The following is a 61937-nucleotide window of genomic DNA, read 5'->3' on the forward strand; positions in this document are numbered from 1 at the left end:
GTGTTCCAGTTGCACGTTGTGTTAGCTAATCCAAGTTGATCATTTAAAAAGGCTAATTGATCATTAGAAAACCCTTTTGCAATTATGTTAGTACAGCTGAAAACTGTTGTCCTGATTAAAGAAGCAATAAAACTGGCCTTCTTTAGACTTGTTGAGTATCTGGAGCTTCAGCATTTGTGGGTTCGATTACAGGCTCAAAATGGCTAGAAACAAAACCTTTCTTCTGAAACACATCAGTCTATTCATGTTCTGGGAAATGAAGGCAGTATATATATACACAGTTGAAGTCAGAAGTTTACATACACTGTTGCCAAATACATTTAAACTCAGTTTTTCATAATTCCTGGCATTTAATTCTAGTAAAAATTCCCTGTTTTAGGTCAGTTAGATTCACCACTTTATTTTAAGATTGTGAAATGTCAGAATAATAGTAGAGAATTTATTTTAAAAGCAGATTTATTTCAGCTTTTATTTCTTTCATCACATTCCCAGTGGGTCAGAAGTTTACATACACTCAATTAGTATTTGGAAGCATTGCCTTTAAATTGTTTAACTTGGGTCAAACATTTCGGGTAGCCTTCCACAAGCTTCCCACAATAAGTTGGGTGAATTTTGTTCCATTCCTCCTGACAGAGCTGGTGTAACTGAGTCAGGTTTGTAGGCCTCCTTGCTCGCACACACTTTTTCAGTTCTGCCCACAAATCTTCTATGGGATTGAGGTCAGGGATTTGTGATGGCCACTCTAATACCTTTACTTTGTTGTCCTTCAGCCATTTTGCCACAACTTTGGAAGTAAGCTTGGGGTCATTGTCCATTTGGAAGACCCATTTGCGACCAAGCTATAACTTCCTGACTGATGTCTTGATGTTGCTTCAATATATACACATACTTCCCCCCCCTCATGATGCCATCTATTTTGTGAAGTGCACTAGTCCCTCCTGCAGCAAAGCACCCCCACAACTGCTACAAGACCATGGTGCTTGCCTACGGAGCTGTGAGGGGAACGGCACCTCCGTACCTTCAGGCTCTGATCAGTCCCTACACCCAAAGAAGGGCACTGCGTTCATCCACCTCTGGCCTGCTCGCCTCCCTACCTCTGCGGAAGCACAGTTCCCGCTCAGCCCAGTCAAAACTGTTCGCTGCTCTGGCACCCCAATGGTGGAACAAGCTCCCTCACAACGCCAGGACAGCGGAGTCAATCACCACCTTCCAGAGACACCTGAAACCCCACCTCTTTAAGGAATACCTGGGATAGGATAAAGTAATCCTTCTAACCCCCCCCCCCCCCAAAAAAAAGATATAGATGTACTATTGTAAAGTGGTTGTTCCACTGGACATCTTAAGGTGAATTCACCAATTTGTAAGTCTCTCTGGATAAGAGCGTCTGCTAAATGACGTAAATGTAAATGTAAACATGAAGCTGCCACCCCCGTGCTTCATGGTTGGGAAGGTGTTCTTCAGCTTGCAAACCCCCCCATTTTCCATCCAAACATAATGATGGTCATTATGGCCGAACAGTTATATTTTTGTTGTATCAGACCAGAGGACGTTTCTCCAAAAAGTACAATCTTTGTCCCCATGTGCAGTTGCAAACCGTAGTCTGGCTTTTTTATGGCGATTTTGGAGCAGTGGCTTCTTCCTTGCGGAGCAGCCTTTCAGGTTATGTCGATATAGGACACGTTTTACTGTGGATATTGTCGGAAGGTGGGTGTAGCTGTTGCATGAAGTCAGGCGCAGGAGAGCAGAATGAGTGAGTTACGTACTTTACTCAAAATAAAGGCACAAGGTAACAATACACTTGACCAACAATAAACTGTAATCGATTACACACGGGTGAAAGCAGCACCCGTCGAAAACCAGCCATAACGTACCGAATGAACATAGAAACAATCACGCACGATAACATGGGGGAAACAGAGGGTTAAATACATGAACATGTAATTGGGGAATGAAACCAGGTGTGTAGAAAACAAATGGAAAATGAAAGGTGGATCAGCGATGGCTAGAAGACCGGTGACATCGACCGCCGAATGCCGCCCGAACAAGGAGTGGGACCGACTTCGGCGGAAGTCATGACAGATATAGATACTTTTGTACCTGTTTCTACCAGCATCTTCACAAGGTCCTTTGCTGTTGTTCTGGGATTGATTTGCACTTTTCACACCAAAGTACGTTCATCTCTAGGAGACAGAACATGTCTCCTTCCTGAGCGGTATGACGGCTGCGTGGTCCCATGGTGTTTATACTTGCGTACTATTGTTTGTACAGATGAACGTGGTACCTTCAGGCGTTTTAGAAATTGCTCCCAAGGAGAACCAGACTTGTGGAGGTCTACAATATTCTTTTCTGAGGTCTTTGCTGATTTATTTGTATTTTCCCATGATGTCAAGCAAAGAGGCACTGAGTTTGAAGGTAGGCCTTGAAATGCATTCACAGATACACTTCCAATTGACTCAAATCATGTCAATTAGCCTATTAGAAGCTTCAATCCATGACATATTTTTCGGGAATTTTCCAAGCTGTTTAAAGGCACAGTCAACTTAGTGTATGTAAACTTCTGACCCACTGGAATTGTGATACAGCTAATTTTAAGTGCTACAATCTGTCTGTAAACAATTGTTGGAAAGATTTCTTGTCATGCACAGAGTAGATGTCCTAACCGACTTGCCAAAACTATAGTTTTTAACAAGAAATTTGTGGAGTGGTTGAAAAACAAGTTTGAATTACTCCAACCTAAGTGTGTGTAAACTTCCGACTTCAACTATACGTACTACTGGTGTCCCCCCCATCGGGTTCGTGCCGTGGGGGAGATCTTCATGGGCTATACTCGGCCTTGTCTCAGGGTAGTAGGTTGGTGGTTGAAGATATCCCTCTAGTGTTGTGGTGCTTTGGCAAAGTTGGTAGGGTTATATCCTGCCTGTCTGGCCCTGTCCGGGGGTATTGTCGGACAGGGCCACAGTGTCTCCCCAACCCTCATGTCTCAGCCTCCAGTATTTATGCTGCAATAGTTTGTGTCTGGGGGCTTGGGTCAGTTTGTTATATCTGGAGTATTTCTCCTGTCTTATCCGGTGTCCTGTGTGAAGTATACTCCCACTAATTCTCTCTTTGTCTTTCTCCTTCTCTCTTGGAGGACCTGAGACCTAGGACCATGCCTCAGGACAACCTGGCCTGATGAGTCCTTGCTGTCCTCAGTCCACCTGGTCATGCTGCTGCTCCAGTTTCAACTGTTCTGCCTGTGGCTATGGAACCCTGACCTGTTCACTGGACATGCTACGTTGTCCCGGACCTGCGCACCTGCTGTCTCTAACTCTGTATGATCTGCTATGAAAAGCCAACTGCCATTTATTCCTGAGGTGCTGACCTGTTGCACCCTCTATAACCACTATGATTACTTTTATCTGACCCTGCTGGTCATCTATGAATGTTTGAACATCTTGGCCATGTTCTGTTATAATCTCCAACCGCCACAGACAGACAAGGTCTGGCCACCCCTCAGAGCCTGGTTCCTTTCTAGGTTTCTTCCTAGGTTCCGACCTTTCTGGGAAGTTTTTCTAGCCACCGTGCTTCTACATCTGCATTGCTTGCTGTTTGAGGTTTTAGGCTGGGTTTCTGTACAGCACTTTGTGACATCGACTGATGTAAGAAGGGCTTTATAAATACGATTGATTGATATTGTATATATATTTTACGGACACAATGTATTTTACAATAGTTTTTTTAATACATTTTTTATCCCATCCTTCAGCTACCCTCAACCCCTCCCTGTAGCGGGGTGCGTAATTGGCGGCAGAGAAGTCAGGAGCAGGAGAGCAGATCTGGGTAATAACTGGAGATTTATTAAGCAAAACCAACGGCATCCAGAACAACAAAAATAAATGGCCACAAAAATAACCCGTTGTGCGCTCACGGGGAATGTGCACAAGCACTACAATAAGCAATCCCACACAAAGACATGGAGGGAACAGAGGGTTAAATACACAACAAGTAATTGAGGGAATTGAAACCAGATGTGAGATAAAACAAGACAAAACACATGGAAAATGAAAAGTGGATCGATGATGGCTAGAAGACCGGCAACGCCGACCGCTGAGCGCCGCCTGAACAAGGGGAGGACCCGACTTCAGCGGAAGTCGTGACACTCCCATCTTCCTCTGAAGACCATCCAGTTTTGATTTCTATTTGCCATATATTTTTAACTGTGCTTTTTCAATATTTCAATATTTTATCTTGATACGTTGGTAAATACATGTTGTGTTAATTTTGGCATGTTTATGTATCGTAGATCGCAAAACCCATTACAAGTCAATAGGGATGACTGGCTAGTACTAGCCACAAAGAATTGTTAGCTAGCTACCCATGAAGAATTGACATGATCTTGCATAATATTCGTTTTAGGTCATTTTTGCCTGTTTAACTAGATGGGTATCTAGATTATAACGATTCAGATATCGAGCTGATAATTATGAAGTCAAACTTTTGCTTTGTGTATATCTTGGAAGAAGGTTCAGTGAAATGGGAGATGCAACATGAGGTAATACAGCAGGGGGAGTGCGAGTGCTTCTCAAATGTATTATTTTATACATTCTCCACCCTCTTGTCCTCCTAAGAACGTACTCAAGAGAACGTGGTCGGAGAACACACTCGGATCATGAGAGTGTGGAGCACGGGAGTACTCATATTGAGAAACCCCCCTGTGTGTTTGTATGCGTGCTTCTGCATCCTGTGTGTATATGAGCTGTGTATATGACCTGTGTATATGAGCTGTGCCTGTATTTGTGTGATTTGTCATCCTCTTTCTTAATTGAAATTTTAACTGAAATCCCTCCCTCCCCCCAGGGTTGTAGAGATTGAGACGTTCTGGCTGAACAGGAAGAGGGATAAGGATGGGGGTGCCCAGGCTGCCTGTCCCCAGTTTGAGACCCATACCACCAGCAAGGCAATCAGTAAATCACCAGCAAGCCAATCAGTAAAGAACATTAACCGTGCTCTAAGGAAAGAGTTGCCGCCAGCACATCTGATTGGCTGGCTTGAGGGCAGATATGGTTTAATTTGGTTGAAAAAAGGAACAGTTATGTTGTGAACAATTCAAATGAAACATGGTATCCTTCACCACCAGAAGTTACCATACCCGGTCTGCTAGGTGGTTGCTACTTACATTTACATTACATTTAAGTAATTTAGCAGACGCTCTTATCCAGAGCGACTTACAAATTGGTGGATTCACCTTATGATATCCAGTGGAACAACCACTTTACAATAGTGCATCTAAATCTTTTAAGGGGGGGGTTAGAAGGATTACTTTATCCTATCCTAGGTATTCCTTAAAGAGGTGGGGTTTCAGGTGTCTCCGGAAGGTGGTGATTGACTCCGCTGTCCTGGCGTCGTGAGGGAGCTTGTTCCACCATTGGGGTGCCAGAGCAGCGAACAGTTTTGACTGGGCTGAGCGGGAACTGTGCTTCCTCAGAGGTAGGGAGGCGAGCAGGCCAGAGGTGGATGAACGCAGTGCCCTTGTTTGGGTGTAGGGCCTGATCAGAGCCTGAAGGTACGGAGGTGCCGTTCCCCTCACAGCTCCGTAGGCAAGCACCATGGTCTTGTAGCGGATGCGAGCTTCAACAGGAAGCCAGTGGAGAGAGCGGAGGAGCGGGGTGACGTGAGAGAACTTGGGAAGGTTGAACACCAGATGGGCTGCGGCGTTCTGGATGAGTTGTAGGGGTTTAATGGCACAGGCAGGGAGCCCAGCCAACAGCGAGTTGCAGTAATCCAGACGGGAGATGACAAGTGCCTGGATTAGGACCTGCGCCGCTTCCTGTGTGAGGCAGGGTCGTACTCTGCGAATGTTGTAGAGCATGAACCTACAGAATCGGGTCACCTCCTTGATGTTAGTAGAGAACGACAGGGTGTTGTCCAGGGTCACGCCAAGGTTCTTAGCACTCTGGGAGGAGGACACAATGGAGTTGTCAACCGTGATGGCGAGATCATGGAACGGGTAGTCCTTCCCCGGGAGGAAGAGCAGCTCCGTCTTGCCGAGGTTCAGCTTGAGGTGGTGATCCGTCATCCACACTGATATGTCTGCCAGACATGCAGAGATGCGATTCGCCACCTGGTTATCAGAAGGGGGAAAGGAGAAGATTAATTGTGTGTCGTCTGCATAGCAATGATAGGAGAGACCATGTGAGGATATGACAGAGCCAAGTGACTTGGTGTATAGCGAGAATAGGAGAGGGCCTAGAACAGAGCCCTGGGGGACACCAGTGGTGAGAGCACGTGGTGCGGAGACAGATTCTCGCCACGCCACCTGGTAGGAGCGACCTGTCAGGTAGGACGCAATCCAAGCGTGGGCCGCGCCGGAGATGCCCAACTCGGAGAGGGTGGAGAGGAGGATCTGATGTCCCCAGGACATTCACAGTATTAGACAAGACTGCTGTAAGGGGTGCGTACTGGCGGCAGATAAGTCAGACGCAGGAGAGCAAAACTGTGTTTCCAAACGGCGCAGTTTAATAATAAAAAACACCGGAAAACAGAACAAGCAATAAATGGGTACAAAACCCTACGCACACCAGACATAACGTGCACAAACACTTACAACAAACAATACCGGACAAGGACATGGGGGGAACAGAGGGTTAAATACACAACATGTAATTGATGGAATTGGAACCAGGTGTGTGGGAAGACAAGACAAAACAAATGGAAAATGAAAGGTGGATCGGCGATGGCTAGAAGACCGGTGACGTCAACCGCCGAACTTCGCCTGAACAAGGAGAGGGACCGACTTCGGAGGAAGTCGTGACAACTGCCTTCTCTTCTTGTACACCAGACGCATGGAATAATCTACAATCCATGCTTCATCTAGATATGTTAGTGCCACTGAATGAATTTAAAATATTGATGGGAGACTGTTACAGAGGAGTGTAAATTATTTTTTTAGGCTGGATCATGTTGTTGTATTGTTGTATGTTTTAATTCTGTAATGTATTGATTGTTGCTGCCTTCTTGGACAGGTCTCCCTTGAAAAAGAGACTCTGGGTCTCAATGGGCTTTTTCTGGTTAAATAAAGGTAAAATAAATGGACAACCGCTCATTACAGATAGTCAATATAATAGTATTTCCACTCTCAGCCTATATAAAAAATCTTATGGAATGAGCTTTGTGCCTTGACTGCTCATAGCTTAGCTTAACTGTTACCTCAATGTCTTGCTAAACCTTGAGGATCTTTCTTTTCATATGATCAATCTATCCCTCTCTCCTTGCTCCAGGTATCACCGTCAGTGGCAAGGGAAGATGAGGATGATGTGAAGTCCTTCCGTTCCCACCGTATCAAGATGGAGATCTGGAGGAATGTTGTGCTGAGGAGATGTCTGTGAGCAAGGTGAGAAGGAGGAGGTCACTACTGCATTATTACCTACAGAGTTCACTTGTACTTAAGGATAGAGTTCAGGTTTTACTCTGACACATTTCATCTCCATGTTTTGTTATTTTCTTCTCTTTCTCCCCTATATCCTCTCACACCCCTCTTGCCTTCTGTCCTCCTTCCTCTTGCCCTTTCTTTCTCTCCCCCTCTCTTTTCTCCCTTTCTCCCAGTCTCACGATCAGGCTCCTCTCCACCGGTCTACAGGTCTACAGGTCTACAGGACAGTCACATTGAGCAGTCACATTGAGCTGGACTCTTCAGAGTTTGACTCCATCATGGCATCTCCAGACGGCTCCGTTCCTACTGCTCAGAGAAGAGCGCCATGTGCTCCATGTCCTGAACCCTTGGTCACCATGGCAATATAGGCCTAATGATAGCCTCTAGCCACTTAGGGCGAAGGCTGAAGCTGTGGCTGATAATGATGATAGTTAAACTGTAATAACTTTAAAAAAATGCTTGTATATATTTGTTTCAAAATTATGAAGGCTTTGACATTGTTTTATTGCAGAGCGATTTTGTGCCTTATTTGTCCAATGTGTCCATGTCATGGTAATCTATGTATGATTAAAGTAGTCCAGGCCAGTGGCGACCCGTCATTCAAGATAGGTGGGGGCAGGTTTTTGTTGTTGCCTGTTTTTTTTGGCATTCATACGTGTCACATATCAGTTTTCAAACAATGTCAAAACAAATAAATAATTGCGTTAATAAAGCCACATATAAACATGGTCTATTTTTTGTTTTCTTGAGTAAGGCAGCTCCGAAATGCAGGTGTTTCAGCCAAGCTCAGTGCTTTCTGTGGTGGAGGGGCAGCCAGCGAAAAATACGGAGCATAGGGGTTGGTAATGTTCTCTAGTTGCACCGTGATTGGCTCAGCATTCTGTCACTCATGGGGACACTACGTCACTGCAGAATCTACAGGGAGAGCTTGAAAATTCAAGCCCCTTGGGTGCTGCCATAGAGTTGCATTAGAAGTGCCCGTCCAAGAATGCTCAAGGTCATTGGCCACAGATAAAATTACGTCAAATCACGTTATATCTACTGTAGCTTTGATTGGACTGTGTCACGTCCTGACCAGCAGAGGGAGGTATTGTATCAGTTTTGGTCAGGATGTGGCAGGTTTTTTGTATGTTAAGGGTTTGTGTTGGGGATTGGACTCCCAATTGAAGGCAGGTGTGTTGAGTTGCCTTTGATTGGGAGTCCTATATAGAAGGGTGTGTTTTTCTTTGGGATTGTGGGTAGTTGTCCTTGCACTGTGTTGTATGTGCCTGCAAGACTGTTGCTGTCGTCTTTATTGTTTTGTCCAGTGGATACTTTACTCCTTTTTTTAATTAAAAACAAGAGCATCCACATACCTGCTGCTCCTTGGTCCATTCATGACGACAAATGTGACAGACTGACCATGTCAATATCATACTTTCAAAATCTTAGCTAGCAAGCTAGCAGTCATCATCATGAATCAAGTCAACAATGTACTGGCAAATCCTTTTCATTCCTTGTCCTATGAAGAGAAATTATGAAGAAAAATTATAGATAAAATGTATTGGTGTTCATCGGCCATTGGACAAAACATTACACAACAAGTTGGAAATCGCAAATTCAACAATGAGTTGTTTGGAAGGAATCAGTGGCTGACTGCAGTGGTGTAAAATACTTAAATAAAAATACTTTAAAGCACTACTTAAGTAGTTTTTTGGGTATCTGTACTTTATTTTACTATTTATATTTTTTGACTACTTTAAATTTTACTTCACTACATTCCTTAAGAAAATATTATACTTTTTACGTCATACATTTTCCTTGACACCCAAAAGTACTCGTTACATTTTGAATGCTTTGCAGGACAGGAAAATAGTCCAATTCACGCACTTATCAACCGAACATCCCTGGTCATCCCTACTGCCTCTGATCTGGTGGACTCACTAAACACACATGCTTCATTTGTAAATTATGTCTGAATGTTGGAGTGTGCCCCTGGCTATCTGTAAATTTAAAAAAAACAAGAACATGGTGCCATCTGGTTTGTTTAATATAAGGAATTTGAAATTATTTATACTTTTACTTTTGATACTTGTCTGGCTTTTATATAGCGGTTTGGCTATAATTATATAGAATATAGAATATAGAATTTCACCTCTAGCGGCACAATACGAATGCCCTCGGCCGTCCCTCTTAATCATGATTGAGGAAGAACATTTAATTTGAGGAAAGAATTTGAGGAAGAACATTTAATTTAATCCGTTTAAGAATAAGGCTGTTACGTAACAAAATGTGGAAAAAGTAAAGGGGTCTGAATACTTTCCGAATGCACAGTAGCTAGTTCATTTGGAACTCTAACCGTATTCTGCCTTTCAATGTTAGCTCCTGCTACGTGACTGAAACTACTTTCTCACGCATAGCCTACTGCACTAACTGAACAGAAAACTATAAAACAACATAGCCTACTGCACTAACTGAACAGAAAAAACATAAAACAACTGTAACGGCTGTCATTAGAATGAGACCAAAGCGCAGCGTGGAAAATGTTCATGATGTTTGTTTTCACCAAAAAACACTAAAACAAAACTACCAAAAATTAAACGAAAGCGCACAGTTCAGTTCTATCAGGTACAAAATACAAAACAGAAAACAACTAACCACAAAACACAGGTGGAAAAAGGCTGCCTAAGTATGATTCCCAATCAGAGACATTGATAGTCAGCTGCCTCTGATTAGGAACCATACTCGGCCAAAAACAAAGAAATAGACAACATAGAATGCCCACCCCACATCACAGCCTGACCTAACCAAATAGAGAAATAAAACGTCTCTCTAAGGTCAGGGCGTGACGACAGCATAGTCTACTGCACTAACTGAACAGAAAACTGTAAAACAACAAGTCTACTGCACTAACTGTACAGAAAAACATAAAACAACAAGTCTACTGCACTAACCGAACAGAAAAAAACAAAACAACAAGTCTACTGCACTAACCGAACAGAAAAACATAAAACAACAAGTCTACTGCACTAACCGAACAGAAAAACATAAAACAACAAGTCTACTGCACTAACTGTACAGAAAAACACAAAACAACAAGTCTACTGCACTAACTGTACAGAAAAACATAAAACAACAAGTCTACTGCACTAACCGAACAGAAAAACATAAAACAACAAGTCTACTGCACTAACTGTACAGAAAAACACAAAACAACAAGTCTACTGCACTAACCGAACAGAAAAACATAAAACAACAAGTCTACTGCACTAACTGTACAGAAAAACACAAAACAACAAGTCTACTGCACTAACTGTACAGAAAAACACAAAACAACAAGTCTACTGCACTAACCGAACAGAAAAACATAAAACAACAAGTCTACTGCACTAACTGTACAGAAAAACACAAAACAACAAGTCTACTGCACTAACTGTACAGAAAAACACAAAACAACAAGTCTACTGCACTAACCGAACAGAAAAACATAAAACAACAAGTCTACTGCACTAACTGTACAGAAAAACACAAAACAACAAGTCTATTGCACTAACCGAACAGAAAAACACAAAACAACAAGTCTACTGCACTAACCGAACAGAAAAACATAAAACAACAAGTCTACTGCACTAACTGTACAGAAAAACACAAAACAACAAGTCTACTGCACTAACCGAACAGAAAAACATAAAACAACAAGTCTACTGCACTAACTGTACAGAAAAACATAAAACAACAAGTCTACTGCACTAACTGTACAGAAAAACATAAAACAACAAGTCTACTGCACTAACTGTACAGAAAAACACAAAACAACAAGTCTACTGCACTAACCGAACAGAAAAACATAAAACAACAAGTCTACTGCACTAACCGAACAGAAAAACATAAAACAACAAGTCTACTGCACTAATCACCTAATCATCCTTAGCTTACAATTGGCTCATTTATCCCCCCTCCTCTCCCCTGTAACTATTCCACAGGTCGTTGCTGTAAATGAGAATGTGTTCTCAGTCAACTTACCTGGTGAAATGAGGGTTAAGAAAACACAAATAAAAAATAAGAAAACTGAACAGAACAACATAGCCTACTGCACTAACTGAACAGCACAACACTGACAGACAACATAGAACAACATCGCCTACAGAACAGAACGACATCGCCTACTGCACTTACTGATCAGAACAACATGTCAACACTGTGTGGAAATAAAACAAGGTGACGGCATAGCTGGAGAGAGTCTAATGGAGCTTGTTTTCATTGACATACACATACTGAAATGGGTTAAAATACAGTCACACACAAGAAGAGACTGCATACAGGCAAGTCAATAAGGTCGAGCATACAGAACACTGAGTGTGTGTTTGTGTATTTGTGTGTGTATCTGTGTGCGTGTTTATGTATCTGTGTTTGTGTATCTGTGTGTTTGTATTAGTATCTGTGTGTGTGTGTGTATGTGTGACTGTGTGTGTGTGTGTGTGTGTGTGTGTGTGTGTGTGTGTGTGTGTGTGTGTGTGTGTGTGTGTGTGTGTGTGTGTGTGTGTGTGTGTGTGTGTGTGTGTGTGTGTATCTGTCTATGTGCATCTCTGTGTCTGTCTCTGTGTGTGTTTGTGTGTGTGTGCGTTAGTGGACAAAGTGTCTAATGCATGGAATGGGAACGCACATAACACACAGCAGTGTGAAAAACAGACGAGTCAATAAACAGGAACAGTATATTATTCATGAAACAGTGACATATATAAGACAGAACACATCACAGACAGATTCACAGAAAAGGGCAATAAAAGTTGTATGGTATATCCATTCATTTATTTATGTCAGGGAGTCCTGTTATGCACAGTAGTGTAACATTCTACTGCTCCTCCATGACACACCCCAACAGATCATTCCTACTTCCTGAACACTGTTGCACGGTGGGCCGCATAATCTCAGAAATGTATTAATATAGAAGCTATCAAACCTCTCTCAGCCTTCCTCTCCTCTCTAAGACTTCTTCTCATCTCAGCCTTCCTCTCTTCTCAGCCTTCCTCTCTTCTCAGCCTTCATCTCCTCTCAGCCTTCCTCTCTTCTCAGCCTTCCTCTCCTATCAGCCTTCCTCTCTTCTCAGACTTCCTCTCCTCTCAGCCTTCCTCTCTTCTCAGACTTCCTCTCCTCTCAGCCTTCCTCTCTTCTCAGCCTTCCTCTCCTATCAGCCTTCCTCTCCTCTCAGTCTTCCTCTCTTCTCAGACTTCCTCTCCTCTCAGACTTCCTCTCCTCTCAGTCTTCCTCTCTTCTCAGACTTCCTCTCCTCTCAGACTTCCTCTCCTCTCAGCCTTCCTCTCCTCTCAGACTTCCTCTCCTATCAGCCTTCCTCTCTAGATCTCTCATGTACTCTTCTCCATTCAGACCACGTTCCCAACCGACTGGCAGTCAGAGGAGCTGCGGCAGAAGGTGGCATCCTCACGCTCCAGACTACAGCTGTGGGCAGGCCGGGAGTCTTTGGGGGACAGCTTCAGTGTGCAGCGGATGCAGAAAGCGTAGAAGAAGGCCACCAGGAGCAGGAAGCAGACCACGCAGAAGATGATGACAATCAGGATGGTGTGTACCTGGATGTGCTCCTCCTCCATCCAGGGGTAAGGGGTCGGGGTCACGGGCATGACCAGGGTCAAGACGCGATTAGAAGTCATGGCAGCTGACAGAGGGTCGCTGGAGGTAAGGTATGGGGCCGCTGTCATGGCTGACGGGTTGGTTTGCTGTCTTGGCTGTCAGAGTTGCAGTGTCAATGATAATGCAGCCACTGTCCCTGAAGGAGAGAGTGTTTGTAATTCTACATGCATTCGTGGCTTCACACATCTCAACAGTTAGACAGTCTGCACTTCAGATGAACCACACTCTTCCCGACTACCTCTTTATTGGTTTACAACAGACAACGACAATGAGCAAATATCAATGCCATCCATTTTAGGAAGAGCTCTAACACAATTCACAATCAGCAACAGGAACACTGGAAAATAATGCTACTGTACTGCTCACTTAATGTAGACTAGGGGCTCTATTCAATCTGTTTCGCGGAAATTCAGCTTTACAGCATGATGGAAATTGTAAGGCAATGTTCCCGCTTTAGCAGAGACCGCATTCAAGGTAAACACTGCATATGAAATTACCTTTACATTTCAATGCGGATTCTGTTTTACAGTGAGAAGAGCCCTAAGTCTAGAAGCAGATACGAATCTCTGCAGTAGGTGAAGCACCCTGCCATCCCTCTCCTCTAGCAGGGGGTTCACTTTTCTCGGTGGACAGAGTAAAAGCACAAACACCCTCAATTTCACTATCATCCTCTGTCTCTGTTCTTACCAGCAATGTCCACTTCACTTCAATGTTCATCTGCAGAGGTGTCCAGCCTCTTTGTGTGGGAGGCTAATACGGTTTTGTTTTCCTGTGTGGAGCGAAAGAGAAATAGAAGATGTGGGGAGGTGGGGATGGTGGGATAAAAAGAAGGAGGCGGAAGAAGTGAAGGGGCCAATGAGGAAGGTTACCATGACAACCCTTCCTCTCTCCAAGTATGGGTAGCTGCAGCCCAATATGGTGACCGGAGTATGGGCGAGTGGTTGTATCAAAAGGAGTGGCTGTATGGAAGTGAATCAACTAATTGGGCAGATTTGTTGCCCTCAAGGCTGATTGGGCTGTGCTACAGTGCCTTTCGCTCCTGCTTGCCAAGCACTACTACATAATAGTCAAAATAAGGGTGACAGTAAACACACGCATACAACGCATGAAGCAACAGTACACCCCTTCATCAGTACTGTAATAAAAAATAAACAATCGTCAGTTTTATAACTGAAAATGTATAATTATTTGTGTAAAACTAACAATGAAGTATGACTGACTTATCCTGTCGCTTTAAAACAGAAGTCCAAACTCGCGGTACGGAACGGAAGAAAACACACAGTTCAATCAAAACCGTCCAACCTGTAGTTGAGCGATCTCCTTTCCTTTAGACACACCCACTCGCCAATACTCCGCTTGCCATATTGGGATGCAGCTACCCCCTTCTCGATGAGAGGCGTGACATCACAACTTATTCGCATGTTGTGGAAAATGATCATGCCAAGAGACAGCAACATTATGCTGAAGCTTTCAAATCAAAACCTACAGGTAGCAGTCTCTCTTCTGCACACAACAAAATCACCTTAATTCGCAGAAGACAGATTGTAAATAAAGTTCAATCCATTTCCCTTCCAATTTGATCAAACCTACGTTCATGTAGATTGGACTGTTCAATCAAATCAACTCAAATGTTTTTGTCACATGTGCCGAATACAACAGGTGTATTCGGCACAGACCTTACAGTGAAATGCAAATAGTCCAGGTAGCCATTTGATTAGCTGTTTGATTAGCTGTGCTACCTGTCCCAGACTGCTGTCCCAGACCTGCTGGAACCCTGACCTATTCACCGGATGTGCTACCTGTCCCAGACCTGCTGTTTTCAACTCTCTAGAGACAGCAGGAGCAGTAGAGATACTCTCAAAGATCGGCTATGAAAAAGCCAACTGACACTTACTCTTGTGTTACTGACTCGTTGCACCCTCGACAACTACTATGATTATTATTATTTGACCATGCTGGTCATTTATGAACATTTGAACATCTAGGCCATGTGCTGTTATAATCTCCACCCGGCACAGCCAGAAGAAGACTGGCCACCCCTCATAGCCTGGTTCCTCTCTAGGTTTCTTCCTAGGTTTTGGCCTTTCTAGGGAGTTTTTCCTAGCCACCGTGCTTCTACACCTGCATTGCTTGCTGTTTGGGGTTTTAGGCTGGGTTTCTGTAAAGCACTTTGAGATATCAGCTGATGTAAGAAGGGCTATATAAATAAATTTGATTTGATTTGATTTGATTCAGGAGTCTAATGGCTTGGGGGTAGAAGCTGTTAAGAAGCCTTTTGGATCTAGACTTGGCGCTCCTGACTGCTTGCCGTGTGGTAGCAGAGAGAACAGTCTATAACTAGAGTGGTGTCACGACTTCCGCCGAAGTCGGTCCCTCTCCTTGTTCAGGCGGTGTTCGGCGGTCGACGTCACCGGTCTTCTAGCCATCGCTGCTCCACCTTTAATTTTCCATTTGTTATGTCTTGTTTTCCTGCACACCTGGTTTACATCTCCTCTTAATTACTATGTGTATTTAGCCCTCTGTTCCCTCCATGTCTGTGTGGGGTATTGTTTATTGTCAAGGTTGGCACGTTTCCGGCTGGTTTGCGCCGGGTTTTGTTTTGTACCCGTGCTTTGTGGCAGCCGGTACTTTGTACTTGGTTGTTGTACTTTGTGCTGCCTCAGTTGTTCTTTGGGCATTTGTTTTTGTGACGCGGTTGCGTTCTGTTCTAAATATTGCCTCAGTAAAGTGCTTTGTCCACTCATCTCTGCTCTCTTGCGCCTGACTTCCATGCACCAGTTACACCCACCGTTTGACAGGTGGTTGGAGTCTTAGGCAATTTTTAGGGCCTTCCTCTGACACCGCCTGGTATAGAAGTCCTTGATGGCAGGAAGCTTGGCCTCAGTGATGAACTGGGCCGTACGCACCACCCACCCTCTGTAATGCCTTGCAGTCGGAGGCCGAGCATTTGCCATACCAGGCAGTGATGCAACCAGTCAGGATGCTCTTGATGGTGCAGCTGTAGAACTTTTTGAGGATCTGACGACCCATACCAAATCCTTTCAATCTACATAGGGGGAATAGGCGTTGTCGTGCCCTCTTCACAACTGTCTTGGTGTGTTTGGGCCATGATAGTTTGTAGGTTATGTGGACACCAAGGAACTTGAAGCTCTCAACCTGCTCCACTACAGCCCGTCGATTAAAATGTCGTGTGCTCGGCCCTCCTTTTCCTGTAGTCAACAATCATCTCCTTTGTCTTGATCACATTGAGGGAGAGGTTGTTATCCTGGCACCACACTGCCAGGTCTCTGACCTCCTCCCTATAGGCTGTCTGATTGTTGTCAGTCATCAGGCCTACCACTGTTGTGTCATTGGCAAACTTAATGATGGTGTTGGAGTCGTGCTTGGCCATGCAGTCATGAGTGAACAGGGAGTAAAGAAGAGGACCGAACATGCACCACCTGTGGGGCGGCCCATCAGGAAGTCCAGGATCCAGTTGCAGAGGGAAGTGTTTAGTCCCAGGGTCCTTAGTTTAGTGATGAGCTTTGAGGGCGTTATGGTGTTGAACACTGAGCTGTAGTCAATAAATAGCATTCTCACATAGGTGTTCCTTTTGTCCAGGTGGGAAAGGGCAATGTGGAGTGCAATAGAGATTGCGTCATCTGTGGATATAATGCGGCGGTATGCAAATTGGAGTGGGTCTAGTGTTTCTGGGATAATGGTGTTGATGTGAGCCATGACCAGCCTTTCAAAGCACTTCATGGCTACAGACGTGAGTGTTATGGGTTGGTAGTCATTTAGGCAAGTTACTTTGGAGTTCATGGGCACAGGGCCTATGGTGGTTTGGTTGACTCGGTCAGGGACAGGTTGAAAATGTCAGTGAAGACACTTTCCAGTTGGTCAGTGCATGCTCGGAGTAGACATCTTGTTAATCCTTCTGGCCCTGCGGCCTTGTGAAGATTGACCTGTTTAAAGGTCTTACTCACATTGGCTATGGAGAGCGTGATCACACAGTCATCTAGAACAGCTGGTGCTCTCATGCATGCTTCAGTGTTGCTAGCGTCGATGCGCGCATAGAAGTAATTTAGCTCATCTGGTAGGCTTGTGTCACTGGGCAGCTCACGACTATGCTTCCCTTTGTAGTCCATAATAGTTTGCAAGCCCTGCCACAGCCGACGAACTTCGGAGCCGGTGAGGTAGGATTAAATCTTGGTCGTGTATTGACGATTTGCCTGTTTGATGGTACGTCTGAGGCCAGCATAGCGGGATTTCTTATGAGCGTCCAGGTTAGAGTCCCGCTCCTTGAAAGCGGCAGCTCTACCCTTTAGCTCAGTGCAAATGTTGTCTGTAATCCATGGCTTCTGGTTTGGGTATGTTCGTATGGTCACGATACGTACTGTTTTGTATGCTTTCTGTGAATGACTTAGTTTAGTAAATAAATTATTTTAAGACAATTGATGTATGGATGACTTAGTGAAGACTGGGTTCATGCAGATAACCAACAATTTACGACGTTTGGAATGAGACTGACGAGCAAAATTATTAGTCATTAAATCAGAAGACTCATAGATCAGATATTATGATATCTGGAAAGTTATATTAGGAAAATTATAACTTTGTAATCTGAATATTTTCCTTGGTGGCCCGACCTTCTAGTTAATAACAGTTACATGATTAATCAGTTTAATCGCGTAATAATAATTACAGAGTTATTTGATAAATATGTCTTCAGTTTAATGATGCCAAAGACACGACAGTGCTTTAGTGGACAAAGTGTCATAATGCATGGAATGGGAATGCACATAACACACAGCAGTGTGAAAAACAGACGAGTCAATAAACAGGAACAGTATATTATTCATGAAACAGTGACATATAGAAGACAGAACACATCACAGACAGATTCACAGAAAATGGCAATAAAAGTTGTATGGTATATCCATTCATTTATTTATGTCAGGGAGTCCTGTTATGCACAGTAGAGTAACATTCTACTGCTCCTATTTGACACACCCCAACAGATCATTCCTACTTCCTGAACACTGTTGCACGGTGGGTCGCATAATCTCAGAAATGTATTAATATAGAAGCTATCAAACTCCTCTCAGCCTTCCTCTCCTCTCTCAGACTTCCTCTCTTCTCAGACTTCCTCTCCTCTCAGCCTTCCTCTCTTCTCAGCCTTCCTCTCCTCTCAGAATTCCTCTCTTCTCAGCCTTCCTCTCCTCTCAGCCTTCCTCTCCTCTCAGTCCTCCTCTCTTCTCAGACTTCCTCTCCTCTTTGACTTCCTCTCCTCTCAGCCTTCCTCTCTAGTTCTCTCATGTACTCTTCTCCATTCAGACCACGTTCCCAACCGACTGGCAATCGGAGGAGCTGCGGCAGAAGCTGGCATCCTCACGCTCCAGACTACAGCTGTGGGCAGGCCGGGAGTCTTTGGGGGACGGCTTCAGTGTGCAGCGGATGCAGAAAGCGTAGAAGAAGGCCACCAGGAGCAGGAAGCAGACCACGCAGAAGATGATGACAATCAGGATGGTGTGTACCTGGATGTGCTCCTCCTCCATCCAGGGGTAAGGGGTCGGGATCACGGGCATGACCAGGGTCAAGACGCGATTAGAAGTCATGGCAGCTGACAGAGGGTCGCTGGAGGTAAGGTATGGGGCCGCTGTCATGGCTGACGGGTTGGTTTGCTGTCTTGGCTGTCAGAGTTGCAGTGTCAATGATAATGCAGCCACTGTCCCTGAAGGAGAGAGTGTTTGTAATTCTACATGCATTCGTGGCTTCACACATCTCAACAGTTAGACAGTCTGCACTTCAGATGAACCACACTCTTCCCGACTACCTCTTTATTGGTTTACAACAGACAACGACAATGAGCAAATATCAATGCCATCCATTTTAGGAAGAGCTCTAACACAATTCACAATCAGCAACAGGAACACTCTGGAAAATAATGCTACTGTACTGCTCACTTAATGTAGACTAGGGGCTCTATTCAATCTGTTTCGCGGAAATTCAGCTTTACAGCATGATGGAAATTGTAAGGCAATGTTCCAGCTTTAGCAGAGACCGCATTCAAGGTAAACACTGCATATGAAATTACCTTTACATTTCAATGCGGATTCTGTTTTACAGTGAGAAGAGCCCTAAGTCTAGAAGCAGATACGAATCTCTGCAGTAGGTGAAGCACCCTGCCATCCCTCTCCTCTAGCAGGGGGTTCACTTTTCTCGGTGGACAGAGTAAAAGCACAAACACCCTCAATTTCACTATCATCCTCTGTCTCTGTTCTTACCAGCAATGTCCACTTCACTTCAATGTTCATCTGCAGAGGTGTCCAGCCTCTTTGTGTGGGAGGCTAATACGGTTTTGTTTTCCTGTGTGGAGCGAAAGAGAAATAGAAGATGTGGGGAGGTGGGGATGGTGGGATAAAAAGAAGGAGGCGGAAGAAGTGAAGGGGCCAATGAGGAAGGTTACCATGACAACCCTTCCTCTCTCCAAGTATGGGTAGCTGCAGCCCAATATGGTGACCGGAGTATGGGCGAGTGGTTGTATCAAAAGGAGTGGCTGTATGGAAGTGAATCAACTAATTGGGCAGATTTGTTGCCCTCAAGGCTGATTGGGCTGTGCTACAGTGCCTTTCGCTCCTGCTTGCCAAGCACTACTACATAATAGTCAAAATAAGGGTGACAGTAAACACACGCATACAACGCATGAAGCAACAGTACACCCCTTCATCAGTACTGTAATAAAAAATAAACAATCGTCAGTTTTATAACTGAAAATGTATAATTATTTGTGTAAAACTAACAATGAAGTATGACTGACTTATCCTGTCGCTTTAAAACAGAAGTCCAAACTCGCGGTACGGAACGGAAGAAAACACACAGTTCAATCAAAACCGTCTAACCTGTAGTTGAGCGATCTCCTTTCCTTTAGACACACCCACTCGCCAATACTCCGCTTGCCATATTGGGATGCAGCTACCCCCTTCTCGATGAGAGGCGTGACATCACAACTTATTCGCATGTTGTGGAAAATGATCATGCCAAGAGACAGCAACATTATGCTGAAGCTTTCAAATCAAAACCTACAGGTAGCAGTCTCTCTTCTGCACACAACAAAATCACCTTAATTCGCAGAAGACAGATTGTAAATAAAGTTCAATCCATTTCCCTTCCAATTTGATCAAACCTACGTTCATGTAGATTGGACTGTTTAATCAAATCAAATCAAATGTATTTGTCACATGTGCCGAATACAACAGGTGTAGACCTCACAGTGAAATGCAAATAGTCCAGGTAGCCATTTGATTAGCTGTTCAGTAGTCTAATGGCTTGGGGGTAGAAGCTGTTAAGAAGCCGTTTGGATCTAGACTTGGCGCTCCTGACTGCTTGCCGTGTGTTAGCAGAGAGAACAGTCTATAACTAGGGTGGTGTCACGACTTCCGCCGAAGTCGGTCCCTCTCCTTGTTCAGGCGGCGTTCGGCGGTCGACGTCACCGGTCTTCTAGCCATCGCTGCTCCACCTTTAATTTTCCATTTGTTATGTCTTGTTTTCCTAAACACCTGGTTTACATCTCCTCTTAATTACTATGTGTATTTAGCCCTCTGTTCCCTCCATGCCTGTGTGGGGTATTGTTTATTGTCACGGTTGGCACGCTTCCGGCTGGTTTGCGCCGGGTTTTGTTTTGTACCCGTGCTTTGTGGCAGCCGGTACTTTGTACTTGGTTGTTGTACTTTGTGCTGCCTCACTTGTTCTTTGGGCATTTGTTTTTGTGATGCGGTTGCATTCTGTACTAAATATTGCCTCAGTAAAGTGCTTTGTCCACTCATCTCTGCTCTCTTGCGCCTGACTTCCATGCACCAGCTACACCCACCGTTTGACAGGTGGTTGGAGTCTTAGGCAATTTTTAGGGCCTTCCTCTGACACTGCCTGGTATAGAAGTCCTTGATGGCAGGAAGCTTGGCCTCAGTGATGAACTGGGCCGTACGCACCACCCACCCTCTGCAGTGCCTTGCAGTCGGAGGCCGAGCAGTTGCATACCAGGCAGTGATGCAACCAGTCAGGATGCTCTTGATGGTGCAGCTGTAGAACTTTTTGAGTATCTGAGGACCCATGCCAAATCTTTTCAATCTACATAGGGGAAATAGGCGTTGTCGTGCCCTCTTCACAACTGTCTTGGTGTGTTTGGGCCATGATAGTTTGTCGGTGATGTGGACACCAAGGAACTTGAAGCTCTCAACCTGCTCCACTACAGCCCGTCGATTAAAATGTGGTGTGCTCGGCCCTTCCTTTCCTGGAGTCAACAATCATCTCCTTTGTCTTGATCACATTGAGGGAGAGGTTGTTATCCTGGCATCACACTGCCAGGTCTCTGACCTCCTCCCTATAGGCTGTCTGATTGTTGTCAGTCATCAGGCCTACCACTGTTGTGTTATTGGCAAACTTAATGATGGTGTTGGAGTCGTGCTTGGCCATGCAGTCATGAGTGAACAGGGAGTAAAGAAGAGGACCGAACATGCACCACCTGTGGGGCGGCCCATCAGGAAGTCCAGGATCCAGTTGCAGAGGGAAGTGTTTAGTCCCAGGGTCCTTAGTTTAGTGATGAGCTTTGAGGGCGTTATGGTGTTGAACACTGAGCTGTAGTCAATAAATAGCATTCTCACATAGGTGCTCCTTTTGTCCAGGTGGGAAAGGGCAGTGTGGAGTGCAATTGAGATTGCGTCATCTGTGGATATAATGGGGCAGTATGCAAATTGGAATGGGTCTACGGTTTCTGGGATAATGGTGTTGATGTGAGCCATGACCAGCCTTTCAAAGCACTTCATGGCTACAGATGTGAGTGTTATGGGTTGGTAGTCATTTAGGCAAGTTACTTTGGTGTTCATGGGCACAGGGCCTATGGTGGTTTGGTTGACTCGGTCAGGGACAGGTTGAAAATGTCAGTGAAGACACTTTCCAGTTGGTCAGTGCATGCTCGGAGTAGACATCTTGTTAATCCGTCTGGCCCTGCGGCCTTGTGAAGATTGACCTGTTCAAAGGTCTTACTCACATTGGCTATGGAGAGCGTGATCACACAGTCATCTAGAACAGCTGGTGCTCTCATGCATGCTTCAGTGTTGCTTGCGTCAATGCGCACATAGAAGTAATTTAGCTAATCTGGTAGGCTTGTGTCATTGGGCAGCTCACGGCTATGCTTCCCTTTGTAGTCCATAATAGTTTGCAAGCCCTGCCACAGCCGACGAACTTCGGAGCCGGTGAGGTAGGATTAAATCTTGGTCGTGTATTGACGATTTGCCTGTTTGATGGTTTGTCTGAGGCCAGCATAGCGGGATTTCTTATGAGCGTCCAGGTTAGAGTCCCGCTCCTTGAAAGCGGCAGCTCTACCCTTTAGCTCAGTGCAAATGTTGTCTGTAATCCATGGCTTCTGGTTTGGTATGTTCGTATGGTCACTGTGGGGATGACGTCCTCGATGCACTTATTGATGAAGCCAGTGATTGATGTGGTGTACTCCTCAATGTCATGGGAAGAATCCTGGAACATATTCTAGTCTGTGCTAGCAAAACAGTCCTGTAGCTTAGCATCTGCGTCATCTGACCACTTCCCTATTGAGCAAGTCACTGGTACTTCCTGCTTTAGTTTTTGCTTCCAAGCTGGAATCAGGAGGATTGAGTTATGGTCAGATTTGCCAAATGGAGGACGAGGGAGAGCTTTTGTACGCATGGCCTAACGGTGGTCTATAGTTTTTTTCCCCCTCTGGTTGCACATGTAACATGCTGGTAGAAATGAGGTAAAACTCATTTAAGTTTCCTTGCATTAAAGCCGCCTCTGGATGAGCATTTTCTTGTTTGCTTATGGCCTTATTCAGCTTAGTGCCAGCATCAGTTTGTGGTGGTAAATAGACAGCTGTGAAAAATATAGATAAAAACTTCGGTGTGGTCTACAGCTTATCATGAGATTCTCTACCACTTGCTTATTATTCGATTTTGTGCACCAGCTGTTATTGACAAATAGACACAGACCGCCACCTCTTGTCTTACCAGAGGCAGCTGTTCTATCTTGCCGATGCATGGAAAACCCAATGGTAGACTGATGGTAGAGGCGGATTACCCACCCCGGCCTACGTCCCTGATATCTCTGTCTCTTCTTCATGCGAATGACAGGGATTTTGTCCTTGCCCATTGTCTGAAGTACATCCTTGCGTCTGACTCGTTAAAGAAAATATCTTCGTCCAGTGCGAGTTGAGTAATCTCATATCGGTCATAAGAGATGGTGGCAGAAATACTATGTACAAAATAAGTTACAAAGAATGCACAAAAACACACACAATAGCACAATTGGTTAGGAGCCTGTAAAACGGCAGCCATCTCCTCCGGGGCCATTATATGTGAGATATGGGATTAGGTTTAACTTCACTAGGGTAGGGGGCAGCATTCGGAATTCTGGATGAAAAGCGTGCCCAAATTAAACTGCATGGTACTCGGGCCCAGAAGGTAGGATATGCATATAATTGGTAGTATTGGATAGAAAACACTCGAAAATTTCCAAAACTGTTAACCTGTTAGGGCTAGGGGGCAGCATTTGCACGTCTGGATAAAAAAAATGTACCCAATTTAATCTGGTTACTAATCCTACCCAGTAACTAGAATATGCATATACTTATTATATATGGATAGAAAACACTCTAAAGTTTCTAAAACTGTTTGAATGGTGTCTGTGAGTATAACAGAACTCATTTGGCAGGCAAAACCCTGAGACATTTTCTGACAGGAAGTGGATACCTGATGTGTTGTATTGACTTTAAACCTATCCCATTGAAAAACACAGGGGCTGAGGAATATTTTGGCACTTCCTATTGCTTCCACTAGATGCCACCAGCCTTTACAAAGTGTTTTGAGTCTTCTGGAGGGAGATCTGACCGAACAAGAGCCATGGAACGATGATGTCCCATTAGACACCTGGCGCGCGAGTTCATGTTGGGTACCCTCGTTCCAATACGTTATAAAAGAGTATGCATTCGTCCACCTTGAATATTATTCATGTTCTGGTTAAAAAGGCCCTAATGATTTATGCTATACAACGTTTGACATGTTTGAACGAACGTAAATATATTTTTTCCCCTCGTTCATGACGAGAAGTCCGGCTGGCTTAGATCATGTGCTAACAAGACAGAGATTTTTGGACATAAATGATGAGCTTTTTTGAACAAAACTACATTCGTTATGGACCTGTGATACCTGGAAGTGACATCTGATGAAGAGAATCAAAGGTAATGGATTATTTACATAGTATTTTCGATTTTAGATCTCCCCAACATGACGTCTAGTCTGTATCGCAACACGTATTTTTCTGGGCGCAGTGCTCAGATTATTGCAAAGTGTGATTTCCCAGTAAGGTTATTTTTAAATCTGGCAAGTTGATTGCGTTCAAGAGATGTAAATCTATAATTCTTTAAATGACAATATAATATTTTACCAATGTTTTCTAATTTTAATTATTTAATTTGTGACGCTGACTTGACTGCCGGTTATTGGAGGGAAACGATTTCCTCAACATCAATGCCATAGTAAAACGCTGTTTTTGGATATAAATATGAACTTGATAGAACTAAAAATGCATGCATTGTCTAACATAATGTCCTAGGAGTGTCATCTGATGGAGATTGTAAAAGGTTAGTGCATCATTTTAGCTGGTTTTATGGTTTTGGTGACCCTGTCTTTGACTTGACAAAACATTACACACAACTCTTGTAAATGTACTGTCCTAACATACTCTAAATGTATGCTTTCGCCGTAAAACCTTTTTGAAATCGTAAAACGTGGTTAGATTAAGGAGATGTTTATCTTTCAAATGGTGTAAAATAGTTGTATTTTTAAAAAATTTGAATTTTGACATTTATTTGGATTCAAATTTGCCGCTCTTGAAATGCACCTGCTGTTGATGGAGTGCACCACGTGTGGCACGCTAGCGTCCCACCTAGCCCATAGAGGTTAACATAATTCCTGTGAGTATAACAAAACTGATATTATTAGTAGATTTGGATAGAGAACACTCTGAAGTTTCTAAAACTGTTTGAATTATGTCTGTGAGTATAACAGAACTCATATGGCAGGCAAAAACCTGAGAAAAATCCAACCAGGAAGTGGGAAATCTGAGGCTTGTAGTTTTTTCAAGGGATTGCCTTTACAGTATACAGTGACTTAGGGTTCAGGGCTCTGTTCTAGGCCCTCTCCTATTCTCGCTATACACCAAGTCACTTGGCTCTGTCATATCCTCACATGGTCTCTCCTATCATTGCTATGCAGACGACACACAATTAATCTTCTCCTTTCCCCCTTCTGATAACCAGGTGGCGAATCGCATCTCTGCATGTCTGGCAGACATATCAGTGTGGATGACGGATCACCACCTCAAGCTGAACCTCGGCAAGACGGAGCTGCTCTTCCTCCCGGGGAAGGACTGCCCGTTCCATGATCTCGCCATCACGGTTGACAACTCCATTGTGTCCTCCTCCCAGAGTGCTAAGAACCTTGGCGTGATCCTGGACAACACCCTGTCATTCTCCACTAACATCAAGGCGGTGACCCGATCCTGTAGGTTCATGCTCTACAACATTCGCAGAGTACGACCCTGCCTCACACAGGAAGCGACGCAGGTCCTAATCCAGGCACTTGTCATCTCCCGTCTGGATTACTGCAACTTGCTGTTGCCTGGGCTCCCTGCCTGTGCCATTAAACCCCTACAACTCATCCAGAACGCCGCAGCCCGTCTGGTGTTCAACCTTCCCAAGTTCTCTCACGTCACCCCGCTCCTCCGCTCTCTCCACTGGCTTCCAGTTGAAGCTCGCATCCGCTACAAGACCATGGTGATTGCCTACGGAGCTGTGAGGGGAACGGCACCGCCATACCTTCAGGCTCTGATCAGGCCCTACACCCAAACAAGGGCACTGCGTTCATCCACCTCTGGCCTGCTGGCCCCCCTACCTCTGAGGAAGCACAGTTCCCGCTCAGCCCAGTCAAAACTGTTCGCTGCTCTGGCACCCCAATGGTGGAACAAGCTCCCTCACGACGCCAGGACAGCGGAGTCAATCACCACCTTCCGGAGACACCTGAAACCCCACCTCTTTAAGGAATACCTAGGATAGGATAAAGTAATCCTTCTAACCCCCCCCCTTAAAAGATTTAGATGCACTATTGTAAAGTGGTTGTTCCACTGGATATCATAAGGTGAATGCACCAATTTGTAAGTCGCTCTGGATAAGAGCGTCTGCTAAATGACTTAAATGTAATGTAATGTAATGTAATGTAAATGTAATGTAAATGGTTCATTTTGCTCTTCCTAAGGCTTCCACTAGATGTCAACAGTCCTTAGAACGTTGTTTCAGGCTTCTACAGTTAACAGAGAGCGAATGAGAAGGCCGGGAAGTTGGTGACTCAGAAAATAATATGACTTCAGTGGCGCGCATTCACGTGAGAGGTAGCTGTGTTCCATTACATTTTTTTAAGACATTGGAATCGTCCGGTTGGAATATTATTGAATATTTATGTTAAAAAGGCCCTAAAGTAAATAAAACCTTTTTTGGCTTTTCGTCATGAAATTTTCGGTGTGCTTCCTACATTTGGAGTAGCTTACTGAACGCGCTAACAAAAAGGAGGTATTTGGACATAAATGATGGAATTTATCGAACAAAACAACATTTATTGTGGACCTGGGTTTCCTGGGAGTGCATTCTGATGAAGATCATCAAAGGTAAGTGAATATTTATAATGCTATTTATGATTGTAGATGACTCCAAAATGGTGGGTATCTGTATTACCTGATGTTGTTTTCTGTGCACCGTACTCAGATTATTGCAAAGTGTGCTTTCCCCGTGAAGCTTTTTTGAAATCTGTCACAGCGGTTGCATTAAGGAGATGTTTATCTATAATTCTTTGAATAACAGTTTACTATTTTATCAACGTTTATGGTGAGTATTTCTATAAATTGATGTGCTCATTCACCGGAAGTTTTTGAAGGAAAAACATTTCTAAACATTACGGGCCAATGTAAAATGGGGTGTTTGCATATAAATATTAACTTTATCGAGCAAAACATACATGTATTGTGTAACATGAAGTCCTATGAGTGCCATCTGATGAAGATCATCAAAGGTTAGTGCTTAATTGTAGCTGGATTTCTGTTTTTTGTGACGCCTCTCCTTGCTTGGAAAATGGCTGTGTGGTTTTTCTTGTCAAGGTGATGTGCTAACATAATCTAATGCTATGCTTTCTCCGTAAAGCCTTTTTGAAATCAGACAATGTGGTTGGATTAACGAGAATCTTATCTTTAAAATGGGATATAATAGTTCTATGTTTGACAAATCTGAATTATGAGATTTTTGTCGTTTTGAATTTGGCGCCCTGCTATTTCACTGGCTGTTGAATAGTGTGTCCCACAGGTGGGACGGTCACATCCCACATACCCAAGAGAGGTAAGAAGACTGTGTAGGAAGTGAAAAGTAGCTTTTCTATGTATCATCACCATGAAGGCTTGCCAAGATTCATGTGTGATTCAACAGGCTAATCTTGTGATGTTTCAGTTTGTGATGTGTCACAATCACATTCTCCCTGCATTTCAATTGGTCACATCACAGGTTGTGATAGCGTGACTTTATTTTCAGCCACTACAATACTGCCATCTGTAGGTAACACAGGTTCGCTTCAATATCATGTGATCAAGCAGGAAGTTGCAAGAATAGATATTATTGGTCAGACACAGAAGGGTATCTTTCATAAGCTGTAGGCTTATCAAATCTGCATACAGGTTGCTATGGAAATTCCTTGATCAAAATATTATATTGCTATGGTAACACATAATTTGCCATTTTGCTAGCAATCAACACAGCCACATACAGCTGAACTGTCAAAACAACCATCAACAAACAATCCATCAAGAGAGTGAATGGAGTGGTGGGTCTAGTTTGTGCAGGACATAGCCATCATGGACCTGTATGACAGCAAGGCCTTTTGGGTCTCCAAGCCTGGGGGCATCCTGGCAGCCATCTGTCCATAGGAAGTGAGGCTGTGGTGGGTAAAGACAGAGGAAGTCTCCTGCAGGAGACGGTCACCGTTGGAGGCCGGAAGGTGGCAATGGTACGGGACCATATGACGCACTGAGAAAGAGATCCTATTCGTTGACCTCAGGACCAAAGGTAGCGAGAGTTTATCTCTCATGGTTGCCCTGGCGACCAAGGCTCTGGTATCTGTGATGGGCAAACGAGGGGTGCGTGGCGTATAGTCAACAAGAAGGTGTGTGACATAGCCAAGTTCCTCCGTGAGAGTGGGGTGTGAAGACCTCCGTCCACGATATTGTGGACCAGTATATCTGAGAGATGGGCTATTCTTCATTAAAAACTCTGAGGTGTTCCATGAGCAGGAGTGAAAAAGATTGACACTTTTACCACTTGACAGAGGATTTAAAACCAAACAGACTGAGAAGAAAATATAACTAGCGCTTTAAATGTAAAAAAATCTCTTTATACATATACACTACTCTGGTGTTTACCGAACTGACTGACTGACTCAAATAATATGCCTTTATGTCAGTTCTCTCCTTGTGTTACATTACAAATAAGACAACACAGAGACACCCCATTGGAAGCTTCCAGACATGGGGTAAAACAGAAATGATATGCACATAAAATGGAGAACAAAGCCAATTTAAGGCAAGTAGATCATTTCATTACACTATATTGAAATATAGGGCCTATTTGTATATATAAAAACAAACCATTCATTCAAATTTTAAGGCCAAAATTCTTATTTCATTGGAGCACTGTTTAAAATAAGGTATCTCACACACACTGCAGTAATAAAACAACCAGTGTAAAAATAAAAGAGGTGGGTGTGTTTCTTTCTGGTGAAAAAGAGGATTGGTACAGTAGGGCTGGTTGTTTATTTCTTCTTATTTACAATGTTATTGCAAATCCAGTTCATGACCTGCTATTGTGATGGACAGGGAGAGGAGGAGAGAGAGAGAGAGAGAGAGAGAGAGAGAGAGAGAGAGAGAGAGAGAGAGAGAGAGAGAGAGAGAGAGAGAGAGAGAGAGAGAGAGAGAGAGAGAGAGAGAGAGAGAGAGAGAGAGAGAAAAAGTTCAAATTCAAATATTATCAACCAGGAAGTTTTTGTTCACGATGATATTGTATTTTAGGTGTTCTACCTTACATATGTATCCTCATCCTAATGTAAAACTCATTTGTGTTACACAATCCTTCCTGAAGAATGCATTGATTTCCTGATTCTGGCTTAAGTGCACCTTAATACAATGTAATCAACCCATCAATAAGTCGGTCTAATTCCGTTTGTACTGTGTGATTAACACTGGCCTGTACTCCTTCCCCGGACACTGCTGAGCAAGCCTGGATCTGCCACGATACGTGTGCAGGTTGAGTCCTTCAGCGGGCGAAGCCGTGCCCAGCAGCTCTATTTCCTTTTCTAACAGCCAGATCAATTGCCTTCAACTTGAAAGCTGCATCATATGCATTTCTCTGTGTCTTTGCCATGATGAGGGTGACAAAATGACTACCGTAATCAGAATGATGGGAAGTTTGAGCGCGCTCGATTTAATCTAAACAGTAAACAAAAAAAGTTGTTTGACCTTAACCCGTTCGGCAATTTCATTGGTCTAATGAAAGTTTCATGCCGCCAAAAAACTGAGAATGTGTTATTTTTTTTATTTTTTATTTTGAAAGTGGGAAAAATCCATATATTAGCCGCGTCATTGTTTAAGCCGCGAGGTTCAAAGCGTGGGAAAAAAGTAGCGGCTTATAGTCCGGAAATTACGGTAATGATAGCAGTTAGACATAATAAGACAATGAATTTCATCAAATCTGCTAGACAGCTATTACAGATGGCTATTATAGACAGCTATTATTGATAGCTATTACAGACTGCTATTATAGACAGCTATTATAGATCTGAGGTGTGCCATCCTTACCAGTCCCATCTCCTCAAATGGCTGTTTGTCTGTGCTGTCTATGACATAGATCTGGAAGATGAAAATAATGAACCAGAAACATCCACATAGTTATCAAAAAGTATAATTTCACCATAGCCATTACATATTTACTACATGCAATAATCATTCTCTAGGCCCACAAATTATATCATGGGATTGTTGGGAATGGCTGTTCTCCTTACAGTAATGAGCTACCATGTCACAGGCGTCGAAATGAGTAGACCAAGGTGCAGCGTGGAATATGTTCATCTTGTAGTTTAATGAAAGAATGAACACTTTACAAATTAAACAAAAAATGACAGCAAACAGTTCCGTCAGGTACTTACAACTAAATGAAAAACAACTACCCACAAAAAACAAACGAAAAACAGGCTGCCTAAGTATGGCTTCCAATCAGAGACAACGATAGACACCTGCCTCTGATTGGAAACCATACCCGGCCAAAACATAGAATGCCCACCCACCTATCACACCCTGGCCTAGCTAAACAGAGAAAACACAGCTCTCCTAGGTCAGAGCGTGACATACCATCTCAGTAATACAGTAATGAGCTACAATCTCAGTAATACAGTCATGAGTTACCATCTCAGCAATACAGTAATGAGCTACAGTCTCAGTAATACAGTAATGAGCTACCATCTCAGTAATAAGCTACCATCTCAGTAATACAGTAATGAGCTACCATCTCAGTAATACAGTAATGAGCTACTATCTCAGTAATACAGTAATAGTAATACAGTAATGAGTTACCATCTCAAACACACACATTACTGGCAATCATTACGTCATCAGTGTGCAACATATGTTTCTTGTTGTTGAATGCTGTCGAACGCCGAAACCTGAACTAAAGACCTTGGTTTAAAAGCTGGCAGTGTTTTATATACATTTATTTTATTTTGAAACCTGGGGCTCTGATGGGCTAAATTGCTGTGAGCGCTGCTATCTGTCCCGGGATCCTGCCAGATTCTGTATGGGGGAGAGACGCGAAAGCCCAGCTAGCCTAGCTAGCTCGGTGGGCTCAAATGGAGGCCGCTATTGAACGTTTCCAGCGTTACAGGAGCTGTATTTACTTTGCTTTGTTCCGGGACAATGTGGACCGCACTGACTTTCAATGTAGCAACTGCTTGTTTGCGGATGACTACAGGAGTGAAGTAGCTACTCTTAGTAAGCAAGTAGCAAACCTACATAAGCTACTGGGGAACCCACTCACACCTACTTTTTATTTTTCTTCCACCTCAGCAGCCAGACACTGCTCTGGTCTGGTGGAAGTTTCGCCGCAGTGTCGGCTCTCCACAGCCGACTGGCCGGTGCAAGGCAGGGTTTCATCCCCGAAGGGGTCTCCCCCTTCCCTGGAGAATGGAGCTGTTCTTGACCCAACCAACCAGCCATGGAGGTACATCACTCGCCGTGGAAGTTGAAGAAGGCGTCCTCTGGAAACGGGGGTCTCCATGGAGATGTTGAGCCTGGAACTGACACAGACCAGAAACAGTTTTGCCGCCATGTATCCAGAGGTTCCGGCGACTTCGTCCTTGGTGGCTTCCCAATCAAGATCGGATCCGGATCGTCCTTGGTTCTGTCTCCCTCTCCGGTGGCTTCTACCTCAGGTTCAGATCCTCGGAGCTCCCAGCCTCACCAGACCGTGAGGCTGCCTGAGAGACCAGCCCATTCAACATCACCAGCTGTCATCATAGGCAGCTCTATGGTGAGAAACATCTCGGTCCCCAAGGCAAAAACCCTGTGCTACCCAGGAGCAAGAGTACAGGACATAACAAGGCTCCTTCCGACTGTTCTACCATAGATGCCGGGAGCTGACACTGTCATAGTCCATGTGGGGTCAAACGACATCAGGAGGGCTAGCTAGGAACATTTTAAACTGTATTTTAAAGAATTGATTTTAGCATTCAAAGACAAAAAAAAAACAGCCAATAATTTCAGGTCCAGTACCATCGTTGGGCCGTGGGTGTGAAAGATTCAGCAGACTGCTGGTATTACACATCTGGCCAAAAGACTGCTGTAGCTCTGCTGGAGTCACTTTTATTGATAACTTTGACACCTTCTGGAAACAGAAGATACTCTACAGGAATGACGGAGTCCATCCATATCTTGGCTCCTGGACTCTGTCCACACATTTCAAGGCTGCATTGAAACAATGACTGGTAAATGATCCTAGACCAGCTCAGTTAATCCCTACCATTGTAACAATGAGTCGTCATAATGCTGCATCAAATGTACATGATCTTAGGGGCATTGGCAAACACAATGTAAGTAATTTAATTTATGTACCCCTAATTTCACTGAATACATCTGTTCATACTACAGCTATTGTAAGCAGTAATCATGAGCCTATAAATGAGAGTTACATTGTTAGCACTGAGGCGGTGTGCAATAGTAGCAAGACCACTTTATGCAGCTCATCCTGCACTATCAGCTCCAATGTAAATAACATGAGTAAGTCTACCTCCGATAAGCTTCCTAGTAAAGCATTAAAAACAATCAAGCAACCCGGAAAAGCGCTAAAAATAGCCCATATTAACATATGAAGCCTAAGAAACAAGGTCCATGAAGTCAACAACTTGCTTGTAACAGATGACATTCATATTTTGACTATCTCTGAAACTCACTTAGATGATACCTTTGATGATATAGTGGTAGCAATACATGGTTATAACACCTACTGAAAAGATGGAAATGCCAACGGATGCAGTGTTGCGGTCCACATTCAGAACCACATTCCTGTAAAGCTTAGAGATGATCTAATGTTAAATATTTTTTAAGTAATATGGCTACTGGTTCACCTAAAGCCCATTATTGTGGGAAGCTGTTATAGACCACCAAGTGCTAACAGTCAGTATCTGGATAATATGTGTGAAATGCTTGATAATGTATGTGATTTCAACAGAGAAGTATAATTTCTGGGTGATTTAGATATTCACTGGCTATCATCAAGCTGCTCACTCAGGAACAAACTTCAAACTGTAACCAGTGCCTGCAACAGGTTGTCAGTCAACCTACCAGGGTAGTTACAAAATGCACAGGAATTAAATCATCAACATGTATTGATCACATCTTTACTAACGCTGCAGATATTTGTTTTAAAGCAGTGTCCAAATCCATAGGATGTAGTGATCACAATATAATAGCCATATCTAGGAAAACCAAAGTTCCAAAGGATGGGCCTAATATAGTGTATAAGAGGTCATACAATAAGTTTTATAGTGATTCATATGTTATAAAGAATATTTGCTGGTCTATGGTGTGTAATGAGGAGCAACCAGACACTGCACTTTACGCATTTATGAAACTACTTATTCCAGTAACTAATAAGCACGCACCCATTAAGAAAATGACTGTAAAAACTGTTAAATCCCCTTGGATTGATGAGGAATTGAAAAATTGTATGGTTGAGATGGATGAGGCAAAAGGTATGGCAATTAAGTCTGGCAGCCCAACTGATTGGTAAACGTACTGCAAATTAAGAAAGCATGTGAATAAACAAAATAAAAATAAACTACATTATGAACCAAAGATAAATTATATAAAGAATGATAGTAAAAAGCTTTGGGGCACCTTAAATGAAATTTTGGGACAAAAAGCCAACTCGGCTACTTCATTCATTGAATCAGATGGCTCATTCATCACAAATCCCGCTGATATTGCAAATTACTTGAATTACATTTTCATTGGCAAGATAAGCAAACTTAGTGATGACGTGCCAGCAACAAACGCTGACACTACACATCCAAGTATATTGGGTCAAATTATGAAAGACAAGAATTGTACTTTTGAATTCTGTAAAGTCAGTGTGGAAGAGGTGAAAAATTATTGTTGTCTATCAACAGTGACAAGACACCGGGGTCTGACAATCTGGATGGAAAATTACTGAGGATAATAGCAGACGATATTGCCACTCCTATTTGCCACATCTTCAATTTAAGCCTACTAGAGAGTATGTGCCCTCAGGCCTGGAGTGAACCTAAAGTCATTCCGCTACCCAAGAATAGTAAAGCCCCCTTTACTGGCTCAAAAAGCCGACCAATCAGCCTGTTACCAACCCTTAGTAAACTTCTGGAAAAAATTGTGTTTGACCAGATACAATGCTATTTCACAGTAAACAAATTGACAACAGAATTTCAGCATGCTTATAGGGAAAGGACACTCAACAAGCACAGCATTTACACAAATGACTGTTGATTGGCTGAGAGAAGTTGATGATAAAATGATTGTGGGGCTGTCTTGTTAGACTTCAGTGCAGCTTTTGACATTATCAATCATAGTCTGATGCTGGAAAAACTTGTGTTATGGCTTTACACCCCCTGCTATAATGTGAATAAAGAGTGACTTGTCCAACAGAACACAGAGGGTGTTCTTTAATGGAAGCCTCTCAAATATAATACAGATAGAATTAGGAATTCCCCAGGGTAGCTGTTTAGGCCCCTTGCCTTTTTCAATTTGTACTAACGACATGCCACTGACTTTGAGTAAAGTCAGAGTGTCTATGTAACACTATACCTGTCAGTTACTACAGTGACTGAAATGACTGCAACACGCAACAAAGAGCTGCAGTTAGTTTCAGAGTGGGGGGCAAGAAATAACTTATCCCTAAATATTTCTAAAACTAAAAGCATTGTATTTGGAACAAACACTCATTAAACGCTAAACCTCAACTAAATCTTGTAATAAATAATGTGGAAGTTGAGCAAGTTGAGATTACTTAACCGCTTGGAGTAACCCTAGATTGTAAACTGTCATGGTCAAAACATATTGATGCAGTAGCTAAGATGGGGAGAAGTCTGTCTAAAATAAAGCAGTGCTCTGCCTTAACACTATCAACAAGGCAGGTCCTACAGGCCCTAGTTTTGTCGCATCTTGACAACTGTTCAGTTGTGTGATCAGGTGCCACAAAAAAAGGACTTAGAAAAATTGCAATTGGCTCAGAACAGGGCAGCATGGCTGGCCCTTGGATGTACACAGAGAGCTAATATTAATAATATGAATGTCAATCTCTCCTGGCTAAAAGTGGAGGAGAGATTGACTTCATCACTACTTCTATTTATGAGAGGTATTGACATGTCTGTCTAAATTACTGGCGCACAGCTCAGACACCAATGCATACCCCACAAGACATGCCACAAGAGGTCTCTTCACAGTCCCCAAGTCCAGAACAGACTATGGGAGGCACACAGTACTACATAGAGCCATGACTACATGGAACTCTATTCCACATCAAGTAACTGATGCAAGCAGTAAAATTTGATTTAAAAAACAGATAAAAAAAACACCTTATGGAACAGCAGGGACTGTGAAGCAACACAAACATTGGCACAGACACATGCACACACACACACACAATAACATATGCACTATACATACAGTTGAAGTTGGAAGTTTACATACACCTTAGCCAAATACATTCAAACTCAGTTTTTCACAATTCCTGACATTTAAGCCGAGTAAAAATTCCCTGTCTTAGGTCAGTTTTGATCATCACTTTATTTTAAGAATGTGAAATGTCAGAATAATAGAGGAGAGAATTATTTATTTCAGCTTTTATTTCTTTCATCACATACCCAGTGGGTCAGAAGTTTACATACACTCAGAACTACAGTATCTGTTCAGACCCCAGTCCTACCTACTGTCATGACGTTGGCCTGTGGGTAAGGTTTATGACCCCCCATAAATACCTTTCTCCCTTCCCTTCCCCTCTCTCTCTGACCCTACTGAAGGACTTTTGAATAGCCTTTGTTAAATATAGAGAGTCTGGGAACATCAAACAAGTGGGGGGAAAGGAACCATATTTCGGTAATAGAACCAGTTGGAAATATAGCATGTACTTAATGAGTATGGATGTCAGTTCGGTTGTCATCTGAGACATTATGACTGATGACAGGACGACATAAACTGTACCTGGGAAAGTCTAAACATTCTAGTTATCAGATTCACATGGAATTGTTGTGCAATTTAAATGTTTGATATTGAAACTGTTTGTTAGGAGATTAAATGTAATTTTAGCTTCCAAATGAGAGAATTGGGTTTTCATAAGGAAAGAGCCCTGACCAATCAGTGGCCCGCCCCTGTGAAGAGACAGGGATTATAAACGATGAAACACACCCTTCTCCCCTCGCCATTATATAAGTCAGTGACAAAATGTAACCAGTCAGTTCCGGGTACGTGAGGTCTGCAGCCTCTGCGTTAAAAGGACTCACATGTCAAGTACAGAACTAAGCCAACCTCAGCGTGAGCTTTGGTTGCGAATGGTATGAACTTTGAACTCTGATTCACTGCAGAAGTGATACTTCCTAGCCGTTGAGTTAGCAGCGGCCGCTGTAGACGTAGGCTAGGAAAGGACGGACAACGGATCCAGTCTAACACACAACGAAGATACTACAACGTATCCATTTTACCACCAGTGACATTCTTCCGAGGACAGGAAGATCTCTGTTTGCCAACACGGCCAGCATCTATGACCAACCTACCGAAGCGCAGCTCAGAGTAAGTATTTATTGCATTTTCCTTTTCCAAATGGGCGGTAATTTAGAATGCATACGATACTGTATTTAAAATGGCATAGCTGCTTTCTCTGTTCCTCAGTCTTCCCGCTCTTTCATTCAAGCCCAACCCCCTTTCTTTGTGTAACAAGCTGCTATGCCGGTTTAGCCCACTAGGGCACATTCTCCTATCATTTCCTTGTAACCATATCTGTTTGTTATGCATTTCTGTGAATTATTTAGTTTAGTAAATAAATGATTTTAAGACAATTGATGTATGGATGACTCATAGTGAAGACTGGGTTCGTGCAGATAACCAACAATTTACGACGTTTGGAATGAGATTGACGTGAGGTAAACTAACATCATTAAAGGAGACTAATCGATCAGATATTAATATCTGAAAGTTATATTAGGAAAATTATAACTTTGTAATCTGAATATTTTCGTTGGTGCCCCGACCTTCTAGTAAATTACAGTTACACAATTAATCAGTTTAATCGCTTAATAATAATTACAGAGAGTTATTTGATTAACATGTCTTCCGTTTTAATGACGCCAAAGACACGACACTACCTACAGCGCCTTCGGAAAAATATTCACCCTTTGACTTTTTACAGCCTTATTCTAAAATTGGATGGGGGAAAAAAACACACACACACGTAGACAATTACTGAAATATCACATTTACATAACAATTTAGACCCTTTACTAAGTACTTTGTTGAAGCACCTTTGGCAGCGATTACAGCTCCCAAAAAGGGACACCTTTATTTGGTTTGTTTCTCCCATTCTTCACTGCAGATCCTCTCAAGCTCTGTCAGGTTGGATGGGGAGCATTGCTGCACAGCTATTTTCAGGACTCTCCAGAGATGTTCGATCGGTTTCAAGTCCGGACTCTGGCTGGGCCACTCAAGGACATTCAGAGACTTGTCCCGAAGCCACTCCTGCATTGTCTTGGCAGTGTGCTTAGGGTCGTTGTCCTGTTGAACATTCGCCCCAGTCTAAGGTCCTGAGAGCTCTGAAGCAGGTTTTCATCAAGGATCTCTCTCTACTTTGCTCTGTTCATCTTTGATCCATCCTGACTAGTCTCCCAGTCCCTGCCCCTGAAAAACATCCCCACAGCATGATGCTGTCACCACCATGCTTCACCGTAAGAATGGTGCCAGGTTTCCTCCAGACGTGAGGCTTAGTGTTCAGGCCAAAGAGATCAGTCTTGGTTTAATCAGAATACAGAATACAGAAGCTGTCATGTGCATTTTATTGAGGAGTAGCTTCCGTATGGTCACTCTACCATAAAGGCCTGATTGGTAGAGTGCTGCAGAGATGGTTGTCCTTCTGGAAGGTTCTCCAATCTCCAAAAAGGAACCCTGGAGCTCAGTCAGTGACCATCGGGTCTTGGTCACCTCCCTGACCAAGGCACTTCTCCCCCGATTGCTCAGTTTGGCCAGTGGTACAGCTCTGAGTTATTGGGGACCTTCAATGCTGCAGAAATGTTTTGGTACCCTTCGACACAATCCTGTCTCGGAGCTCTACAGACAATTCCCTTGACCTCTTAGCTTGGTTTTTGCTCTGACATGCACTGTCAACTGTGGGACCTTACATAAACAGCTGTGTTCCTCTCCAAATCCTGTCCAATCAATTGAACTTACCACAGGTGGATTCCAATCAAGTTGTAGAAACATCTCAAGGATGATAAATGGAAACAGGATGCCCCTGAGCTCAATTTCAATTCTCATAGCAAAGGGTCTGAGTACTAATGTAAATATATATTTTTTATACATTTGCAAAAATCATTCAAATCTCTTTTCGCTTTGTCATTATGGGGTATTGTGTGTAGATTGCTGAGAATGTAGGCATGTTGATCTGGTCAGTAGCCATAGATTTCTCAACCAAGCACCTTCCAGATGGCAGAGAAAAAAAATGACGGCTACTCGGGCTCAGTAATATATGAGTTCTATGCTGCACTAATGTGAAGTGGGGATAGCTGCAGGAACTGGACAACTCTTGCGTCATTCATTATTGACGTCGTCACAACGCTAGCAGCTATTTTATTTATTATTTTACTATTTTTAGGCTACTCTACATAAAGTACCCAATAGAAAACATCACTTAGCCTACTTACCTGGCTTCTATAAATGTAACTGCTGACTATCATGTGTAGGCTACACGCAGCCTCTGGACACTTATGTTAGGCCCCATTCATTATATAAATAGAAACATCATCCACATGTAAATGTTTATTATTAAATATCATGAATTTGGCATATTATTTATTGGGACAAATCTCCAAACTAGCTGTGTGTCACTGCCAGAGGATTAACATATGCATCTGTGGCTCTTCCATCATAAAATTATCTCAACGTCAGTGTTATGTTGATTAAATTGCAGCAAATACAACTATAAATTGTTAGCTACATATTTCTCCATTCACAGTGTAATCATGTCAGATTTTTGCCATTTTCGCATGAAGGACATTTGGTGGAATTTGCAGAAAATGAAACACTACTCTGTTGTGGTAGTTCTCTGTAGGTTCTGAGCATTCTGCTGCCTCCTGTTCTTGGTCTTTGCTGTAGAGAGAAAGAGAGCGAGAGAGAGTTTACATCAGATGCAAAGTTACACATTTCCTGTTTTATTCTTTGTTTCTCTTGTTGGGATCACTCACCAAATTCCTTCTTCAGCATGATCTTCATGCCTATACCCATGGCCAGGATCAGCACCACAGCAGACACACCACAGATCACTATGACCAACAGCGTCGTGTCTAACACACATGGAGACAGCACGGAGGGACAGATGTCCCCAGGAATTGGTAGGAAATAAAAACAAGACTTTTCACACAATAGGCTCATTTGCAGAGTAGTAAGACTGAACGCAATATCTTGAAAGCTCCAAATCCAATCATAAGTGTAAACATTGTAAATATTCAAGTCTCAATTATGACTGGCGAATAGGTCTACCTTCAAATTCAATCTCCTTTGGATCTGAGGTGAAGTTGCCACAGGGACTCTGGATGGTGCAGGCGTATTTATTCTTGCCAGAGGTAGCTATGCCGACCTTCTTCACGGTGAGCTGGCTACTGTTCTCGCCCGTCAGGGAGACGCCATCCATCAGCCAGACAAACACCAGCGGGATTTTTGGTTCCACCGGCAGGTTATGGGCACACTCAATGATGAGGTCAGCACCCTCCACCACTTTGAACCCAGAACTGGTGTTCAGTAGCACTTTAAAATCTGTTGGGTTGAAGAGGTTAGGAAATGGTTAAAAAGTGTTGTATGTCATAGTTAGGGTCAAGAGTTGTGATTTTTTTGGTTGTCTCATCCCACCAGGTCACTCATATATATATATACACACAATACCTTTTGAGCACTGCTGTTGAACTGAAAGAGGCAAATAAGGAAAAAGAGAATATTAGAGAGTCCCTGCCTCTGGTGTACAATACATCGTCTTCATCTCCTGCTAACTGTTCTCTCAGAGACATGTATACACTGAGTGTACAAAACATTTCCATGACAGACTGACCAGGTGAAAGCAGTGATCCCTTATTGATGTCACATGTTAAATCCACTTCAATCAGTGTAGATCAGGCGTGGGCAATTCCAGTCCTCGAGGGACAGATTGGTGTCACAGTTTTGCCCCAGCTAACACACCTGACTCCCATAATCACCTCATCATGATCTTCAGTTTAGAATGCAATTTAATTAATCAGCTGTGTTTGCTAGGGACGTTGAAAAAGTGTGACACCAATCAAGCCCTCGTGGACAGGAGTTGCCCACCCCTGGTGTAGATGAAGGGGAGGAGACAGGTTAAAGAAGGATTTTTAAGCCTTGAGACAGATTGTTTATGAGTGCCATTCAGAGGGTGAATGGACAAGACAAAAGGTTTAAGTGCCTTTCAACGGGGTATAGTAGTTGTAGGTGCCAGGTAAAAATATTCTCAGCGTAAAATAGTTCCCAATCTTTCTGATTGTGACGTCATGTTGTAAAATTTCTTACAGCACGCGTATCCATTTGTGTGGACAGCTAAGGTCATGTAGACGTCTCTCTCACACACTCTCCCTCAACCTTAAAGCTGTTCTTTGGGCATGTGCATTTCTACATCTGCCAATCCGGACTCGCGTGTCAAATTGCTGAGAGTTGATTTGAGGAGATTGTTGCGATTGCAAAGACATGGCTCTGCTTTTTCTATTGACAGTGCATACAGTATAGTTGTTCAAGATGGCTCTCTCAAAACAGGACCTGGGAACATCTGCTGATCTATCTACTAGATTAGTGCTTATGTTCTTTCTCAGTCACAAGCTGACCTTACTTCTCCTTTGCTAGTTAGCCAATTCAATCTTATTGGGGAACCTCATCCCTCTCCATACTTGAATTGTGACCCGATTCAGGAAACTGGTCGTATGTCGCTGGTCACAACTTCACAGGAGAGCCATGTGAACGTAAAACATTTTTTTAATCAAAATGCGTTTTTTGGCAGAAATGCCTTCTCGAACATGAACTTTCATGTGCCTTAATAAATGTGTATGCCATCTGTAAATACAAATAAAATTGTTTAAATTACAAGCCTTGTTGGTTAAGCCACAGAACAAGTTGGCAACCTTCCCACTAGCCATGATTGGCTGAGATAGTGAGTGAGCTGGATATACCGAGAGAGGAGTTCAGATTGGTCTGCCATATTGAAGGCTTCTATTTGAGCTCGTCAGTCTGTGTTAGTAATCCTGTCGAACGTGGCCTTTACATTTTTTTTTTATTGTGGAGCTGCATAAGTGTTGCTCTCCACTTTCTGAAGGATCAAGTTTTGAAATCAGAGGAATTAGAGTATGATCGCTAAAGAGATGGAGAAAACACCTGTCTCCAGATTACATCTTCAAACTAAGGGCAACCGTGGTATGGTATTCGTGACAGGGAGACACGTCCATCGTGCATGATTATGTATACAGGTAAGATAGCTAACGCTAGACTAACTATATTTTCAGATATTACACATTCTAATTTTGACAGTGGTTGCATTTCAAGATAAAGTGTACTGTTTGCTAGCTAACGTTAGCTGGCTGGCTCCCTAGCTGACATTGTTTCCCAGAGCAGTTTGCTTTTCTAGTTAGAGCCTAACGTTAGCTAGGTAACATTGGACCTGGTTGGTTAACACCCAGCGCTGTGGCATTGTTGGCACTTTATTCATTGTTGTTTAACTAGCTAATGTCTGCTGGCTGGCTCGTTAGCTAACGTTTCGTGTGTACAACAGCCTTTGAATATGGCATGGGTCAGTTAACGTCTGCAAAAAAAGCGTAATGAAATTGTTGCCAGCAGAGCTGTTAAGGCAGTTTTCATGTTATCCAGAGGTAAACAAATCATCGGCCAGAGTGTCAAGTGTGCGCTCCGAGATTGAAGCGAGATGGGTGGGGCTAAAGCTTACGAGGGTGTGAATGATGCTGAATGGGTGTAGACAAAGAGCTCTTCACTAGATACCAAAACATTAAATGGTGATTTTCTCAAAAGTGAGTTTACAAGTTGATCAACTTTCAAAGAAGAATTACTTTCCCATTGTTCCTCAAATGCAGTGTGAGGTACCATTTTGTAGCTCTGAGTCTGTACTTTTATCCAATGTATAAAAACACCATTTGACTTTTTGCTACATAAGACCGAATCCAGGTGGTGAGTAACATTTTCAAAATATGTGAAATTGTGGTAGTGGTATATTAACCCTTTATTGGCCTATGGATAGGGCAAGTACACTTGTAATTGTTTTGTTTGGAACACAACCCTGCATCCCCACCATCACACAATTACTGTTTATGCAATCCAGAAACTTGTCAATAGAAATCGCAATCTGGATCAGGTGGGTGTCATTTGAAAGCTTGTTCTATTGCCAACATGACTAGCTAAGTTACACAATGATAGTGTTTGGCTTTCACAATGCAATTCAGAGAAACAGATCCTAATTTTGGTGAAAGGAGTTATCATGAGTACATTCTGGTTCGTGTGCCACGGAGAAATTTTCTTCACAAACAGGCTCATTCTGTTCAGAACAACCCAGTGTATTATGACATGTCATTGTTACTGTATATCAAACAGTGATCATAAACATTTACATTGTATGACATGGGTTTTATACTATTGAAATGTAACATGCAAATTTAGACTCACAGGTGTTTGGCTGGCTTGTATGAGATCAAAGCGGTATTTATTATAAATCAACATCACCTTTCAAAATACATAGTCCTTAAATTTACAGAATTTCTCACTCAGACAACTAAACTGTGACAGATCGCCTTGATTCTGTCTTATATAGCAAAATTGGAAAGTGTTTTATACATTGGATGAAAGCAGAGACAGAGCTACAAAATGGTAGATCATACGCAGCATTTGACAAACAATGGGAAAGTAATTCTGCTTTGAAAGTTGATAAACTTGTAACCTCACTTGAGAAAATGTCCTTTGAATGTTTTGGTACCTAGTGGAGAGCTCTTCTTTGTCGACACCCATACAGCATCGTTCACACCCTCTTAAGCTTTAGCCCCACCCATCTCTTTAAGGGATGATCCGAGCGTTCTGTACTAAAAGCAGTAGTCAAGCACCCAAGCTAACTTGCTAGCTACTTCCAGAGACAAAAGAGAGAACAGCTCACTGACCATTACTCAATCTAGCAAAGCTGGTTAGGCTGTTTTTATGTTATCCAGAGCATTGGTGACTGCAGCTGTGCTGTCAGATTGTCCATTCATAAATTCAGAGCGTTTTGCTCTCGGAGCGTACAGAGCGCACACTGCACTGGACTCTCTGGCCGATAAGTGGGTTGATCCGAGTGGTCTGACCTCAAAACGGCAGTCGGGCAGTCGAGCACTCAAGCTATCTACTTCCAGACACAAATGAGAGAACACCCCACTCGCCCTAGCAGAGCTGGTTATCCAGAGCGTTGGTGACTAACTGTGCTGCTGGCAACAATTTAATTATGCTTTTTTGCCGACGTTTACTGACACCGGCCATATTCAACGGGTGTTGAGCGTTCATAAATTCATGAGTTATTCTACCCTCTGGCACCCTCAGATGAGAGTTTTATGAAATCGGAGAAGATGGCCAGACAATTTATGAACACACCCAAAATGGTTACTTGCATAGTGGAGTCTTTAAGGTTTTACTGCTAACCTACAAAGCATTACATGGGCTTGCTCCTACCCATCTCTCCGATTTGGTCCTGCCGTACATACCTACACGTACGCTACGGTCACAAGACGCAGGCCTCCTAATTGTCCCTAGAATTTCTAAGCAAACGGCTGGAGGTAGGGCTTTCTCCTATAGAGCTCCATTTTTATGGAATGGTCTGCCTACCCATGTGAGAGACGCAGACTCAGTCTCAACCTTTAAGTCTTTACTGAAGACTTATCTCTTCAGTAGGTCCTATGATTAAGTATAGTCTGGCCCAGGAGTGTGAAGGTGAACGGAAAGGCTGGAGCAACGAACCGCCCTTGCTGTCTCTGCCTTGCCGGTTCCCCTCTTTCCACTGGGATTCTCTGCCTCTAACCCTTTTACAGGGGCTGAGTCACTGGCTTACAGGTGTTCTTCCATGCCGTCCATGGGAGGGGTGCGTCACTTGAGTGGGTTGAGTCACTGACGTGGTCTTCCTGTCTGGGTTGGCGCCCCCCCCTTGGGTTGTGCCATGGGGGAGATCGTTGTGGGCTATACTCGGCCTTGTCTTAGGACGGTAAGTTGGTGGTTGGAGACATCCCTCTAGTGGTGTGGGGGCTGTGCTTTGGCAAAGTGGGTGGGGTTATATCCTGCCTGTTTGGCCCTGTCCGGGGTATCATCGGATGGGGCCACAGTGTCTTCTGATCCCTCCTGTCTCAGCCTCCAGTATTTATGCTGCAGTAGTTTATGTGTCGGGGGCTAGGGTCAGTCTGTTACATCTGGAGTATTTCTCTTGTCTTATCCGGTGTCCTGTGTGAATTTAAATATGCTCTCTCTAATTCTCTCTTTCTCTCTTTCTGTCTTTCTCTCGGAGGACCTGAGCCCTAGGACCATGCCTCAGGACTACCTGGTATGATGACTCCTTGCTGTCCCCAGTCCACCTGGCCGTGCTGCTGCTCCAGTTTCAACTGTTCTGCCTGCGGCTATGGAACCCTGACCTGTTCACCGGACGTGCTTGTTGCACCCTCGACAACTACTATGATTATTATTATTTGACCATGCTGGTCATTTATTAACATTTTAACATTTTAACATCTTGACCATGTTCTGTTATAATATCCACCCTGCACAGCCAGAAGAGGACTGGCCACCCCTCATAGCCTGGTTCCTCTCTAGGTTTCTTCCTAGGTTTTTGGCCTTTCTAGGGAGTTTTTCCTAGGGAGTTTTTCCTAGCCACCGTGCTTCTTTCACATGCTTTGCTTGCTGTTTGGGGTTTTAGGCTGGGTTTCTGTACAGCACTTTGAGATATCAGCTGATGTACGAAGGGCTATATAAAAATAAATTTGATTGATTTGATTGATCTAGCTAGCTAAACAACGAACATTAAACCCAACTCATGACATTACTACCCTGCATGAATCTGCAGGTAGCTAACCAACCAGTTACAATGTTAGCCAGCTAGCATTTAAGCTATAACTAGCAAAGCAAATACCTCTGGGATACAAATAATACGATCATATACATAACGTTAGCTAGCGAGCCAGCCAGCTAACGTTAGCTAGCTAGCTTACAGTGCACTTTAACTTCAAATGAAAACGAATGTCAAAATTATAAATGTAACATTTGAAAATGTAGCAAGCCAGACTATTTTACCAGTGCTCTGAAATAGGAGTAGATAGCCAGAGCGAATTTACCAGCTGACAAGTTGTTGCAGTGACATTCTATTGAAATTAATACTTGAATAGGAATATTTTGTTAAGACTTTAGCTAGCTCAACACAATCACTCATATTCCACTAACATTTCAAACAACCGCCATATAAAAATTGATAACTCAACTATCTATTGGCAGTAGTGAGTATATGAAATGAATACTGACCAGTAGCATTGAAGCATTGGTGAGTGTCTGAGCACAGGGTGTCACACATGGCTGAGGGAGTTGGATGGAGAGGAAGAAAGACTATGAATGCTTTGAATATATATTTTGTCTGGGTTTCAAGAAAGATCAAGTTAACACAGAAATACAACAAGCTAGAATACTGTAATGGTCTAATGTAAAAGTCTGAAGGTCAGGGGAAGGAGTAGGTTTGCAAGCTAACGGTAATTTAACAAAATTAACATAACATTCAGTAATTTAGGTCATTAACATGTAATCTATTCAAATGTATGTAATTTATACTTGAATAAGTTAAATGTATATATATAGGATTTATTTTTATATCTGTGTTCATATTGTCCATGAGTTTCTAGTGGATAGACCATAGGGTTCAAGACAAAAGCCTAATTAATGAAAAAAGCATCTTATCAACAATGCATTATTTTCATTTAACTCTTCGACCTATTGACTTTTCACAACTGCCACCAATTTAGCACAAACATTTACTACAAAGACATAGACATAGTAAAATACATTTAAAAAAAAAGGATATTCATGCTGAAACCGTTTATCAAACACCAATGGTATTCACTAAGTTGATGTTTATATTTAGGATAAGGTTTTACAGTTTCATCATTATATTTCTTATTTTAAAATGATCTTATTTGATTATCTTATATCACATGGAAAATAAGGCCACAAAGAGGGTCAGAAATAATTACAGAAACCTGTGATAATCTGAAGTACTCAAAACTCCAAGAAAAGTTTGTAAAGTTCTGGCAGTTTAATGGTAAACTTAAAGTTAACAGTAATATGCCCTCCCTTTGCAACTCTAGGATGGAGTAATAAAGTGGAATGGATACCCTTGTCTAGTAATCCCGTGGCAGATATTCCAGGTGAGTGGGTTAAGTTGCACCTTAGACACATAAAGGGAACACAGGTAGAACAGACACTACCTATAGAGAGAGAGAGAAGGTTGAGGCAGAGAGAGGGAAAGAGGGATGGAAGAATGACAGCAGGGATAAAGGGAAAGAGAGAGGTGTGTGTATATATAGAGGATTGGGTCACAGGAGACAGAAGGGGGAAAAAGTGAAGGCTTCAACAGTAACTAACATAAATCCAGAATATTCACAAGGTAATATCAAACTTTTTAAAGGAAATGGGATTGTTCCTTACTGATCATGAGAAGGCACGCAAGTGAATACAAGCCTGTCCCTGTCCTCGCCTTCATTAGTACCATCTGACGAAGATGAGATGTCATTCAGTTTCTATTCATTCAAAAAGTTAATCAAAATAGAAATGGGTTCAAATGTAAATTAAACCCACAAACAATATTTCATTCAGGACATTCTCAATGTCAAAAACCTAGAAATGTTACTAAAAACTTTAAAAATAAAACCTGTTGATGGGATCATTAAATACATTAGCCTACATCATTACATTGAATAAAATATTTTACCTCTTGTGCTGGATCTCTGGTCATGCACGGAGTTCCCTGGATGAGGAGTAAGTGAGCGTCTCTACAGAAAGGTATTGTACACTGTGGCTGATATAAACACTGATATGAATGCAAATCACCTCACCACCCACAGCTACCAGACAGTAACACAAGCAATATACAGATAATACCGGAACATGTTTGTGCCCTGCTTGGCACCTGGAGTTTGATGTTCATGGAAAGGAGTGCTAAGACTGTCGGTGGTGCTATTGGACTGTTTTACAGGATTCAGAACACATTTAGTAAGTAGCCTTGCCCGAGGAGCAGATCTTTTGTTTCTGTAGCATGAGGCAGTTTGATGGACCTGCTGGACAGGACTCTAGTCTATCGCATGGCCTTACCTTCAATCTAGCTCCTTAATGCGGAGTGCCAAACAGAGACGCATCTGGTTCCATTTTTACACCCTTTGGTATGATTCAGCAGGGGATTGAACTCCCAACCTTGTGGTTAGAGTGTCTGCCCTAAGGCCACTGAGTTGGTTAGAACAAAATGCCAGCGGTCAAACCTGGACTTGGCTATAATATTTCAGCATCATGTCTGCCAGCAACACATATTTGCACATGCACACACTATAACTCATGAAAGACTGATGTCAATGCACCTCTTATCAGAATTAATTGCTGACTTTATAGTTGAACCATGCAAATTGCGTGTTGACTTCCACAGGATCAGGAGCCCTTTTCACAGACAGCACATTTCAAACAAATTATGAGCAGTACAGTACAAAAGTACACTGCATCATGGGATATGAAGCCATAAAGGTCTGTTCTCTGGACTCCAGATTCACTTCCTCTGTGGCCACCAGAGAGTGCTGTTGATCAAACAAATACATTTACCCATCACATTTCTCCCCCTTTCAGTCTCTTTTACCATTTAAACATTGCAGCGCTTTGCCATCATTTATTCAGGCTTGCCTAACTGAGGATAAACACATTTTTCTCCTCCCAGAGAGCTCAAACAAATCAATTCCTATTAGTCTGGGCAGGAGAAGGAAAGGTCCCCTGACCATATATTCCTGTGACAGCCTCTCTGCTCTGCTCTCCTCTGCTGATGGAATGACATTCTATTGGCCTGAGAGATTACAGCACTGTCCCCTAAAGCAGCAATGTGGAAGGGCCACGTCCTGCCTCGTAAAAAAAAAAAAAAAAAAAAAAAAGAGAGAATCTGAGACAAGTGGCTTTTTCTTCATTTTGATCATGCGCCAGACATGCATTTAAGGTCCACTTGATTGGCTACACTTGATTGGCTACACTTGATTGGCTACACTTGATTGGCTACACTTGATTGGCTTTTGGATTTGATCCATAGGTGTTTCTAGCACCATGCCCTGAACTTTGACTTGGATAGAGGCAAGGTGAACTAAATTGGTGATCCAAACAGTTTTTGTAGGTAGGCTATAGGCCTTTATCTGAATTATAACATGTATTCTTATGTTTGTGTTTCTAAATAGTATGTCTTCTTCAAATGCATCTTTCCTTTTCAATATTTGCAGACTCTTCAAGCAGTAGTTTATTTAACTACTGTCTTATCAAACACCTCTCTCACGTAGTGCTATGTACAAACCATTTTAATTCAGTCCCAAAAGCTTTTTACCCGGAAGATGGTGGCCTTCAGCGGGCTCTGCCGAAGTCTCTCTCGCCTGGTGAAGAGAACTGCTCAGTACAAGTTTGGGAAACTGAACACCTACAACAATACCCATCCACCAACTCAAATAAAGGTATGCCTAACAACTCGTTGGCATTTTTGGAAATAAATTAGACAATTTTCTTCTAGAAATATTTACTTTGAGTAGCCTATTGAATGTTTTAAAAATCATTGACTGGGTGTGCCTTTATCCATTGGCAATTATAGGGCTGGCTGGTGACAATGCTATCTCTAGTGGGGTGGGAAGCAGAGTCACAGCTCTTGTGGTTGGATCCACAACCTGTTCTCATAATGCGCTTTTGGTGCTATATCAGGTAGCCATATTTGCTCAGGCGAGTTTTCACTTGAGTTAAGTCTCATAGCCTACACTGTCTAGTCTGAAATACAGTAGGACAGGAACACAAGCACACCACCCACATCAGAGAGTTTCTCAAAAGCCAAGACGAGAGCAGTTTGATCACTGTAACCCTGCTTCCCCTTTTGCGGCCCATTGCCACAGCAACCCTTCCCGTTTAGACAGGAAATGACAGGGAGTCCTGAATGAGGAGGACCTAAGTGTATCTGTGTCAGTGCAGGGTGGATCACTTCGCTGTGACACCCTCAATGGCTGAGCATCATTTTGGATTCCCACCGGTACTTCAGCCATGTCTAAGAACATAAAGACTCTGGGTGTTCCTGGTGTTGGTCACATGGTAAGTAGCCACTTTCTCTGTAGACGGGTTGAATTCAGTGAGGTGTAATGTTACATACTGTTCAGATAGACATATATCATGTGAACAGACATGCATCTCTGCCATGTACTGTAGGAGTCAACTCAACATAATTCTATCTGCAATGTTCAAAACGTTGAGTCCTTCTGGATTGCTCTCCACTGGCCTATCTAGAGCTGGCCTCAAGTCAAGGTTCCTTCTGGGTCACCTAAGGATCTATTGGCAGAGCGCATGCCCCACCCACCTCAGGATCTGTCTTTCAGCCATTTATTTCCTGTGTTTGTTTTTTTTCTCTTAAGGTTTAGCCCCTTTTTCTTTAATTTTTGCCTAAAATGACATACCCAAGTCTAACTGCCTGTAGCTCATGCCCTGAAGCAAGGATATGCATATTCTTGGTACCATTTGAAAGGAAACACTTTGAAGTTTATGGAAATGTGAAAGGAATGTAGTAGAATATAACACAATATATCTGGTAAAATACAATACAAATAAAAAACAACTTTTTTTGTTCAATCTTTGAAATGCAAGAGCAAGGCCATAATGTATTATTCTAGCCCAGGTGCAATTTTTGATTTTGGCTACTAGATGGCAGCAGTGTATGCAACGTTTTAGCCTGATCCAATGACCCATTGCATTTCTGTTCAAAATTTGGAATCGAGACTGCCCAAATGTGCCTAATTGGTTTTAATAACTTTTCATGTTCAAAATTGTGCACTCTCCTCAAACAGTGGTATGGTATTATTTGACTGTAATAGCTACTGTAAATTGGACATCGCAGTTAGATTAACAAGAATTTACGCGTTCTGCCAATATCAGATATGTCTATGTCCTGGGAAATGTTCTTGTTACTTACAACCTCATGCTAATCGCGTTAGCTCAACCGTCCCGCTGAAGGGACACCGATCCCAACAACGTTACAATTGTGGAAGTGTTTGTAATGACCTGTCTGTGTAATGGCTGAAATGGGATACATTGTCATTCCGTTGAATCTCTAAGAACGTTAAAGCTTTGACAGGGATTTAATGCATCGTCTAGACACTTACATCACAAAGAGATCCTTATTTTGATTGGTGTTCATTATTTTTTTATGCAGTTGAAGTCATTTTATACAGTTGCAATGTTTACAAATGTGTTGACATGAAAGCAACTACTGAAAATGAACACTCAGATTAATGATTTGTCTGATCTCACAAATAATGTGAAGTATGTGTAATCTCAAGCTAAATTTAAAAAAAAAATTAATAGGGTATCCTGATATTAACACACTTGGTAAATTCTACAACAGTAATTCATGAGGAAGTATAGACAGTGCAGGTAGGCCTAGGTGATTGGTGGTTGAAGCGCTGTTCCTCTTATGTTAATTTATATAGGTAAATACACCCAGTGTAGTTATGCAAATGACACACCATATTTTAACAAAATACCTGATACATTTTGTTATTGTATGTGCGTTCGGAAAAGAAAATTACTGACATTTGACAAATTGAAGCCTTAATTCCCACAAATTACTGAACTCCATTAGTCTTTTTCCAGAAATGTTTTATGTGCTATAATTCGGTCAACATCGATTATAAACATTCTAAAAGTTTGGCGTATCTTCATCCATTCTCCAACTGTTGACATTATTAGAATTGTTTTTAAAACATTTTAATAATTGCTAGTTCCATAGGAAGAGATTAGCACAAACCTGTTGGTGATCAGGCTTTATCCTACTTTTAAAGGGTTTCCTGACATTTGTGCTCAGCTATCAATGGAGAAAAGGGCTATGCTTTAAACAGCTGTTTCTTTTTGAGTAATGCCTTTCAGGCGAAGACCATATGATGCGTTGTGATTTTATTATTAACTATAAAGCTGCTGCCAAATAGACTGAGGTGTGATACCAAAGCTGCTACAAGACAATGTTGGCTGTTAGTGAAACCGACTAGGCATCTAAGCCACTGTCAAACAAAGTATACAGACATTGTTTACAGATTGCCCTCCACCCCTCGGCAATATCACATCTGATCTCTATGGCATGTGGTGGTGTCCCTCTGCTTCTGTGGTGCAATGACTGAGTCACATAACACTGGGTGTTGGGTGGTGATGTCAGGGAAATGACTCATATCCTCAGGAGGCTGTTGAGACATCTTAAGTGAGTCCGGGTGGATACGAGGAGTGACCTGTGGTGTGATTGGAGTGCCCACGCTCAAAGAAATGCATGCTTATGGTGGCCTCGTGGAAGGATGCATCTTGTCATAATTTGCAGCGTCATTGTCGTCACTAGAAGTACACAACACAGTGAGTTCCAAGGATCTTGTCATTCATCAGGGGCCGTATTCATAAAGCATCTCAGAGTATGAGTGCTGATCTAGGACTTGTTAGCTTCAGATCTTAATGAACAAGTAATGGACAGAGGGGACCTGATCCAAGATCAGCACTCCTACTCTAAGATGCTTTATGAACACCTCCCCAGAACCAGTACACTCCTAGTGGACTCATAAAGTTACGTTTGCTCATCTTAGCAGTTAGCATGCACCGTATGCATGAGGCTGTAGGATTTGCTTAGGTTCATCTGGTGTGCTCTGAAATGTAGAATGTCTGCTTGTCTTTTGTTTGCATTCAGTACATCATGCACATTCCTGTCCTGAATTCACCTTTCGTTAGGAAAGAACATGAAGTCTAAGCTTCACTGGAGCTGAAAAAACAAACTTTCTCTGTCCTGAAAGCTGAATGAGAGCAGTACAGTGACACCCACTCTTCCTGTGTGAGCTGGGGCCTTGGCTGCTTGAGTGCTCTAAAGTAGAGGAGAGCTGTCAGAACAAAGACATGCAGCTGTTTTTCTTCACTCTCACTTCCTGATTCTGTGTTGGTGTGTTTTTATCCTTCATTCACTGCCTGAGATTTCTCATTGTCAGTACCTGGTTGAGTGATTGTAAGATTCTTCCTGTTTTGAATGGTATTCTGGTCTATAACGTTGGTCTGTATTTCTATTCCATGAAGTTGGTCTCCACTTCTACATTACTGACTTTAGATTTTAATGTCTGGAACTGTGTTTTGTGTTGCTGGATCATGTGATATTGTATTTGACTGAGACTGACACACTTTCCCTTTACTTGTCTCTGCAGAGCCAGGCAGTGTCAGATGGTGGTAAGCCTGTGTGTGTGTTTGTGCCTGTCTCAGAGCTCTTTTTCAGATATGAGCATGCCTGTGCGGGAAGTAGTGTCAGTCTGCTACCCTGAGGCGTCAGCGTATGGATGGGTTTTATTAGTGTGTGTGTGTGTGATTTCTCAGAGCTGAACATGTCTGGTCGTGGCTGTGGGGGCAGTTGTACCAGTCTGCCAGGGGCCCAAGGGGGAGATGCCCAGGCCAGCAGTGTCGTCAGCTGGGCTGTGTGCTTCGAGAAGCTATTGGAAGACCCCATGGGAGTACGCTACTTCAAGGTGAGCCACACACACTCACCTTCAAATCTTTCCTTTTATTGAGAACAATGATTGCTTTGTCGCCACTCAGCAAACGCAAACATGTTTTTCTCAGAGTAAAGCAATGGGAGGAGTCATACAGCAGGGCTTTAATAAAAACTTACAAAGTTTAAGAGCACTAGAATCAGTTTTATTTGTTGATTGAGCCTATGTGAATTGTAGCTTATTTTGAAGAGCATGCTGTGCCCTAGAAACTAATAACCCTTAAAATACATTGTTTATTATAAAAAGCTAAAATTGTAGGCCTCTTGAGTGACGCAACAGTCTAAGGCACTGCAGTGTTTAAGGGGTAACTACAGACCCGAGTTCGTTCCCAGGTTGTCACAACCGACCGGGAGTCCCATAGGGTGGCAGACAATTGGCCCCGTGTCGTTCGGGTTAAGGGAGGGTTTCCTCTGACAGATTGATAAAGCGGGCAGGTGTTAAGTGTGGTTTGGCGGGTCATGTTTTGGGAACGCATGACTCAACTTTCACCTCCTGAGCCCGTTGGGGGAGTTGTAGCGATGAAACAAGTTCATAATTGGTGAAAGAAAGGGGTAAAAAAGTTAAAATACCTGCTAGCTGAGATCTACTGCTCAGATTTTGAAAAAAACAAACCTATTAAACAATAACCTATTTAAAACAGTTGTGTACCGAGGTTTGTGCAGTAGGCTATAGGCCCAATGCATTATCCCTGCATATTGGCAGGGCAATTCAAGCATGGCCAATATTATTCTCAGACAATTAACAATTTCTAAACTTGAGGTTTATGATCAAACCGGTAACAGATCACTTATATTATTTGCGCCACAGCTGAGTAAGCATACATTGAAATTATTTTTATTTTACCGGACTGATGCCTGTATCTGATTGGCTAAGCGTAGGCCTATAGGTGCATTTGATTTACACTCGGGGCCTGCGGGGTATGGCAGTGGTACAGCGACGCCTGATCATAACTCACAAATACAATTCCAGGTTGTACAGCTAAATATTTTGGAGCATCTGGGCACTTTTAATTTTGTTTAAAAAAAAAGTAATATAGTGAATAGGTCATCTGTTGATCAGTGATGGGAGCTGTATGGTAGGTCATCTGTTCATCAGGTCTATGTTGTCACGCAGGCCTTCCTGAGGTCAGAGGTGAGTGCGGAGAATATCCTGTTCTATCAGGCCTGCGAGAAGTTCCGGGAGATTCCACCCAGCCGGATGAAAGAGGTATGGGCTTATTCCTCTGTCTTCTCTTAACTGAATGGTAACAGTTGAATAGATGTGTTAAAGTAGGGACTGAGGAAGGAGAGTTGATTGTGTGTCTGTTTGGACCAGATTGTGGAGCTGGACTGATGTATGACTGGTAATGGCCCTATTCCCTATATAGTGCACTACTTCTGATAGTGCACTACATTTGACCAGGGCCCTAAATGGGGAATAGGGTGTCACTTGGGACTTGTCTTATTCCCATAGTTAAGTGAGGAGGCTCATGCCATCTTCCAGACGTACCTGTCTGACCACGCTCCCTACGCTGTGAACATCGACGACACGGCTCGCGTGGAGGAGAAGGACCTGCTGAAGCCTACACCTGAAATGTTTGACAAGGCCCAGAAACAGGTGAGCTCTGTAGCCATCTGCCTGCCGCATACACAGCTCACACAGACCAGCTAGCTAGCGCATGTTATGCGCTTGGAATTCAGTTCTGTTTGAAGGAGATCGATGTAGAGTAACTCAAATGTAGACCAACTCTAGTGTGGGAAGTCCAGTGCCATGCCAGTAACAGGTGTCTGTTTGTCCATCCCTCCCTGGGTCAGATTTTAAAGTTGATGAAGATGGACAGCTACAGGCGCTTCGTCCGCTCCCCTCTTTACCAGAAGTGTACCCTGGCCAGTGTGGAGGGTAGGCCACTACCCAGCATCGCCGCTGAACCTACCAGCACAGGATCATGGGAGGACATGGCCACCTTTAGCCGCTCCCTCAATGACAGCAAGAAGGTGGGATGGATGGACTTCAGCAATGATTATGAAAGCAACGTTTTGACCATTAATGAGGACCGTTTCAATTATTCCATTTGGATGTGTGTAATCATTGTGTGGTTGCGTAATAGCTTGTAACTTGTGTTCAGCAGAAGGATAAGCAGCGGGAGAAGAGGGGATCGTGGGGAGGTAGGCTTCCCCTCAGCCATAAACCTACAAATCTCTTGTCTAGCTGTGATATTCTCTAGTTTATTTTTACCCTCTGTCTGTTTCTCTCCTCCCCCGTCACTCTCTCCCCTCTCAGTAGACGTGTCGTACACTAAGGTGAATGTGTCTCGTAAGGACTATCGGATGTCCAACAGCAGTGTAGAGGTAAATTCATCATACTTGGTCAGCTGGGATGTGGGAGGAGATTAGTTAAAATATATATAGACATGGAAGATTAAGTATAACCATTCATTCTCAACCTCTATCCCTCCCTACTTTCCTTGTACTCCTCACCCCCTCTCCTCCTACTACACCCCTCTCCTTCCTTCACTCTTCTCTCCTCCTGTTCCCCTCTCTCCATCACTACCTCTACTGCTCCCCTTTCTCCCTCCTCACTTCCTTTCCTCTCCATCTGCTCCCCTTTCTCCCTGACTTCTCTTGTCCAGAATGGTCGCTCTGGTCCCTCAGACCAGGGGCAGGGTGATGGTTGCGGTAGTGTGGAGGGAGGTTACTGCTGTGTCTACCTGCCTGATGGCAGTGCATCCCTGGCCCCCACACGGCCTGGCCTCTCCCTCAGAGAAATGCTGTCTGACCTCTGTGAGAAGAGAGGCTTCCCCCTCAAAGACATCATTATCTACCTCCATGGAAAGGACAGGGTGAGCCAAAATGAGAATTGTCTTCCAGCCAGAGGCTTAAATGTTGTCAACAATGCTCACCTCACCTCAAAACATCCTAAATGACTGTTACCCATATGTCCTCCTATAGAAGCCCCTATCTCTGGAGCAGGACTGTTCAATACTGAGGGACCAGCAGGTCTCCCTGGAGCTGAGGGTGACGTTTGCGTGAGTCATCTGTCACTTCTTCTTTCTGTCATACTGACCCTCAGTGTTTGTGCTTGTGTGTGTGTGTATACTGTGTTTGTGTGTGTTTCAGGTTGGAGGTGGTGTTCACTGGTAAGACAGTGGGCATCATGGTGAAGTCCAGTAAGACTCTGCAGGATGCCCTGTCTGCGGTACTACAGAAACACCAACTCGCATCCCACCAGGCCCGGGTCACCATGGTGGGTGTGTATGGACGTGTTTACCTGTACTTGTGGGGACGAGAAGTCCCCATGAATAGTAAACAAACACATTTGACCAACTGGGTACATTTTGTTCATCCCCTTATTAAGGTCAAATGCTATTTCTAGAGGGTTTATCGTTAAGGTATGGGTTAGGGAAAATAGGATTTTGAGTGTGTGAGAGGTTTGTGCGAACATATCCTGTTTTGCACAGTGGGAGTGATGTGTAAACATCCCTGTCTTGCAGAGTGAGAGTGATGTGCCACTGAGCATGAGCACTAATGTGTTCAAACTGGCCAATAAGAAGCTGCAGCTGGACAAAGGTGAATACATACAGATTAGCGCACACACATGCTAACTAGTGCTTTGTCCCGATGGTGGACAGGTCCAGGCATTGTTCTGGTGTTGTGTACCCAAACTGGTGTTCCAGACCTTTTTAAACTCAGTAACCACAACTGCATTCACTTTGGGTAAGTGGTCACTCCCTGAGGACTAATCATTACTGGGAGATACTTGGGTGTTTGTCTTTTTATGTTTGCTTCTTCTATGTGACTCTCAGGGTTTTCCCAGATATCAAACCCCATAATGTGTACAGTAGCCTAACTGCTGTGTTGTCTTTTCAGTTAGCAGTTCCAGGATCAGTGGCCAAACTCCAGTCCCACAGGTGAGTCCTGCACTGTTGACCGCCAGGATGTTTGGGAGTCCAAAGCTTAAAGTAAAATGTGTGTGGTGTTCTAAACCCTTTTCAGGAGAGCGGTAGATCTCCAGTAGGCCCAGAGGTCCATGTGCCTCCTCAGGCAGACGGAGCCAAGCCCAGGGTCAGGAGAAACCATGAGATGGAGGGTACGAGTCAGAACCGTGGGGTCATGGCTTATTTACTGCACCTGTAATGGGACTAAACCCTATAGATTACCTAGTAGCTGGATTGGGACTAAACTCAATAGACTACCTAGTACCTGTAACCTTAACTCTTAAGACTCACGTTAGCCCTAGTCTGAGACAAACTTAATGTATTTATTTTTCTCCATGTCTCCTCCCTCCCCTCTCTCAGTGATGATAGAGCTGTTGTCCAGGGCCCAGGCCTGTAGGGTGGATGACCAGAGAGGCCTGCTGACCAAGGAACACCTGGAGCTTCCCCAGTTCCTCCTGAACCCCTCTGTCCACGACCAGGAGACTCAACAGGGGGAGGCTGGAGAGGTGACAGGGGGATGGAGCCCCCACAGACACTGAGGAGTCAGACAACCATCCCACTCCCATCCCTGTTGGAGCAGCAGTCTGGAGTCTGTCACTCATCAGGTTCCAAACGCACAGGCTCACAGGAAACGTGTGTGGGCGGGAGTTGGTGTTAAAATTTTAACAAACTGTATACATGAAGACCCCAACTATTAAGAGGGCAATAGTCTAGCACTTTTGCCTATGATTGTCTAAGTTCAGAGACATGTCTTATAATACCTTTTTGTACAAAATGTAATGAAATGCAGAGTCTGTTATAGGTTTCAATTCCTCCCCTGAATTCACTTCTTTTGGAATGAAGGAATGACTTCATTCACGAGGGTCTTGCATCTCTAAGTTGAACTTTATATTTTACTAAGCACTTTGAGTACATGTTCTTTGTGATTTGAGATTTAACTGCTTTTATTTTAGCACTTTTCTCTTGTGAAAGTTTCATATTTATTTGATTGTCTGGCATTTAATATTTTTGAGCACATCATTGTTTGCCCTTTGAATGCCAGGTCCTCTGTGATGGTCAATCCTTCTGTCTGTGTTATCAGAGTGCTATTCAGGGTCTAACTTCAGTATTAACTTATCTTTCCATGCATTGCACATGAATAAATCGGGTATCATTGATCTCATGTCCGTCAGCGTAATGTCTCAAGGACAGACTACCAGCATCCACCGTAATTACACACTATTTTAGTTCTCTGCTCTGAGTGATGTCATCTGAATTCAACATGCCACTTGGGCTGCGCTGCGATTGCTTCGTCACCTGTCTAGGAGCCAATCGCAGCTTGGCTTCATCTCCATAAACTTGTTGCTTGACGGTGCCCCTCTGAAGCCACTTCATTGTGAAATAGTTTTGAAAGCCTTAGTTATTACACAATTAATTTTTTTATTCAGTCAAAGAAAGACAATCCTTCAGTACGAGAAATGTAAAAGTTAAGGGAGTAGTGTCTTCACCTTTTTATATTACACACACCGGACTGATCAGAGGATGCACATCTAGTGCGGGTGTGTATGCATCCAGACATGCCTAGTGTGCCAGTGGGACTATGAATGGACAGAGAAGGGTGTGACTGTCAGAGGAAGCAGTACACAAGTGATCTCCCCACCAGCACTTATCTGAGAGGAAAAGGGAAGAAGAAATAAGGAGAGGTTAGTATCCCCCCCCGTGGTTTGCAGTCTTTTTTTTTTTTTTCTGCCGTGTTCAGTCATCTGTGCTCTACGTGTACTCTCTCTCATCCTCTTTTATTTCGCTCTTGGATAATGCTTAGCTGTAATTGTCAGCTATCAAGGAAATTTGGTCTAATCTCATGCAGACCCATATGTAATATCCAGGTAGTGCCATAAAACCAGGCAGGGGACAAGGTAAGCATGGCGTGTGTGTGAGCGCTTTGTCATTTGAAAATGGTACTCACTGTAGTTAAAATGTGTTCCATATTTGACGTAATGTACATTATCCCGGTCTATGTATGTGTAGAATATAAATTGGGTTGTGTGGCATATTTGTCCTAAATCTTCTGAACTCAATCCTTTTAATTTAATGGGTGCTGAGATACTCATTGTTCCAGCAGGCATTAGGCTATGCATTGGAATGCATGGCTTGTGTAAAACAAGACCCATCCATTAGACAGTAAGTGCTTGTAGAAACAGTTGGTGAGTTAATGGCTATAGGCTCCACACAGCGGCAGGACGGTTGCATGGCCAGTGGGGGATGGAGACTGTTCTATGGTAACACTGAAATTGGGGCGACTAAGGAACTGATTTCAGGATCAGGTGAGCCGTTTATGGCTGAGCTGTGACTCCATGCCAGGGAGAGTGAGGCAGCATTGGTAACTGTTTCAGGATCCATAGAAAGGGTGGGTACAACTGAGCGTAGTAAAGCTGATGGCCAGTGATCATGTACTGTGTAGACCACGTCCTTGGAATCAGTGGGGTGGTTGTGATTCTCATGACTTCGTGCGTGTGTTCGTAGTCTGTAATTGTGAATCTCCAATTCCCACATCTCTGATTAGAATTGTCACCAGCACAGAGGGAACTGCCTAATAGGTGTTTGGAACCACCTGAGTGACAGACAGAACTGTGGGATTTTCTACCCACTCTAATACTCTGCTTCTGTAGCTAAATGACACCCAGTAGGTTGTCTCAAGTGATAATGTGCCTCTGACAGGTACTACTTTGTGGAGGGGTGTTAAATGTCCTTTTTTTGGGCGGGGGGGGGGGTCGACTGAGTTTGAAAAGACCATATGATTATTTCAGTGGTTGTGGGAATAAGTGCACTCAATACTGAGGTAAATATCAGGTCATATCTGTGTAAGAGTGGACGGCAGGTTAATAATGTCTTCACTCAGAACAGCAGGTGGTGAATACGTACTGTTGATTTGACCATGCAGCGCCTATAACTGTTGTGTTAAATAGCAAATGTGCCTACTCTGGCCTTGGCACATAGACTTGAGCCAACAGATGCTGTGCGGGTAGGCGCTGCATGGTCAATCCAACATCTGCAGATACGGTGATAGAGCCTCTGCAAAAGTCAGGGCATTCATACTACTTGTGCTTCGCCAAGCAGCACAGAGCTTTGAGCAGAGCTGTTGTCAAGGAAGTGAGTTGTTTATACAGGACACTTCCCCCCCTCATGCCAGGAACTCCATTGTAATAGAATGTTGCAATATGATGTACTATACATTCAGTGTATGATGTTGCTATACATTGCTCCTTTTAAGAGTAATGAGGCATCAACTGTAGTATGGATCAATGTTTTGTGGGAATTGTGGCCCCTATATTGGTAAGGGTATACTAACAGTTCAAGCCGACGCTGGTGTTGGGTCAGCTCCTCAAAAAGTGTTAATCTATCGCTGGGCTAGGGATACTTTTTAATAATTTTTTTATCAGATTAATGGTTAGATGCTTCATGGAAATGGAACGGTACATGTGGCGATTGTGGCTAATGTTTGACGTCATGGTAATAAGGAGTCAATTTATACCACCTCTCATCCATAGTTAATGAGATGGTTGGCGACAGGGCTGAATCCTGCAGGAAGTTGGGGATTATAAACCTTCTTCATCCACAGGGTACCTTCACCTACGCAGGCTCAATCGCTTGTCACTCTACCACAGCATGATTGAAAGACACCATTCACAGGACTAGACTCTGGCCTCCTACAGGGAGGAGGTCAGAGACCTGGCTGTGTGGTGCCAGGATAACAACCTCTCCCTCAACGTGATCGAATCAAAGCTGATTGTGGACTACAGGAAAAGGAGAACCGTGCACGCCCCCATTCTCATCGACAGGGCTGTAGTGGAGCAGGTTGAGAGATTCAAGTTCCGTGGTGTCCACATCACCAATAAACTATCATGGTCCAAACACACACAGACAGTTGTGAAGACGGCATGACAAAGCCTATTCCCCCTCAGGAGACTGAAAAGATTTGGCATGGGTCCTCAGATCCTCAAAGCTGCACCATTGAGAGCATCCTGACTGGTTGCATCACTGCCTGGTATGACAACTGCTCGGCGTCTGACCGCAAGGCACTACAGCGGGTAGTGCGTACTGCCCAGTACATCACTGGGGTCAAGCTTCCTGCCATCCAGGACCTATATACCAGGCGGTGTCAGAGAAAGGCCCTAAAACTGGTCCAAGACTCCAGCCACCCTAGTCAGACTGTTCTCTCTGCTACCACATGGCAAGCAGTACTGGAGTGCCAAGTCTAGGTACAGTAGGCTCCTAAACAGCTTCAAGCCACACGTGAACATCTAATCAAATGGCTACCCAGACTATTTCCAATGTCCCCCCACCCTCCTTTACGCTGCTGCTATTCCCTGTTTGTTATCTATGCATAGTCAGGTTAACTCAACCTGCATGGACATATTACCTTGACTAACCTGTGACCCCGCACATTGACTCTGTACTGGTACCCCTTGTATATAGACTCGCTACTGTTATTTTACTGCTGCTCTTTTACTTTCAGTGAAGTGAGTACCAGCTTTTTTGATATTTTTTTACTTGTTTTTCTTAATTGCCTTGTTGGTTTAGGGCTTGTGAGTAAGCATTTCACTGTAAGGTCTACACTTGTTGTATTCGGTGCCTGTGACCAAATACAATTTGATTTGAATACTCTCACTTGGTGAGTGTTGCCACTTGGTGGACTTTGACATATGAACTAACGAGCTAATCCTCTTATCCTCCTCAGATTGGCCACAGGAGTTAAATCATTTGTGTACAGCCAACCCTAGATTTGTTATAATTGTGGACCTAACGGCCATGGAGCAGAAGATCAAAGAAGTGAGTTCCAGCTGTATCATCGTAACTCCTGGCTGGCATTTGAACATGCCACATAAATCCTGTTTCATTCAGCACTTGGCTGTACTGTTGACCCCCCCCCCAGAAACAGTTGAAGAACCGGTCCAAATCCAGTGATGAGATCAGCCCACCAAGGGGGTGAGCAGCTTGCCCTCCCTCCTTCTCCCTGGCACATCTCTAGCCTATTCTCTCTTTTTCCTCACAGAGATCCCTTCCAGGTGGTCCGGACCTGGACAAAGTCAAGGTGTGTGTGTGGTTTGGAATCCTTATATTTACTAACAGCATTACCAGAATCAATAGTCACTAATTCAAGATTAATTGTGTGTTACTTTATTCCGTGACGTCCCAATCTGTGTGCTCCTTTTAGGAGGGCCCAGAAGGTTCTGAGACGCCCTCGTCCTCTACAGAGGAGCTGAAGTGACGA

The 61937-nt window shown here is 43.3% G+C and overlaps 2 protein-coding genes across 15 annotated transcripts; one reads left to right on the top strand and one right to left on the bottom strand.

Moving 5' to 3' along the window:
* Positions 1 to 38712: 38712 nt before the first annotated feature.
* Positions 38713 to 47139, bottom strand: LOC106611910 (uncharacterized). 5 transcript variants are annotated; one of them, XM_014212569.2, is made up of 8 exons: positions 46938 to 47139; positions 46655 to 46718; positions 46342 to 46434; positions 45482 to 45532; positions 39845 to 39865; positions 39446 to 39718; positions 39151 to 39249; positions 38713 to 39055 (listed from the first exon to the last, which is right to left on the bottom strand). In XM_014212569.2, exons 1-8 carry the CDS (start codon positions 46959 to 46961, stop codon positions 38991 to 38993), a joined length of 690 nt encoding a protein of 229 aa, XP_014068044.1. In that variant the 5' UTR covers positions 46962 to 47139; the 3' UTR covers positions 38713 to 38990. The 5 variants fall into 5 exon arrangements, with proteins under 5 accessions (XP_014068044.1, XP_014068045.1, XP_045579982.1 ...); XM_014212570.2 differs by having other exon boundaries at positions 46655 to 46746; positions 46938 to 47007; XM_045724026.1 differs by having other exon boundaries at positions 46342 to 46394; positions 46655 to 46746; positions 46938 to 47006.
* Positions 47140 to 48273: 1134 nt separating this feature from the next.
* Positions 48274 to 57852, top strand: LOC100195412 (regulator of G-protein signalling 14). 10 transcript variants are annotated; one of them, XM_045723262.1, is made up of 16 exons: positions 48274 to 48365; positions 48553 to 48693; positions 52435 to 52456; positions 52601 to 52749; positions 53887 to 53979; positions 54226 to 54369; positions 54567 to 54746; positions 54878 to 54917; positions 55033 to 55100; positions 55382 to 55591; positions 55701 to 55777; positions 55869 to 55995; positions 56381 to 56465; positions 56619 to 56659; positions 56745 to 56838; positions 57047 to 57843. In XM_045723262.1, the coding sequence occupies exons 2-16, from the start codon at positions 48577 to 48579 to the stop codon at positions 57223 to 57225; spliced, it is 1626 nt and encodes a 541-aa protein (XP_045579218.1). In that variant the 5' UTR covers positions 48274 to 48365; positions 48553 to 48576; the 3' UTR covers positions 57226 to 57843. The 10 variants fall into 10 exon arrangements, with proteins under 10 accessions (XP_045579218.1, XP_045579221.1, XP_045579222.1 ...); XM_045723265.1 differs by having other exon boundaries at positions 55036 to 55100; XM_045723266.1 differs by having other exon boundaries at positions 54881 to 54917; positions 55036 to 55100.
* Positions 57853 to 61937: the final 4085 nt, after the last annotated feature.

The sequence above is a fragment of the Salmo salar genome, chromosome ssa09, assembly GCF_905237065.1.
Source record: "Salmo salar chromosome ssa09, Ssal_v3.1, whole genome shotgun sequence".
Lineage (NCBI taxonomy): Eukaryota > Metazoa > Chordata > Actinopteri > Salmoniformes > Salmonidae > Salmo > Salmo salar.

Coding starts and splice junctions, on each gene's coding strand:
- LOC100195412 (XM_045723262.1), top strand. CDS start 48,577: ATGGTGGCCTTCAGCGGGCTCTGCCGAAGTCTCTCTCGCCTGGTGAAG. Junction 54,747..54,877: donor CCCTCAATGACAGCAAGAAG/GTGGGATGGATG, acceptor ACTTGTGTTCAG/CAGAAGGATAAGCAGCGGGA. Junction 55,592..55,700: donor ACCTCCATGGAAAGGACAGG/GTGAGCCAAAAT, acceptor GTCCTCCTATAG/AAGCCCCTATCTCTGGAGCA.
- LOC106611910 (XM_014212569.2), bottom strand. CDS start 46,961: ATGACCAGAGATCCAGCACAAGAG. Junction 46,719..46,937: donor CCAGAGATCCAGCACAAGAG/GTAAAATATTTT, acceptor CATCTTCGTCAG/ATGGTACTAATGAAGGCGAG. Junction 45,533..46,341: donor CACGGGATTACTAGACAAGG/GTATCCATTCCA, acceptor CAACTCCCTCAG/CCATGTGTGACACCCTGTGC.